Genomic DNA, 72089 nt, shown 5'->3' on the forward strand with positions numbered 1-72089 from the left:
AAGCCTAAGACACCCGACAACGAGTCTGGGCAGCCGACTTCCGGGAATGACCACATCCGCAACAACCGCTCCACCTGGCCCAGACCCGGCAAGCGGGAACATCTAGCCACCGCATCCCACGCGTGTCGTACTAGTTCTGCATGTGCAGGCTTTTTACAACACGCGACAGGGATGCGGGAGTGCCAGTGGAGTGACAAGACGCAGGGGGCTGAGTCACCCCCAATATTCACCGCATGGTGTACATCTGTAAGGGTGCGTGTCACACCCAGCCCAGTAACACACTTCAGCGACAGTGACAAGACAGGCGTTCGTTCCCGGAGACTAGAAGACGACGACACGTTGTCGAGCATTTATTGCAACTACGTACCTCACCGTATCTAATGTGGTAAACCCCCCCCCCCCCCCCCCCTACAAAAGGAGGGCCTGGACTATGGTGGTGATTTTTCAACCTCATCTGCATTTACCTCAGAGAAGGTTTGGACACTTGGTAGATTACAAGTAGAAGCAAGACACACAACACCTCCCCATTCCAGGGAAGGAATTGTAGTTCACTATCCACCATATCAACAAACATAAGGCATGCGTAGGATATTATACAACCATGCGGCTTGAACTTGGGTAGATCGTAGTGCGTTTTTACTCTTTCCCCTCTAATACTAATACAGTCTGGCATGTATTCCACACACGCACGACAACACCTTCCATCTTAAATTACTTGTTTTGGATTTATCTGGATGTAGATGTATATAACATTAAACCATATCTAGATACATCCATATTTGTAAGATAAATAATTCGGGTTGGAGGTAACACTACGTCAACTCATGGCCTGGCTGTATCTTGAATTATCCCGTAAACAATGGCTACTGTGGCAAGCAAATGTTTCTTTAAGAGCAAGATGGCTTAACTTAGTCCTGATCCGTAAACAACACCCGATCGAGTAATTAATTGTTTTCATCTATGTGGGATTTTTTTATTTACAATCCTTTTATGCGGGATTAAGCCTCGCCAGAATGGGAAACCAACTGAACTCAAAAGAAAAAGAAAAAGGAATGGGAGACAAACTGCACGCCATATCGCACCATTCGGCCGCGTGGATCGACTTGTGTTGGGTGCACCTAGTCAATGAAAGAAATAGATGGGACAAAACTCGCACCATGTCGCTCGCGCCTCGTTGTCTCCGGCGGCTTCCTGTGATCCTGTCTGCGTCACTCGCAAGATTCCAACGAACAGATTAGATATCTAGGCATAGTAGTATAGATGGAGAAAAAAAAGTCTAAACAGATGTCATCGGCCCGCCGGCCGGTGGAGAAGATATCAACAGTTTGATGGTGTATCTTCCTTTTATTATCTTCTAATTCTAATAATCTGGTGATATTATTTTTCAAACCAACGCAACAAACCAATCAGGGCGTATATATAGGGAAGGGTCCAACTCCATCTCCGTCTCCATCTCCATCCCTGGGTTGGGTTGGGTGCACACTTCTCTCCCACCCCCACCAGGCCACCACCATCTCTCCCTCCCCTGTTTCTCGCCTTATCTCCATTGCCGCCTGCCGCGCGCTTCAGCTAGCCCAGCCGAGGAACGAGGAGGAGCGGGTTGCTGTCATGGCGGCGTCGGCGGCGGCGGTGATGGAGGAGCTGCGGGGTAGCTTCAGAGAGGGGCGGACGCGGCCGGCCGAGTGGCGGACGGCGCAGCTCAGGGCGCTCGTCAGGATGATCGAGGAGAAGGAGGACGACATCAGCAACGCGCTCCACGCCGACCTCGCCAAGCCGCGCATGGAGGCCTACCTCCACGAGGTATGTCGCAGCTCCATCTCCATGCCGAATCTCCAAGTTGACTCCAGCAGGATAGGAAGATTCTTGGGTTGGTAAGAACTGGAACGGAATTCCAGCTCTGCCTGCATGATTCTCTCTTCCCCCCCGTGCCCGTGCGTGATTGCGTCCGGTTTATCAATCCATGGAAGTAGATTTTATTTATCATCGGAGCTTGCCGGCGCTGGATCAGTAAAGTTATTCTTACGCCGCAATACAATTGGTCCCGTGAAGTTCGTCTGGACTTTCCCGTATCCGATTTTGAATGAAGCAGTGAAGTTCTTCCCATTAATTGTTCGTCTTGCACAGATACTCCTCACAACTCACAAGATTCGTTTTGTCTTTGGACCATCTTTCCTGCTCCTCGGCCGAATTAGTTCAATCAGGCTACTCCGTTAATCGAAACCTTGGCGGGGTTGTTGGCCAGCGGTGGCTTTGGGAAAGTTAGGCGTGTTAGTCCCTTTCCTCGCAACTCCCGGAAAGGGTTGCGTGCCAAAATAAATAATTAAATGATTACTCCTCCATTGCCGGCGGCGTCCCTTCCAAGAAAACCCTCGCTTTGTTTGCTCCCGTGTCAGACAAAGTCTGCGTCCTCAATCAAATATCCCGCCTGCGTAAACATTTTTTGTGTTTCCCCAAATTTTCAATTTGGGGAGCAGATGCAACTTGCATCAGTTTCTACTACGTGCTCTCTTCTTGCAAAGACTTCCGTTGAAATATCATATTCGTCTGAGGCAGGGGTTCCTAAGCTGGCCAGTCACAGTCTGCAGTTACTCAAGCATTGCCTTTACTATCAAGCTAGGACTAGGAAATGCCATACTGGTCAAATTTGGTGATTGCAATCTGTAAAACAACAGATGTAAATGAACAGAGAAGCATGATTGCTTCACAACACGTTTTTGCCGGCCTAGTAAATGACGATGACCACATGTTGTTGACATCTGTCTGTTCATGACTCAGATATCGCTGGCGAAAGGGGCCTGTATGTTTGCCTTGAAGGGGCTCAAGAATTGGATGAAGCCCGACAAGGTAGGGAAATCCATTCTCCACACGTTACTGATTACATTCGTTTGTAAACAAAATCCATTGTTTTTTGCTGATATGGGGTGTGTGAACTTTACTACTATATATACATATATATATATATATATATATATATATATATATATATATATATATATATTCCAGGTACCTTCTGCCATAACTACATTCCCATCCACTGCTCAAATCGTGCCGGAGCCCCTGGGTGTCGTTCTCGTCATATCAGCCTGGAACTATCCTTTCTGTAAGTCAATGGCATTGAAGAGGGATTTTAATCCATGCAATTCGTGTGGGAGAGGCTACGAGGATACACTATTTAACCATTGATTAATCTGTTGCCTGATGGCGCTGGAGGTTTATGGCATGAGTTTGATATGCTCCCGTGTCCCGCGCTCAAGGATTGGCTACATGCCAATCTGTTTCGTAGTTGGTACCTTTCCTTTTCGTCAAACAGACATCGATTTCTGCAGTTATGCTCTAACGCAATCTTATGTCACAAGTCCGGATTTTTTTCAACACATGCGCATTACGACAGGCAGGTTTCGACAGTCTTAATTATGGTGCCATTACATTTTTGGTGACCAAAAAAATATTTTTAGTTATTATTTTACCATCTAAACACTTGATATCTTGGGACTGATGCTTTCGACCAGTTGAATTTGGTCAGAAATTGTAAATTAGTTTCCCCCTTCTGTATTGAGTGTTTTTTGCCTGTTAGATTCCTGGATGACCGTTCGATATTAAGATGACTAATAATCTCACCTTCGTTATAGTGCTATCCATCGAGCCCGTCATTGGAGCAATTGCTGCTGGGAATGCTGTTGTGCTGAAGCCATCAGAAATTGCGCCAGCAACATCGTCATTGTTCGCGAAGCTGCTACCAGAGTACGTTGATAGCTCGTGTATAAAAGTTGTGGAGGGAGGTGTCACTGAAACAGGTGCACTCTTAGAACAAAAATGGGATAAGATCTTCTACACAGGTTAAGTTCTTACCTGTCAAATAGTTTCTGCTTCTTCAATTAATGCTGCTGTGTTTCTAACAGTGCACTCGTTCATTTGAACTGCAGGAAATGGTAATGTAGCCCGCGTAGTGTTGGCAGCAGCTGCGAAGCATCTAACCCCTGTTGCTCTGGAGCTCGGTGGAAAATGCCCTGTTATTGTTGACTCTAACGTCGATTTGCATGTAAGCGATATCTAAAAATATTGTCAACTCTTACAACAAAAAGTAGTCTTTTGGTTTTCTTAACAGAGATTTTCCTTCAAGGTTGCTGCTAAGAGGATTGCTGTTGGTAAATGGGGCTGTAACAATGGCCAGGCATGCATTGCTCCCGATTACATCATAACGACAAAAGCGTTCGTTACAGAGCTGGTATCTACACTACTATTATAACTACCAGCCAAATAATTGCTTGTGCCAACTGAAGTTCTATATATAGCTTATATCTATGAAATAAACTTTGTACAGGTTGACTCTTTGAAAAGAGTCTTGGAAAGGTTCTACGGGGAGGATCCGTTGCAATCGGCGGACCTGTCTCGTATTGTGAATATTAGCCATTTCGGACGATTAACGAAGTTGATAGACGACAAAGAAGTTGCCACCAAGATTCAGCTCGGTGGCCAGACAGATCAGGAGCAACTGTGAGAACTTGACAATTTATAGCGTGAACTTTCAGTCACAAACTCACAGTTGGGTTCTGGAAGGTGTTTAATTGAGTGCTAACTTTTGTTTCTTATGTCGCAGAAAAATAGCTCCTACGGTGTTGGTAGATGTTCCTCTTGATACAGCACTTATGACAGGGGAAATATTTGGCCCATTGCTTCCAATTATAACGGTTAGTACTCCTCTGCCTTGATTTGAGACAATAAGTAGTGTTCCTAGAGTGCACTGAAGTCTGCTTGACAATATTCAGAATTAAACCCAACTCTGTTTGGATTCTTTGAACTATGGTTGTCAGGTCGACAAGATTGAAGAAAGCATCGCACACATCAACGCTGGGGCGAAGCCACTCGCAGCCTACCTCTTCACCAAGGACAAGAAACTGCAACAAGATTTCGTCTCAAACGTCTCGGCAGGAGGCATGCTCGTCAACGACGTCGCCTTACACGTAACTGCTCATGAACTCTGTTAATCAATCTTCTGAACCAATAGCATGCTTCCTCCTGAACACATAACATTTTGCAGCTGACGAACCCACATTTGCCGTTCGGTGGCGTGGGCGACAGCGGCATGGGGTCGTACCACGGCAAGTTCAGCTTCGACTGCTTCACCCACAGAAAGGCGGTGCTGATCCGCGGGTTCGGTGGCGAGGCGAATGCAAGGTACCCGCCCTACACAGCAGAGAAGCAGAGGATCTTGAGGGGCCTCATCAAGGGCAGCTTCTTTGCGCTGATCCTTGCGCTTCTGGGGTTCCCGAGGGAGAAGCGTTAGCTGAGTTGAGCTCCCTCCCTTCTCCAGTACAGCATAGCAGGATTGTTCATGTTCATGAGGGCGATGTGGTGCACTTCTGCACTGTGAAGCGCCAGTGCGCGAGTGTGTTCAACAGGTGTAAAATATGGGACTATCATCGGATTTCTGGATGTAATTTAATTTTACATAAATAAACCTGGTTTGCTAGTTACTCTAGCGTGAAGGATGAAGAGGATTATGCCCTGCTTGCAAGAATTGTCCGTAATGATTCATCATTTCATTGCATTGTGAGACTTTCTGCATTTGTTAGTTAAGGGAGTTTAGAACAAGCTTGACAGCCCGAAGGACCGGTTGCACAAAAACCTACTCCCCGGCATAATACTACACAAATGAGTTACTCCCGTCAAACCCCAAATGAGTTACTCCACAGGGCTAAGCCGCCCAACAACACGAGCTGTTCGTCTCTAACTTAGAGACCATAGAGTCGACATGCGGGTGTTGAGCATGCTTGAAGTGGACACGCCAGAGATCGGCATCATCCCGGCAGCACTTGAGGGTGGTCACAAGCGACTGAGCATTGTTTCGGAACACGACCTCGTTCCTTCTCTTCCATAGACGCCAACAGCAAAGCATCACGAAGGCGGACGGCGAGGCCGCCCCAACTGCAGGAGAGGCGTCGAACTGGTTGAGGGAGGCCACTGAGGCGCCGGCCGTTGTCAGCCCCAGACGTGTCCAGAAGCACACCGCGAACGGACATCCGAAGATGAGGTGATCGGCAGTTTCCAGAGCTGCAGGGCAGCAGGGGCACCCAGCTTCCGCCGCGGTGAGAATGGTCTTCCGCAGGCGTCCCGCGTGTGCACCCGCGCCATGGTGAGCAGCCAACAGAAGAAGATCCTCGCATTGTGTTCATTCCAAATCTCTCAAGCAACAAGCATGTTGAGCGAAGCCATAGCCTTTTGGCAAGCGAGGCCATCATGCACAATGCCATACCATCAAGATTTGACGCCCAGGAAGCCATGCCAAACGTCCTTGTAGCTGCATGCTCCCCCACCTTAATGGAGAATCTGAACTTGAAGAGGAGGTGTGGTGCCGACTCCAATACTTGGTTACGAAGTGGGCAGTTGCCGCAATTTGGCCAACCCCGCCTCGTGAGACGATCGGCCATCCGCGACTATTCTGCACGACTAGCCAAGCAAAAAACTTACACGCGGCGCCCAATTCTTCCAGATTGTGTGATGCGGAGCATCCCTCGCTCATCCTCATGGATGCATCTACATCTCCTTCAACACCACGTGGACCCATGACTTGAGCCCGCTCTAAGGCTATCGAAGATAAGGTGAACTCGCTCCTCTCCGAAATCCCTCTTCCTACTCACGAGACATGGCTACTACCTCAGACGGAAACTCTGTGTGTGATCAGGTACAACGCTGAAGAAGAAGCGACAGGCGTCAACTTTCTGCTCAGCCCGGAACCTACCCGGAACCTGGCCCGGAACTTCCGGCCTGCCCGGAGCTTCCAGCCTCCTTCGACATCGACCACCCCGGGCATGCCAACTTTTTGCTTAGCCCGGAACCTGCCCGGAACCTGGCTCGGAACTTCCGGCCCCCGGAACCTCCGGCCTTGCCCGGAACTTCCGGCCCCCGGAAGCCAGCCCTGCTTCACCCGTGCCAACTTTCGGCTTAGACCGGACCCTGCCCGGAACCTCCGGCGCCTGGAACTTCCGGCCTGGCCCGGAACTTCTGGCCCTGCCTGCGCGCAGCCACTTGGGCCGAGGCCCGTGTACCCTTCCGCCCCGTAGACTATATATACTCCCTCATCCCGTATGTTTTAGGGTTAGCATTGGATAGCTCATATTTGTGTGAGAGCCTTGCTCATCCACTTGGATACTTCTCCTCGGAGTTTAGGACCTCTTCGGAGAAGATCCCCCAAGCGGATTCAAGACCCCTTTCTAGGGAAGACCATCAAGACCTCTGTACGGAGAAGAACGGTGCCTTTGTATCCTTGCCTTTGTTGATTGTGGATCATGTGTATCTCTTTGTGTTCGGTGATCTAGCACTTGTGTGATTGATTCTATGTCGGTTTCGTGATTCTCTCTCGTTCTCCCCGTGTTTTCCCCTTTGTGCTTCCGTGTGTTCTTCGTGAATCTCCGTAGGATCCTCTCCAAACGTGAAAGATCGTCCAACTAGGGTTTTGCCCTACATCATATGGTATCAGAGCCACGTTGATCACGTTTTTGGAGCCCCTACCCCTCTTTTTCTAGCTTGATTTTGTTGTTTTCGTCCTAAATCCGAAAATCCCCACCAAAAATAGCCCCAATTTTTTTTGTGATTTGTTGGTGAGTTGAGATTTTGTTGGATTTGATCCATGGATTTGCTTTGTTTCGAGTGGATCTAGCTTCCCTGCCCTTCCTCCCTTCTAATTTCTTCTTTTCCCCCCTCGGATTTGGGGGTTTTCCCAAGTTTTTCCGCCCAAATCCGCGATCTCGAAGTCTCTGCTTTTGGCAGATTCCCGAACCCCGAACTTCCGGCCTTGCCCGGAACTTCCGGCCCCCGGACCTTCCGATCATCCCCGGAACTTCCGGACTCCGGAACTTCCGTCTTGCCCGGAACTTCCGGCCTAGACAGAACGGTTGCACTTCTTCGACACTTTCGCTACTTCGAAAACTTCGATCACGGTGCAGCGGCATCTTCGCCAACGTACTGAAGACCGTGCACTGCGTCCCCATCTACTTCCGCATCCGTTTCAACCTTCAACCGAAGCAAGGATGGTAACATCGACGACATCTTTGTCATACCTTGCAATTGCATTGATAATCCACATTGCCTCATTTTGCGTAGCTTACCTATCGAGACTAGCCATTGAGTATTGCAGGCAACGTGACTTGTGCACATTAGGGATCATACTCCATAAGAATACATACCATACCATAGTGGTGCATATCTTGGGATCCACTTGTGTGTCACAAAGTTGTCATAGCATACACAATTGCTATCTTGGTTCGTAAAGTTTTGCATAAGAAAAGAGCTCAAAGAGTGAAAGAGCCACCCAAGCTTTTAAGCAAAGAGGAAAGATAAGCAAAGAGCTTATGAACAAGAACCATAGCATCATACTGCATTAAGATTGTCATATTGGATCATCTTGGATCATTGCACCGAAATACCATACATATAGCATACTTGGGATAGAGATAGTTGCATTTTTGCCTAGTAGGTTGTGCACAAGTTTGCGTATCCGCCTATTGTGCAATCGTGCTAGCGTCTCTCTAATATTGTGCAACAAGAGCATTTTCGTGGTTTCCACATTTTGGCTCACTTTTGGATTGCACAATCCCACTTATCTATTTGCGTGTATGTTTCTGTGTACCCATACTTGCTTGGTCTACTTGTTGCATTTGCAAATTTATGAACCTTTTCCAACATTATTGAAGCTCACTTACTATTGCATCAAATTTTGTGCCACCATCCTAACCAAGCTCCACCAAAAGCTTTTTACGTGTGTAGGTGTGCGAACCGACAAGAATTGGTACCAAAAGTGCTATTTCATTGTCCGCATTGGAGTGAACTTGATTCATTTTCAACTTCGGTCAAGGTACATTTGGTACACGTTCTTTTCCTTCGACCACTCACATTTTATTTGCAATGATGGATAGGCCAAGTTCTTCTACAAATCCACCTCTCATCGAGAACGGCGACGACATGTCATCATTCATCACAAAGAGCCACCTTTTTGGTGCTCAAAGGGCGTTACACCAAGAGCAACAAGCTATGAGCGACCGCATCGACAACCTCGCCACCGACTTGCGACTCTCCGAGCAACGTGCAAGAGACTACTTCGACAACAAGTTCGACTCCCACAAGCAAGAGAATGATGCAAGAATGGACGAGATCCGCGCCTTGATGAGGAACCGGCATCATTTCACTTCTTCACCCTCAAGACGGAGCCGCTCGAGTCGACACTCCGACGACACCTTCTCCGGCTCAAGTACACCGTCATCGACCATTCTTCGATGAGCCGCGCGTCAAGACCGACATGCATCTCGGAACCCGCTACATGACAAGCATTCCCAAGAGCAAGTTGATGAGCAAGTTCCTCGTCCTCAATCAAACCAAGTCGCTTTTGCTCAAGCTCAAGAACGGCAATGACTACGACGCCAAGAAGAAGAACGAGCACGCCTACACCAAGAGGAACAAGACGCCGAGGCTCAACGTCTTCAACAACAACAACGAGAAGCGCAAGCTCTTGAGGCGCAACGTGCCCTTCAAGAATCAAGTCGAGCCATCGCCAACCGCAATCGCGAACGGCGCAATCTAGAGGAAGCTCTTCGAGAAGAAATCCAAGAGAGGAACTATCAACCGAATGTGTAATGTCAAGCTCCACAAGCTCCTCCACAAGCTCGTCAAGATCCACCTCAACCTGAAGTTCAACAAGAGCAAGTTGATCATGGTCTTCATCCACGACAAGAGCAACATGAGGATGACTATCCTCCACGTCAAGGGCGTCATCATCACCATCGCCAACAACACAATGAAGAGCAACGCTACGGAAAACTCAAATTCACAATGCCCAAGTTCAACGGAAGCAATGATCCCGAAGAATACCTCTCATGGGCATTGAAGGTCGACAAAATTTTCCGCTTGCACAACTATGAGGAAGAGAAGAAGATCGCTATGGCATCACTTGAGTTCCAAGACTATGTGCTCATATGGTGGGAACAAGTCCTTGAGCGCCGTGAAGCAAGAGATGAACCACCTATCACCACTTGGGCTCAAATGAAGGAAGTCATGCGAGCACGTTTTATGCCAACCTACTACAACCGCGATCTCTTCAAGAAGCTACAACTCCTCAAGCAAGGAAAAAAGAGTGTTGAAGAATACTACAAGGAAATGGAGATTGCCATGATTCGAGCCAATGTCATGGAAGATGATGAGCAAACAATAGCACGTTTCTTGAATGGTCTCAATCATCCCATCAAGAAGATTGCCGACTTCCAACCCTACTCCAACTTCATTGAGCTCGTGCATCAAGCTACAAAAGCGGAATGTCAAGTGCAAGATGACTTCAAGTACGCCAAGTACTCATCCAGGACATACGGTTTCTCCAACATCCAAGCTTCAACAACTCCTCCAACATCTACGTCAACCAAACCTTCTCCAAGCAATGACGACAAGTCAAGTTACAAGAAAACTTCGTCAAGTTCAAGTCATCTTCCTCCTAATACAAGCAACTTCAAGCCGCGTGCTTCATCTTCTACTCCAACCGATGAGACCGTCAAGACAAGCTCCTTCAAGTGTTTCACTTGCGGCGGCCGAGGCCACAAGTCCTATCAATGCATGAACAAGCGCACCATGATCCTCAACGAAGATGGCACATATGACTCCATGAGTGAAGAGGAGATGGAAGCCCTTGAGCAAGTGGCCATGCACCGGCGCGTGAACGAGGATGAAGATGATCAAGTCTTTTGTGATGAGGATTCGAGCCCCGCTCTCGTTGTCTCCAAGGTCTTGACTCTTCAACATCAACAAGAAGAAGACCAACGATGCCACATCTTCCACACAAAGGCCGGCATCAATGGAAGGTCCGTCAAGGTCATCATCGATGGAGGTAGTTGCCACAACTTGGCAAGTGAAGAACTATGCTCCAAGCTTCAATTGGTCAAGAGGAAGCACCCACACCCCTACAAGGTTCAATGGCTGTGACTCCGGCACTATACGAGTTGAGCATACGGTCCAAGTATCCTTCAAAATTGGTGCTTATGAAGACACTTTGGAGTGTGATGTGGTCCCAATGACAGTTTGCCACCTCCTTCTTGGTCGACCATGGCAATTCGACCGTGGGGTCATCCATAATGGGCGCACCAATCACTATAGCTTCAAGATGAAAGGGAAGGAATACATGCTACGACCTATGTCTCCTAATCAAGTGATAGCCGACAAGCAAGCCACCAATCATGGAGGGAAGAGTGAAAAAGTGATCCAACCAAAAGTGAGTGAGAGCCACAAGCCAAACTTGAGCGCCTCTTCACCTAGAGAGAAAAATCTAATCCTATTTGCCACCAAAAGTGAGATGAGAGAAGTGTGTGAGGACCCATCGAGTGTGAGTCACTTTGTCCTTGTGTGCAAGGATGGAGAACCAAAAACTAACACCATTCACGAGCTACCGTTGGTGTTTCAATCTCTTTTGCAGGAATTCCAAGATGTTTTCCCCGATGAGCTGCCTCCGGGTCTACCTCCTCTTCGAGGAATTGAGCATCGAATCGACCTCATCCCCGGAGCGCCACTTCCAAACAAGGCTCCATACCGTGTCAATCCCGAAGAAACCAAGGAGATTCAACGGCAAGTACAACAACTAATCGACAACGGTCATGTACGTGAAAGCTTAAGCCCTTGTGCCGTTCCCGTTATACTTGTGCCTAAGCCCGATGGAAGTTTTCGATTATGTTCCGATTGTAGACCCATAAATGCTATTACCATTCGCTATAGGCATCCCATTCCTCGCTTAGATGGTATGCTTGATGAACTTAGTGGAGCCAACTTTTTCTCAAAAATTGATCTTAAAAGTGGCTATTATCAAATCCGCATCCAAGAAGGTGATGAATGGAAAACTGCTTTCAAAACCAAAATTTGGCTTGTATGAGTGGTTAGTGATGCCTATGGGTTTGTCGGAAGCACCCGGAACTTTCGTGCGTCATATGCATCATGTGCTTAGACCTTATATTGGAATCTTAGTTGTGGTTTACTTTGATGATATTCTTGTGTTTAGCAAAACCATGAAAGAGCACATTAATCATGTAAAATCTGTTTTGCAAACTCTTCGCAAGGAAAGCCTTTATGAGAACTTGGAAAAATGCACTTTTGGCGTTGACAAAGTGGTTTTCTTGGGTTTCGTTGTCTCTTCCAAGGGTTTCCATGTTGATGTAACTAAAATTGAAGCAATTAAAACTTGGCCCCAACCCACCAATTTGCAACAAGTGCGGAGTTTTCTTGGTTTTGCAGGATTTTATCGCCGCTTTGTGAAAAACTTTAGCACAATTGCCGCTCCTTTACATGCTTTGAGTAAGAAGAATACTCCTTTTGTTTGGGGATCTTTGCAATCCAACGCTTTTGATGAGCTCAAGTCTTTGCTTACTCATGCACCGATTCTTGCTTTACCCAACTTTCGAAAAACTTTTGAGGTTCATTGTGATGCAAGTGGTACCGGAATTGGCGGAGTTTTGATGCAAGAAAAACAAGACATAGCTTATTTTAGTGAAAAACTCTCCGGTGCTCAACTTAACTATCCCATCTATGACAAAGAATTATATGCTTTAGTGTGTGTCCTACATGTTTGGGAACATTATCTTAGACCTCATGAGTTTGTCATCCATACCGATCATGAAACACTTAAGTACTTAAAAGGTCAAACTAAGTTGAACAAGCGTCATGCCAAATGGAGTGAATTTATTGAATATTTCCCATATGTGATCAAGTACATTAAGGGTAAGGAGAATGTAGTTGCCGATGCACTTTCACGCATATGTACGCTTGTCACTAAACTTGAGTTGAATGTTATTGGCTTTGAGCACATAAAAGACTTGTATGCTAATGATCCATCTTTTGCACCTCATTATGCTAAATGTTTGACGCATACATCTTGGGAACAATATTACATCAAGGATGGTTATCTTATGAGAGCTAACAAACTATGCATTCCCGAGTCTTCTCTTCGTTTACTCCTTTTGCAAGAGGCTCATGGAGGTGGACTCATGGGACACTTTGGACGCGACAAGACTTTCGCCACGCTCTCCAAGAACTACTTTTAGCCCAAGATGTTCCGCGACGTCTCACGCTTCACCACCCGATGCTCTACATGTCGCAAAGCTAAGTATAAAGCTCAATCTCATGGTCTTTACATGCCTCTTCCTATTCCTTATCAACCATGGGAAGACATTAGTATGGATTTTGTACTTGGTTTGCCTAGGACTCAAAATGGAAGGGATTCCGTGTTTGTCGTTGTGGACAGATTTTCTAAAATGACACATTTCATTCCTTGCAACAAGATAGACGATGCTTCACATATTGCCAATCTATTTTGTAGGGAAATCCTGCGACTTCATGGAGTGCCAAAGACAATTGTCTCGGACCGCGACGTCAAGTTCTTGAGTTACTTTTGGAAGACCCTATGCGCCAAGCTCGGCATCAAGCTATTGTTCTCTTCGGCATACCATCCTCAAACCGATGGCCAAACGGAGGTGACAAACCGTACACTCTCCACTCTACTTCGCGTGTTGATCAAGAGGAACATCAAGGAGTGGGAAGAGTGCCTACCCATCGCCGAGTACGCCTACAACCGTGCAAGACATTCGACGACCGGCAAGTCCCCCTTCGAGGTCGTCTACGGCTTCAACCCATTGTCCCCATTGGACATTCTACCTCTTCCTCTACAAGAGAAAACCAACCTCGATGCAAGTGCCCGTGCAAGCTACATCAAGAAGATGCATGAAGATACAAGGCACACCATCAAGTGACAAACACAACGACTAGCGACCAAGCTCAACGTCAACAAGCAACCCATGGTCTTCAACATTGGTGATCTAGTGTGGATACACCTTCGCAAGGACCGCTTCCCCATCGAACGCAAGTCCAAGCTTCTCCCTCGAGCCGACGGACCTTTCAAGGTGCTAGCATGCTACAACGACAACGCCTACAAGATTGACCTACCTCGAGACAAGTATAATGTGAGCGACATCTTCAACGTCAAGGACCTCGCACCTTACCATGGAGATGAAGTTTTTGATCCGAGGTCGGATCTCTCCCAAAGGGGAGGAGATGATGCAGAGCATCCCTCCCTCATCCCCATGGACGCATCTACGTCTCCTTCAACACCACGTGGACCCATGACTCGAGCCCGCTCTAAGGCTATCGAAGATAAGGTGAACTCGCTCCTCTCCGAAATCCCTCTTCCTACTCACGAGACATGGCTACTACCTCAGACGGAAACTCTGTGTGTGATCAGGTACAACGCTGAAGAAGAAGCGATAGGCGTCAACTTTCTGCTCAGCCCGGAACCTGCCCGGAACCTGGCCCAGAACTTCCGGCCCCCAGAACTTCTGGCCTGCCCGGAGCTTCCGGCCTCCTTCGACATCGACCACCCCGGGCATGCCAACCTTCTGCTTAGCCCGGAACCTGGCCCGGAACTTCCGGCCCCCGGAACCTCCGGCCTTGCCCGGAACTTCCGGCCCCCGGAAGCCAGCCCTGCTTCACCCGTGCCAACTTTCGGCTTAGACCGGACCCTGCCCGGAACCTCCGGCGCCCGAAACTTCCGGCCTGGCCCGGAACTTTCGGCCTGGCCCGGAACTTCTGGCCCTGCCTGTGCGCAGCCACTTGGGCCGAGGCCCGTGTACCCTTCCGCCCCGTAGACTATATATACTCCGTCATCCCGTACGTTTTAGGGTTAGCATTGGATAGCTCATATTTGTGTGAGAGCCTTGCTCATCCACTTGGATACTTCTCCTCGGAGTTCAGGACCTCTTCGGAGAAGATCCCCCAAGCGGATTGAAGACCCCTTTCTAGGGAAGACCATCAAGACCTCTATACGGAGAAGAACGGTGCCTTTGTATCCTTGCCTTTGTTGATTGTGGATCATGTGTATCTCTTTGTGTTCGGTGATCTAGCACTCGTGTGATTGATTCTATGTCGGTTTCATGATTCTCTCTCGTTCTCCCTGTGTTTTCCCCTTTGTGCTTCCGTGTGTTCTTCGTGAATCTCCGTAGGATCCTCTCCAAATGTGAAAGATCGTCCAACTAGGGTTTTGCCCTACATCATTGTGGTTTTGAAGCTCCTTGTCGTGGCACCAATGAGGTGCCACCTATGCCAAGGCCATGGAATAGGGACCCAAGGCGGTTAACTTTCAAGTAATGGTGTCAGCTGTCGTGAAGATGGGACAGAAGTGTCCAAAGCAAAGTAAATTACTGGATGTGCAACACTGTGGGTCCATTTGACAAACTGATTTGGTCCACCCAGGCTCATCATTTGTTGCTTTTGGATATGTCAATAATAAGAGATACAATGTGCTTTGGCCTTAGTCCCTCCAGCCAAGCCAATTCTGAGAAGCTCGCCTTGTTTCCATCTCCAACGGCGAGCTTAGTAAGCCCATGAAACACGTCCATGTCCTGTCCGTCGCATGGGTTCCGGTGCCAACCCACATTTTTGCCGGCGCTTCCTTAAAGCCACGACCATCCCAGGTGGAGCGGCGAGCAACTTGTCAAGGTGCAAGATCTCAAGGTCTCCAAAGTCGACGGGGCGGCACACCGCCATCCAAATAACTTTGCACTTGGCACCAGAGACCTGGTTGGAGCCGACCCAAAAGAATGCCCTACAGATCTTGTTAATGGCTTGTAACATCCCCACCGTTATGCCGAGCAATGTGGTGTGGTAGATTGTGATGGCGATGATGGCCAACTTGACCTAGGCAGTATGGCCCGCCGTTGTGTAGTGTTCTCCTTATGGGGGTGGGGCAACTTGCCAGCGAATTGGTCCTTGAGATGCTAGAATTGGATCCGCATTAGGCGCTTGACCAATAGGGGTAGCCCGTGGCGCATTGGAAAGGTCAATCTCACAACCAGGAGGGTTTGCATGATATCCTCAACATCCAAGCCACCGCAAAGAAGGTTTTTTGAAAGTTCGTAACAAGCCCGATGACCTCCCCAAAGCTCTGGAGAATGTTGGAGACTGTCTGAATGTCTTCTTTGGTAGGCACAACAAAAATGGCAGGGTCATCCGGTTGGAGCGAAGTCAAAAATTGCCCACCCTCCCTCCCAAGTCATGGAGGAGTCCCTGCTCGGTGGCTAGCTGAAGCACTCGTTGGAGGTCGTCAATGGCGACGACGAAGAGCAATTGGAGAGAGGTTCTCCTTGCCGGAGGCCGCGGTTGTGCCTTCCTCAGGGACGCCATTGAGAAGGACATAATATGTTTAGGCAAGAGAAGGGCGGAATCCAGTCATGGTACCTCAGGGGGAACCCACATGTCTAAAGAAGGTCGAATATGTAGTTTCAATGCACGAAGTAGAACACCTTGTTGATGTCAAGATTTAGGAGAAGAGGCGGTTTCTTTTGCCTATGGAGCTGAAGTTGTCTGGGATGCTCCGACATTTGAGGAAGGCACTTTGCGCATTGGAGACCAAGTCATTCATGTGTGGAGCAAGCCTTTGCCCTCCTTTGGTAGGAGGACAATGTTCACCGAATCAAACCATTGAAAGTGAGTTGTTTGCGTATTATATAAGTGGTTGATGATCCTCATAGCATCCTCCTTGATACTATCCCAATAACTCTGGAAGAACTCCATGGTGAACCCATCCGGGACTGGCACCTTATGAGAGAGGAGGTTGTTGATGGCGGTCTTGACCTCTTCTTCCGAGAAAGGGTCATCGAGACCGCGTAGGTTTTCCGGGGGAGGTTCAAAGCTTTCCAGTTTAAGTACAAATGTGAGGTGACCCATCCACCATGTGGCACAATATATGGATGAAAATTTTGGTGCCTCCCATTGACGCTAAGATGGAAGAATCCCATGTCTGCATTCCCCATAGTGCAAATTATCGATGTAGGCACATTATTTCTTTCTAGCCCTCTCGAGCACCGCAAGGGCGATGAAGTGTTGCTTAAACCTTGTCCTAATATCTCTCTCGGCCAACAATACTAGTTGTTTCTCCATAGCAATATCAAATCGAAGGATGACCTCAAGGTCCATGTGTAGCTAGACCTTGTGGTTGGAGAAGATATACTCGCCCCACAGCTTATGGCGCCAGACCATGCACTACAATTTGTGGAACATACGCTGGCAAGACTCGGTGTGGACAGATGGCTCATTCCACGTGTTTTGCACAAACCTCAGAGAACCACAGGATGTGTAGCCAGAAGCTCTTAAATCTGAAGGATCGAGGTCTCTTCGGACACAGTTGCTAGCAAGAAGTAAGGGCAGTGGTCCAAGAGGGATGAAGAGAGTGCGTGCATGATGTGATCACCAAATATTCAGCCGAGGTCTCCCGATTGTAGCCAATTTCTTCTCCTTTTCTCTTACCATGGACACCAATGTCTTCTTATCAGTCTCCAAATGTAGCTTTGGACATTGATCTCCGTCGCTAACTGAACAACACGTTTGCACGCTAAGATATCCACCACCTCCGATTCGAAAGCATCAACAGAGCTATGTTATAAGCTTATCACTCTACTCTGGTAAATAATCTTTAGGGCACATATGACTCCATGAGTGAAGAGGAGATGGAAGCCCTTGAGAAAGTGGCCATGCACCGGCGCGTGAACGAGGATGAAGATGATCAAGTCTTTTGTGATGAGGATTCGAGCCCCGCTCTCGTTGTCTCCAAGGTCTTGACTCTTCAACATCAACAAGAAGAAGACCAACGATGCCACATCTTCCACACAAAGGCCGGCATCAATGGAAGGTCCGTCAAGGTCATCATCGATGGAGGTAGTTGCCACAACTTGGCAAGTGAAGAACTATGCTCCAAGCTTCAATTGGTCAAGAGGAAGCACCCACACCCCTACAAGGTTCAATGGCTAAGTGACTCCGACACTATACGAGTTGAGCATACGGTCCAAGTATCCTTCAAAATTGGTGCTTATGAAGACACTTTGGAGTGTGATGTGGTCCCAATGACAGTTTGCCACCTCCTTCTTGGTCGACCATGGCAATTCGACCGTGGGGTCATCCATAATGGGCGCACCAATCACTATAGCTTCAAGATGAAAGGGAAGGAATACATGCTACGACCTATGTATCCTAATCAAGTGATAGCCGACAAGCAAGCCACCAATCATGGAGGGAAGAGTGAAAAAGTGATCCAACCAAAAGTGAGTGAGAGCCACAAGCCAAACTTGAGTGCCTCTTCACCTAGAGAGAAAAATCTAATCCTATTTGCCACCAAAAGTGAGATGAGAGAAGTGTGTGAGGACCCATCGAGTGTGAGTCACTTTGTCCTTGTGTGCAAGGATGGAGAACCAAAAACTAACACCATTCACGAGCTACCGTTGGTGTTTCAATCTCTTTTGCAGGAATTCCAAGATGTTTTCCCCGATGAGCTGCCTCTGGGTCTACCTCCTCTTCGAGGAATTGAGCATCGAATCAACCTCATCCCCGGAGCGCCACTTCCAAACAAGGCTCCATACCGTGTCAATCCCGAAGAAACCAAGGAGATTCAACGGCAAGTACAACAACTAATCGACAACGGTCATGTACGTGAAAGCTTAAGCCCTTGTGCCGTTCCCGTTATACTTGTGCCTAAGCCCGATGGAAGTTTCCGATTATGTTCCGATTGTAGACCCATAAATGCTATTACCGTTCTCTATAGGCATCCCATTCCTCGCTTAGATGGTATGCTTGATGAACTTAGTGGAGCCAACTTTTTCTCAAAAATTGATCTTAAAAGTGGCTATTATCAAATCCGCATCCAAGAAGGTGATGAATGGAAAACTGCTTTCAAAACCAAATTTTGGCTTGTATGAGTGGTTAGTGATGCCTATGGGTTTGTCGGAAGCACCCGGAACTTTCGTGCGTCTTATGCATCATGTGCTTAGACCTTATATTGGAATCTTAGTTGTGGTTTACTTTGATGATATTCTTGTGTTTAGCAAAACCATGAAAGAGCACATTAATCATGTAAAATCTGTTTTGCAAACTCTTCGCAAGGAAAGCCTTTATGCGAACTTGGAAAAATGCACTTTTGGCGTTGACAAAGTGGTTTTCTTGGGTTTCGTTGTCTCTTCCAAGGGTGTCCATGTTGATGAAACTAAAATTGAAGCAATTAAAACTTGGCCCCAACCCACCAATTTGCAACAAGTGAGGAGTTTTCTTGGTCTTGCAGGATTTTATCGCCGCTTTGTGAAAATTTTTAGCACAATTGCCGCTCCTTTACATGCTTTGAGTAAGAAGAATACTCCTTTTGTTTGGGGATCTTTGCAATCCAACGCTTTTGATGAGCTCAAGTCTTTGCTTACTCATGCACCGATTCTTGCTTTACCCAACTTTGGAAAAACTTTTGAGGTTCATTGTGATGCAAGTGGTACCGGAATTGGCGGAGTTTTGATGCAAGAAAAACGAGCCATAGCTTATTTTAGTGAAAAACTCTCCGGTGCTCAACTTAACTATCCCATCTATGACAAAGAATTATATGCTTTAGTGCGTGTCCTACATGTTTGGGAACATTATCTTAGACCTCATGAGTTTGTCATCCATACCGATCATGAAACACTTAAGTACTTAAAAGGTCAAACTAAGTTGAACAAGCGTCATGCCAAATGGAGTGAATTTATTGAATCTTTCCCATATGTGATCAAGTACATTAAGGGTAAGGAAAATGTAGTTGCCGATGCACTTTCACGCATATGTACGCTTGTCACTAAACTTGAGTTGAATGTTATTGGCTTTGAGCACATAAAAGACTTGTATGCTAATGATCCATCTTTTGCACCTCATTATGCTAAATGTTTGACGCATACATCTTGGGAACAATATTACATCAAGGATGGTTATCTTATGAGAGCTAACAAACTATGCATTCCCGAGTCTTCTCTTCGTTTACTCCTTTTGCAAGAGGCTCATGGAGGTGGACTCATGGGACACTTTGGACGCGACAAGACTTTCGCCACGCTCTCCAAGAACTACTTTTAGCCCAAGATGTTCCGCGACGTCTCACGCTTCACCACCCGATGCTCTACATGTCGCAAAGCTAAGTATAAAGCTCAATCTCATGGTCTTTACATGCCTCTTCCTATTCCTTATCAACCATGGGAAGACATTAGTATGGATTTTGTACTTGGTTTGCCTAGGACTCAAAATGGAAGGGATTCCGTGTTTGTCGTTGTGGACAGATTTTCTAAAATGACACATTTCATTCCTTGCAACAAGATAGACGATGCTTCACATATTGCCAATCTATTTTGTAGGGAAATCCTGCGACTTCATGGAGTGCCAAAGACAATTGTCTCGGACCGCGACGTCAAGTTCTTGAGTTACTTTTGGAAGACCCTATGCGCCAAGCTCGGCATCAAGCTATTGTTCTCTTCGGCATACCATCCTCAAACCGATGGCCAAACAGAGGTGACGAACCGTACACTCTCCACTCTACTTCGCGTGTTGATCAAGAGGAACATCAAGGAGTGGGAAGAGTGCCTACCCATCGCCGAGTACGCCTACAACCGTGCAAGACATTCGACGACCGGCAAGTCCCCCTTCGAGGTCGTCTACGGCTTCAACCCATTGTCCCCATTGGACATTCTACCTCTTCCTCTACAAGAGCAAACCAACCTCGATGCAAGTGCCCGTGCAAGCTACATCAAGAAGATGCATGAAGATACAAGGCACACCATCAAGTGACAAACACAACGACTAGCGACCAAGCTCAACATCAACAAGCAACCCATGGTCTTCAACATTGGTGATCTAGTGTGGCTACACCTTCGCAAGGACTGCTTCCCCATCGAACGCAAGTCCAAGCTTCTCCCTCGAGCCGACGGACCTTTCAAGGTGCTAGCATGCTACAACGACAACACCTACAAGATTGACCTACCTCGAGACAAGTACAATGTGAGCGACATCTTCAACGTCAAGGACCTCGCACCTTACCATGGAGATGAAGTTTTTGATCCGAGGTCGGATCTCTCCCAAAGGGGAGGCGATGATGCAGAGCATCCCTCCCTCATCCCCATGGACGCATCTACATCTCCTTCAACACCACGTGGACCCATGACTCGAGCCCGCTCTAAGGCTATCGAAGATAAGGTGAACTCGCTCCTCTCCGAAATCCCTCTTCCTACTCACGAGACATGGCTACTACCTCAGACGGAAACTCTGTGTGTGATCAGGTACAACGCTGAAGAAGAAGCGACAGGCATCAACTTTCTGCTCAGCCTGGAACCTGCCCGGAACCTGGCCCGGAACTTTCGGCCCCCGGAACTTCCGGCCTGCCCGGAGCTTCCGGCCTCCTTCGACATCGACCACCCCGGGCATGCCAACTTTCTGCTTAGCCCGGAACCTGCCCGGAACCTGGCCCGGAACTTCCGGCCCCCGGAACCTCCGGCCTTGCCCGGAACTTCCGGCCCCCGGAAGCCAGCCCTGCTTCACCCGTGCCAACTTTCAGCTTAGACCGGACCCTGCCCGGAACCTCCGGCGCCCGGAACTTCCGGCCTGGCCCGGAACTTTCGTCCTGGCCCGGAACTTCCGGCCCTGCCTGTGCGCAGCCACTTGGGCCGAGGCCCGTGTACCCTTCCGCCCCGTAGACTATATATACTCCCTCATCCCGTACGTTTTAGGGTTAGCATTGGATAGCTCATATTTGTGTGAGAGCCTTGCTCATCCACTTGGATACTTCTCCTCGGAGTTCAGGACCTCTTCGGAGAAGATCCCCCAAGCGGATTCAAGACCCCTTTCTAGGGAAGACCATCAAGACCTCCGTACGGAGAAGAACGGTGCCTTTGTATCTTGCCTTTGTTGATTGTGGATCATGTGTATCTCTTTGTGTTCGGTGATCTAGCACTCGTGTGATTGATTCTATGTCGGTTTCGTGATTCTCTCTCGTTCTCCCCGTGTTTTCCCCTTTGTGCTTCCGTGTGTTCTTCGTGAATCTCCGTAGGATCCTCTCCAAATGTGAAAGATCGTCCAACTAGGGTTTTTCCCTACATCATTGTGGTTTTGAAGCTCCTTGTCGTGGCACCAATGAGGTGCCACCTATGCCAAGGCCATGGAATAGTGACCCAAGGCGGTTAACTTTCAAGTAATGGTGTCAGCTGTCATGAAGATGGGACAGAAGTGTCCAAAGCAAAGTAAATTACTGGATGTGCAACACTGTGGGTCCATTTGACAAACTGATTTGGTCCACCCAGGCTCATCATTTGTTGCTTTTGGATATGTCAATAATAAGAGATACAATGTGCTTTGGCCTTAGTCCCTCCAGCCAAGCCAATTCTGAGAAGCTCGCCTTGTTTCCATCTCCAACGGCGAGCTTAGTAAGCCCATGAAACACGTCCATGTCCTCTCCGTCGCATGGGTTTCGGTGCCAACCCACATTTTTGCCGGCGCTTCCTTAAAGCCACGACCATCCCAGGTGGAGCGGCGAGCAACTTGTCAAGGTGCAAGATCCCATGGTCTCCAAAGTCGACGGGGCGGCACACCGCCATCCAAATAACTTTGCACTTGGCACCAGAGACCTTGTTGGAGCCGGCCCAAAAGAATGCCCTACAGATCTTGTTAATGGCTTGTAACATCCCCACCGTTATGCCGAGCAATGTGGTGTGGTAGATTGTGATGGCGATGAGGGCCAACTTGACCTAGGCAGTATGGCCCACCGTTGTGTAGTGTTCTCCTTACGGGGGTGGGGCAACTTGCCAGTGAATTGGTCCTTCAGATGCTAGAATTGGATCCGCATTAGGCGCTTGACCAATAGGGGTAGCCCGTGGCGCATTGGAAAGGTCAATCTCACAACCAGGAGGGTCTGCATGATATCCTCAACATCCAAGCCACCGCAAAGAAGGTTTTTTGAAAGTTCGTAACAAGCCCGATGACCTCCCCAAAGCTCTGGAGAATGTTGGAGACTGTCTGAATGTCTTCTTTGGTAGGCACAACAAAAATGGCAGGGTCATCCGGTTGGAGCGAAGTCAAAAATTGCCCACCCTCCCTCCCAAGTCATGGAGGAGTCCCTGCTCGGTGGCTAGCTGAAGCACTCGTTGGAGGTCGTCAATGGCGACGACGAAGAGCAATTGGAGAGAGGTTCTCCTTGCCGGAGGCCGCGGTTGTGCCTTCCTCAGGGACGCCATTGAGAAGGACATAATATGTTTAGGCAAGAGAAGGGCGGAATCCAGTCATGGTACCTCAGGGGGAACCCACATGTCTAAAGAAGGTCGAATATGTAGTTTCAATGCACGAAGTAGAACACCTTGTTGATGTCAAGATTTAGGAGAAGAGGCGGTTTCTTTTGCCTATGGAGCTGAAGTTGTCTGGGATGCTCCGACATTTGAGGAAGGCACTTTGCGCATTGGAGACCAAGTCATTCATGTGTGGAGCAAGCCTTTGCCCTCCTTTGGTAGGAGGACAATGTTCACCGAATCAAACCATTGAAAGTGAGTTGTTTGCGTATTATATAAGTGGTTGATGATCCTCATAGCATCCTCCTTGATACTATCCCAATAACTCTGGAAGAACTCCATGGTGAACCCATCCGGGACTGGCACCTTATGAGAGAGGAGGTTGTTGATGGCGGTCTTGACCTCTTCTTCCGAGAAAGGGTCATCGAGACCGCGTAGGTTTTCCGGGGGAGGTTCAAAGCTTTCCAGTTTAAGTACAAATGTGAGGTGACCCATCCACCATGTGGCACAATATATGGATGAAAATTTTGGTGCCTCCCATTGACGCTAAGATGGAAGAATCCCATGTCTGCATTCCCCATAGTGCAAATTATCGATGTAGGCACATTATTTCTTTCTAGCCCTCTCGAGCACCGCAAGGGCGATGAAGTGTTGCTTAAACCTTGTCCTAATATCTCTCTCGGCCAACAATACTAGTTGTTTCTCCATAGCAATATCAAATCGAAGGATGACCTCAAGGTCCATGTGTAGCTAGACCTTGTGGTTGGAGAAGATATACTCGCCCCACAGCTTATGGCGCCAGACCGTGCACTACAATTTGTGGAACATACGCTGGCAAGACTCGGTGTGGACAGATGGCTCGTTCCACGTGTTTTGCACAAACCTCAGAGAACCACAGGATGTGTAGCCAGAAGCTCTTAAATCTGAAGGATCGAGGTCTCTTCGGACACAGTTGCTAGCAAGAAGTAAGGGCAGTGGTCCAAGAGGGATGAAGAGAGTGCGTGCATGATGTGATCACCAAATATTCAGCCAAGGTCTCCCGATTGTAGCCAATTTCTTCTCCTTTTCTCTTAGCATGGACACCAATGTCTTCTTATCAGTCTCCAAATGTAGCTTTGGACGTTGATCTCCGTCGCTAATTGAACAACACGTTTGCACGCTAAGATATCCACCACCTCCGATTCGAAAGCATCAACAGAGCTATGTTATAAGCTTATCACTCTACTCTGGTAAATAATCTTTAGGGTACATGAGTGACAGAGTATACCTTTAGGGTACATAAGTGATTATTTATCGTTAAGTCAATGCATTCTTCATTACAGCTCCCTAGTCCAAGCTTATCACTCTACTCTGGTAACTAATCAAAGAAAATGAACCTAAGCTAGGTTATTGATGGCATGCTCGGCTTGGTACCTCTATATGTTATTTTTTATAAACATAGATAAATTGAATTAGACAAAGAAAGTAAATTTGTCTTATTTGCCTTTCTAAAAAAACAGTTTTAGTTCCCTACTTGAGCTCCTTCACGTTCTTCTTCTGGTTTCGATGCAGCAAATTAAACGGACTAATCTCCTAAATATACTGGAAAATCTCTGCAAACAACATGCACCCACAAATCATCACCACATACATAGGAGGAAGAAAATCCATGCCAAATGTACAGCCGCAACCAGAGAAGAGAGTAGTACAAGTTCAAAAGTGCTACCATGCCCAATGAAAATCATATGTGAGAACAAGCTATTACAATATAATTGCAACTTTTCAGCTATTTCCTGTAGCAAAGAACACAAGCTATGGTGTTAACTTTCATCCAAGAGGTGAACATTATTGATTTCTGCAAATGCAAATAAAATATGCACATCAGAATTCTGAAGGTGAAAGCAATTTTTGAACAAATAATGTTGTTATGCAGATCTATCTACTAAGTGGGTGTGAAAAAAGAAACAATTCCTTATTCAACACTATCTTAAATTTCGTTTCCTTATTTGACACTGAATTTTATTTTCTTCCCTATCTAACAACGAGTCTAAATTTTATGCCTTTTATGGCACTTTCGTCCATTTTGAAACTAAATGACACCTGAAAAGACCCTTTTGCCCCTCATGTGGTATGTGTGGAGAGCAGTCGCACACACACGCAACATCAATGTGAGGGCAGTAGCACACACAGCAGCACATAAACACGCAGCGAGACACAGCAGCACATAAACATGCAGCAACGCGCGCGCACACACACAGCAGCACCCACGCATGCAACACACTCACAGGCAGCAGCAGCACACACACGTAGCACACACACGCAGTAGCAGCAGCAACAGCACACACGCAGCAGCACATACCTAGCAGCAGCACACAGCAGCGGACGCACACAACACACGGGCATGCAAACAATTTTCTTTTTTTAAACGAGGCCAAAGCTTTGCCCATTTTATTAGTTAAGAAGAAGGTTGCCTAGTTAATGACGGAAAACCAGGCGTCCTTCACTCCATCCACAACAGCCATGGAGCTCTGCACCCGCCGGACGGACAAGAGAAACCAGATCCGGCCGAGTCCGACCAAATCCAACCATCCCCACCCGCCTCCTCCTCACAACCACCGCCACATCCCTACCTGATGTCCAGATCGAATAAACGAAGGAACATCCAAATCGAGCGTAATGGACGGGAGGTCGTGGTGGTGCGTAACTTGCATATGGCCAAATAGTGTACCTGACTGGCTGACTCTCATAACAAGGACCAATAACTCGAGAACAGGATCGAAGGATCGATGGCTGAGGAACACCCAATACGTGGTTTTATTTTTGGTAGATTTTTTTGGCGAACGATCTATACATAGTAGGGTGAAAAAGTCGCTGGAAATCAAGGTAGGGCGCTCCGCCTGTGACATCACACACACGCGCGCACACAAACATACCACATGAGAGCAAAAGGGTCTTTTCAGGTGTCATTTGGGCTTGAAACGGACAAAAGTGTTATAAAAGACATAAAATTTAGACTCATTATTAGATAGGGAAGAAATTATTTGTCGATGTCAAATAGGGCATAAAATTTAGACACGGTGTTAAATAAAGAATCCTCTCGTGAAAAAAGGGTAGCTAAGGGCATCTTCAACGCAAGACGGGTGCTAAGGAAAATAAAAACAAATCGTAAAAGTAAAAAAATAATCAAAACGCCTGTTTGTTTTAATGATGGACGCTAGATTATTGGCGCTAATAAAATAAGCCCGTGCAGTAGCGTTTTATCCAACAAAGCAAAACAAGCAAGCGCCCGACTCTATATTTTGCGTCAATGCTACACCTGACGCCAGGATTCACCAGGAATTAACAGCCTAACCGCCAATCGACCGGATATCTATCCTGGCCGCCCTAATGAATAACCGTGTCGTGAGGCCGCGTAATGTCCAGTTAAAACAAATGGCTAAAGAATCAAGAATACCACATTAAGATTGATTAATTTGTCTTTTTTCCTTGTATCATTTTGGCGAAGTATTTCCCTCTGGCCAACATCTAGTAGTGGTACTTGACTTCGAATAACTGACCAAATACAATCAGATATATGCAGTCTGGATGAACACCAAATCTGTTTGACTAATCATTTCACATATAAGAAGATAAAATTAATCCAAACCTAGTGCTTAATGTAGATCAATCGTAGAACATCAATGGCACCAGCGAGCTACACATCGGTGCGGTGATGTCGACCAATAAGCAAAATGACTGTCAACTCTAGCTAGGATAATTTTTTTTGATGTGATCTGCTTCAGGGTATTATAACAAAAGAATTACATTTATATAAATATAAGTTAGTACTAACATTGTTTACATTTGCAACTAAGACATCTCTAGCATAAGACATAGAGGTAGGAAATGTATAACCGTGCTGCATAAAAAGCAAAACCCATAGCGCCATATGAATAGTATAGTAGGATCCCAAGCTTGTAACTGTACAATTACGAAACTATTTCATGCAAGCAATTGATAACCCTCACATGAAGTTATCACAATAAAAACGAGTTTCAGAACTTCACACCATGGCCATAGTTAGCACCTATAGTTCTTGCAGAACTACACAGTACAGCTGGTTGTCTAGATTTCAGAAGTGAACATTCAATAAGTGAGTAAGATTTATAAACTCCTTTTGTCAAATGAATTGCAGAAAACGGCAGACTACAGTGCTCTACAACATAAACCAGCTTCACGACACAAACTATACAATCCTCGGATTCGTACCAGTCGTTACGAAACCCTCGCTTAATGGCCAAATCAACTCACCTGTGTGTTTGAATAATTTGGATTAAAAGAAAATATTCACTAAATACCCCTGATCCCAACTCTTTGAACAATCTAAAAGGTCCTAGAATTAACAGGCTTCAATTGACTGGTTATGGTTAACGAATTCCCCCTAAGATCTGAAGCGTAGCATCACCAGGTAAATAGATTGAGATGGCAAACTCAGACGGGGACAGATCCGAGACATGGGCAGCAGCGGCAGCAGCAGCGTACCTGTTGTGCATGAGGATGGATCACCAGGGCTCTCAGGCTCTGAAACATGGCTATTCAGAAATTTCTCATCCACGACATGGACACGTCCACATGGCACCTGTTTGACTCCGTTCATGCCTGATGGGCGAGCACATGCACCACGGGCACCACCGACAGAAAAGCAAAGACATCGATTACCATGCTAGTGTCATGGGTCATCTGGAATGAGCGCAACGCAAGAGTGTTCAGGCAAAAGAGCGCACCTTCGTAAATCTTGCTCAGCATCATTGAAGACGAGGCAAACCTTTGGATCAAGCTGGGGCAAAGAAACTAGGGTCTTTTTTATTGCGAGAATAATTGTCATGCCGTAACTTGGATGTGTGTTGTAACAAACTCTCTTTCCTCCTTATTTAATATACGAGGTAAATCTTTTGCCTCCGTTTCAAAAAGAAATCCTTATCGACGAAGGAGAGTATGACAACGTAGTACTTGGGGCTGACGGAGGACAAGACGATGGCAGAATATCGGTCGGGGTGTGGATGCCCGTGTGTTCCATGATGGGGGAATTGTCTGGTGCCACCGGCATGCGCTGAGATTTCCGTGCATCGAAACCAGCCCACAAAGGTCGGATCTCTGTTGGGTCACGGCGAGCGCCTTAGCCGCCCTGGAGAGCGCATCGACATTATAGAACTGCAGGAAAAGTGGTGTACAACAGGATACATAAGAGTGCTGACCTTGCCATCGATGAAACGGGAGATTGGATAATTTACCACACTTTACTTCGTGATTAGATGATTTGCCCTGCTTTATTTAGGATTAGATGATTTGCCCCGTTTTTCTTCTATCTTTTGATCATTTGCCTTAATCTGTATTCTAATGAGTTCTTAATTATTTTAATTCAGAAAATCAACATGGAATGACATTTGTGCCCCTATAGCAGTTTTGCAATTTCTATGTATAATCTACCTGGTTCGACCCTGTCTCTTCGTACTGAACCTGCAGCTCGTCCTACTCCCTAGGAACACCAAGCAGCGCTGTAGCTCAGCGGCCCAGTGGCTACTGCTGCTGCTCGCAGGCCCAGCAGTTCCCGCAGCTGCCCGACGGCTCGACGGTCCGGTAGCTTCCTGCTCTCTACCCCAGTGAATCCCGCTGCTGCTCGGCCGTCCGGCGGCTCCAGTTGTTGCTCGAAGGCCGGCTGCCCCGTGCCTCCCTCTACACCCGGGCGACTTATGCTCCTGCTTGGTGGACGGTGGCTCCCTCTGCTGCTCGGTGGCACGGCGGCCACCCGGCGACCAGGTGCCCTGTATTTTCTTTCCCCTCTCGATCCCCTTGCTCCTCTCGATTCCTCCGCACGGCAGCATGCAGCTTACAACAGAGGAGAGATTTACTAATAACCACTAACAGGAGCTTTAGAGCAACTCCAAGGGGCGATCCATTTGATCCGCCCACGTTCATTTGGGTCGCCGACCCAAACCCAAATCATGTCCGCGCTGCGTTCACGCCGACACATTTTCGGTCCAAATTTGCGCCTAAAATGCGTTGGCGCGGAAGCGGATGCGCCGCGCGTCTCCTCGCCGTCCGCCGCGTCCCCATCTGGCGGCCACCCAACCGCCACCGGTCGTTTTATTTATGACGACCACCGATAGCGGGCCCACGCATTAGCTAGTGCGCGCGTCTTTTTTTAACCACGTGTGCGGCGGGGTCGGCCTCATCCGCTTCTCCCGTCCACATCTGCTCCCCCTCCCACCACTCCCTTTGCTTCCTCGCCGGCGACCGCAAACCCTAGCGCGCCTATGGGCCTCTTCGGCAGCAGCAAGGGCAAGGGCAAGGGCACCCCCGGCGCCTCGTCGTCCCGTGCTCCCCCTCCCCCTCCACCGCCGGCGCGTTTTCGCCCTGAACGCCGGTGCCTGCACATCCCGGTGCACCAAGCGCGGTGGCACTGGGAGTACAGGGAGTACAGGCATTTGGATCCAAACCGGATCCCGGTGCCGGCGGTTCCGCGGACCCAGCGGGCCCACGACGACGAGGTGCGCCAGCGCCGCGCGCTGCTCACGCGGAGCAACATCGGCTGCCCGAGTACGCCGCCGACTCTCCCAACTGGGAGGCTTGGTTCGCCCTCGAACACGAGGAGCAACGACGCTCGAGTGTCGCCGCCGTCCCGCCGCCGTTCCCACCGCTGCCCCCGGAGGTAGAGCCGGAGGACATGGAGGCGGAGGCGGAGTACCAAGACGCCTTCGAGGAGGCCCTGCAGCACGCGCTGGAGGCTAGCCGCATCGACGAGGACGCGCACTGGGATGGGCTAGAGCAAGCCCTTGCCCTGTCGGCGGCGGGGGACTCCGTCCACTCCCCGCTCTTCGTGCCGCCACCTCCATCATCGCCGCCCGTCCAGCCGAAGCCGGAGCCGGAGCCGGAGCCGTCGGGTAAGCGCTCCCCGTCTCCACCCACTTGGGCGGAGGAGGCCTACTCGTGGACGGGCCAGTACCGCGAGTGGGTCAGCGCGCCTCCCGTCCACTTCGCCGCCACGCCGGAGGAGGAGGCGGCCCACCTCGAGTGATGGAAGGAGCACTAGATCCACCAGGAGCAGATGCGCTACGACGCCATGCTTCAACACGACGCGGAGGAGCTCCGGCTCGAGGAGGAGGAGGAGGAGGAGGAGCGCGCGCGGCTTGCCGCAATGCCGCCGCCCCAGCAGACGCCGGAGGAGGCTGTCCTGACAGCGTACCAGGCGGCGTTCGGGTGGGCTGGCCCTACTCCGGTCTTCATCGACCTCACTGACGACGGCGTCGAGGGCAAGGGCAAGGGCAAGGCCGACGACGTCTAGGGCAGCGTGCGGGGCGGCAGCAGGCGGGCGCAGACTTTTTTTAATGTTTTATTTAATGTTTATTAGATTTAGGTGGACTTTGGCCGGCGTTTGACCGACCACTTTATGTTTAATTATGTTTATTTCGTGCAATTTGTTTTTTTCCATGCTGGCACATTTGGGTCGGCCTCCCCGTTGAGCGGTCAAGCTGACCCATTTTAAAATGCGAATGCGCACGTCCGCCTGGCCGACCCAAACGGATAAAAAGCGGACAAAACGCGCGTTCCTTTTGTCGCCCCGTTGGAGTTACTCTTAATCTCAATTTATCTCATGGTCCAGCAATCTAATTCTTTTTTTGTTCAGTGTGTTGGTCAATCACAGGATGAGACATTCACGTTTTGTGGAGAACAGAAACTTGTCAAAGAGATCCAGGACAACAAATTAGTCTCACCCCTGAAGCGGCAGCCGTTGCAGGCTCATTGTCTTTGCCACCCTCGTCACCGTGGAACATCACGGCTCCTGTGAAGTTGCCGGAGTCGCCTCACCTTGCCCCGCTGGATGAACACAGCCGTCGTATGCCGGGTCCAACACGGCCTATGTCACCTTGACCACGCTGACTTCGCACCACCACCACCATGGCAGAACACAGGCCTCGACGAGGTGCTCCAAGGGCGCTGTCCTGGACGCCAGTGAGACCGCGGTAGACCACATGCCTCGACGAGGTACACCAAGGTTCTATTCGGAAGCAACTGGGCTGATGCGGTCATGTAATGTTGGCGCAGCAGACTGCGCTGCTACCAGCGCAACCACCCGGAGGAGCAGCGTTCCGTCCTAGGATCTGCCACACGACCGCGGGCACGTGCCTAGCTTGGCAAGGCAACCAGCACCATGAAATTTAAGCCGTGAGCCTCTCCCGCCGCCGCCAAAGTCGAGGTTGAAGCCTGCCCTCGACGACTTGCCCTCACCGCATGCTACACGGCCACTCCGCCTTGCCACCTCCTCGCCACCATAGCTGCCATCCTCGGCCATCGACGGGAATCCAACAGTCTGCTCCGTTGCGAGGGAGATAGAGATGGAGCATCATGGCTAGAGGGCTTTAGAAAAGTTGGGATTGCTACATCCGAAAACAAATCGTAATTGTTGAGCGAGATGGGATACGACGGGATCTCTGCCGATGCGAGAGAGATTGACATGGGCATCCTAGCTAGAGTTTCAGAAAAAAGGAAACGTGAAGGGGTGGGCTTTAGGAAAGTTGGGATCGCTACATAAGGAAAGTTGGGATCGCAAATTTTGAGCCGGATGGGATACGACGGAATTAGCGGCGGAAAATATCGGGGAGGGTGTGGAGGCTTCGTTAGATGGAGCGAGCGAACGAAACAATGTACGGACTCCTTCATTAGGAGTAGAGATCATGTATATAAATATATTCCTTGATTAAAAGATATGCAAGGATATCTTATGCACATTGGATTCTAATGTTTATATCAAACAGTAAATTTGTGTGTTTCTTAAAAGAAGATATGTAATGATTATTTTAGCCCCATATATCTATTTCATTATTGGAAGATATTACATATTAAATAGGCAAATATTATATAATTATTATCTTCCTAACAAAGCAGGTACGCATATCCGCCTTGTGTTTAAGTTCCCTCTACGCACAACATTTTCTTATTTCTACTTGTTATTTTAGTGGTATACTCTATCTCAAACATGGTGGTACTTCTTTGTCCGAAAATGGCGCATCTTGTGTCCTTTTTTCCACTAATGTTTGTTGTTTTTGTGCATCATGTCTCCACAACACCAAGCTATGATGAATATCCTAGGAAGGTACTACAACACAGAGGAATTTTATCCTTGAACAGTAGCTCCCAACTGTTAGATGCTGAAATGATGTCAATCCGGCCAAGACCGAGACAAGTTGTGCATGTAAGCTTCTATTTCTCTTACTTATTTTTTTGTACAAATTTTCTTCATGGGTATGCAGATTTACATAACGCATGTCATACCAAGAAGATTATATGTACTATAGATGCATCCTACAGTGACTCATATCGGTCTTTTTGCACCAAACGTGTATCGAGCATTTACTTGCGGCATATGTATGGCCCCTATTTCTGGTCAAATCTGTACAATTTCTTTAAAGTTAATATCATATTATGTTGCTTTAGTTTAAGCCCTTTTGGGGGTTTTTGGATTTTTCATAGAACTTTGCTTCGGTACACACCCCTACAAAAGTTTACGGATTTCGATGCAGATTAAAGGTGAAGATTAGAAGGTATCACTTCAACAAAAAAGAGGATAATATAGTCTTTTTATCCAAATCAATCTATTCAATATGTTTAATCTGCAAGGTACTATGGTGATAGCCTTTTTAAATAACTTAAGATTCGTGCAAACTTTTAAGGGGGTGTACTGAAGCAAAACTCCTTTTCATATCGTAAAATAAAGTTGTACATAATAGTTTTTTGGTCAATTCAATTTTGTTGTGATATAGTTTTGGATACATGGATTCGAAATTTCTTACAACTTTATATTCCTATTCATAAAGGTTGGGCCTACAAAATACTACCTCCATCGGGAATTACTTGTCGCGGAAATGGATAGATCTAAAACTAAAATATGTCTAGATACATCTATTTCTTCGATGAGAAATTCCGGATGGAGGAGGAGTACAAGTTAAATTTATCAATATATGTGCATGCACCCAGTTTAAACTAATTTAAAAGTGATTATATGCAGCTTGCAGCATATGAATCGTACCAAGCCGCTGGAAACCAATATACTGGTGCTATGGCCACTTTTGATGTCTATGGTTTTCCAAACTTGGTTAAGGGTGAATCAAGTTCAGCCCAAATCTGGGTAATAAATAAAGGAAATGGTGAAAGCGACAACGTCAACAAAATTATGTCTGGATGGGAGGTTCGGAATAATATATATTATCACAACTTTAACATATGCAATCACTATTAGCAGCAAGAAATTAACTAATTTCCGTAACAGGTCAATCCAGACATCTATGGTGATAGCAAAACACATTTTTTCGTATTTTGGACGGTACTGCACTAAATCTGCTCCATGTCTACTTAAATGTGTGTGTTTAATATGTGTATAATGTTGTAAATTTACTGGTAGGCTGATGGGGAGGATGAGACCGGATGCTATAACTTGAATTGTCTAGGCTTTGTGCCTGTAAATGGGGCTCCTATTACGCCCGGAGATAGCCTAGAGCTACCACATGGGCAAACAAGAATCTCACTCAAGATATATAAGGTATGATTCAGACAACCCACTGTTCAAATAAAATGTACTCATGTTGTAGAAAGGCTTTGCTCCTGGTAGCATTTTCTACCTATGTAGCACTAGTGCTGATAGAAAAATGCTTCTACTTCAAACTTGAGCTGCCAAAAAAAAATCGCCTTCTTTTTCTAAGAGGAATATATTTGGCTTCTTTTGAGGGATTTCTTTGGCTTCTAATTCACGGAATGTGTGTGCTATTGTTCATTTGTTTGGGCCATTGCGACTAGTAAAGTTAGTGCAATGAATTTAGATAAATATTTAGTATATTTTTGAAGGTCATTATTTACTTAATTTTTTTCTACACACGTTTTAGACTGTCCTTTCTTGGTAATTTCAAATGAATGCCTCATTTGGCTAACTCAATAAAAATATTGTATGGCACCTCTAAACCAAGAGGATAGGTTATAGAAATTTTTGACATCCCTCCCTCCTATGGCAGACACATTCCATGAGTAATATTTCTCTTCTTAATAAAAATTGGTCATGGCCAACATGATACGTAAAGACTATGGTCCAAGATTTTTCTTTTAAATGGCTGCTAGCTAAACAAAATATAAAGATAGAATATGTTTTGGACATAAACTGAACATGTTGGATAAAACATGGGAGTTCCTTTCGTTAGAGCTTGCGTGATGAATTAGAAAGCTAAGATTTGACAAATTAAATCATATGGATTATTTTTTATTGTAATGTTTTAAACTTGGTATTGAACTTTAACATATTTTGCTCTTTGTAATACAACTGTTCTCCTCTACATTTGTGTTGCAGAGTAGAGATGATGGAGATTGGTGGTTGTACTACGGAAATGATAACATTGGTCTTACTAGGGTTGGATATTGGCCAAAGGATCTTTTTACCACCCTGTCAGGCCATGCCACACTTATAGCATGGGGTGGAATGACCACGTCTTATGAAGGACGTTCTAGTCCTCCGATGGGCAATGGGAAATGGGCTGGAAGAGAATCGGCAACAGTTCGAAATGTTCAGTATGTTGATACAAGTGGTGGAGGTTATGATCCCCCTACATGGCCTGCTGGTCTCCATATTGTTGAAACACACAGAAACTGCTATCGTGCTACCACTTTTGGCGATGGCATGTTCCACTATGGGGGCCCGGGTGGTTGTGTTCGTTAACTCGTTAATTAGCACATGTTTTAGTGTTCTTGAAAGAACTGATGAGGTGAATTATATGTTCAATATAACTTGTTTAATGTACTTCCGATCAGTTTGATCCTTCTGAGAATTAGTTTTCCTAGGTGGCAGAGGATTCAATCACTATGTCAGTTAACATTGGATAGATACTAATCTCTGCACACTATATAGATAGATTCATCCATAAGGTACAGGTTCATAACTGGTCACGGCTCACCTTTTGAATGATTGGATTTTAACCCAAAAGAAGGTTAACTTTTCATAGATTTTAGAGAAGCAAACGAGTTCAACATGGGTTACAATTTAACTCCTTGCAAAAAAGGGTTACGGTTTAACTCAATGACCTCGTAAAGCTTCCCCTCGAAAAACAAAAGGACCCCGTAAAGCTTAACTCAAGTCCATGAATGCACTAGCACTGCATAAGGGTACAGAAAGATGTCACGATACAAAACCTTAGTAATTTTTCAACTATTGTACACGGATTTCATAGAGCCACTAAACTTCTCCAGGTTGTGAAGATCTTTTTTGTAGAGTCCATACATTTTATTGCGAGGGTCTGACAATAAAATACTCATGTTGCCGGAAAATATGTGTGGTCCATATTTTTTATTGACACTCTGCACAAAATTACAGTATTTGAATACTCTCTCACTCTCTCTCAACTTCTAACCTACCGACAATTCAAAAAAATCTAACCTGCGGAGCATTATTTTTTTTGATAAACAGCATATTTATTATCTTAAAATGTAGTATCAAGCGAATACACATCACGATGAGCAACATCCGGCCACTACATAATTAGGATGCACACAGTCAAACACCAAAAGTCTGATAAAAAAATAAAAAAAGACTCCCTCCGTCCGGAAATACTTATCATCATAATGGATAAACGGGGATGTATCTAGACTTATTTTAGTTCTAGATACATCTCTTTTTATCCATTTTGATGACAAGTATTTTCAGACGGAGGGAGTACAACATATCGGTAACAATAGAGACCTGTAAGACCGACACCATGCCTATGTCGAAGGAGGTGGTGGACCGATCCGGAGATTATGATGCGATCAATGTTGGGAAAAAACCTCTCTGGCCACATGCTCCAACCGCATACACATTGCCTTGAACAACGGTTGGTATTCCGCTCGTTATAGCGCAGTCCATATACGAATCGAGTGCGTACAATGAAAAATAACCTGCAAATGATAAGTATTTTTTCATTAAAGAGCAAATCATTTCTACTAGCTTAACCAAAGCGACTATAGTAAGGCATACACCCCATCCTTATTAGCGTTTTAAACCTACTTGAGATATCGTCCAACCAATGATAAAAAAGATTGGCAACACTCGTGGGCGGGTACAGATTTGATGCTATTTGGATGACTGCCCACGTAGAACCTGCAAGGTTGCATTGGAAAAAGAGGTGTTTGATTGTCTCGTCATGAGTACAAAAACTACATTTCTTGCTTCCTAACCAGTTGTGATGTGTGAGGTTGTCTTTGCTTAGCACAACTTCCCTTCGAAGATACCACATGATATTTTCATCTTTTTTTGTAGAATCTTTGACTTCCAAATTTCCTCCTAATTATTCACCGGGACATTTGAATACGTAAGTGCACGGTATAGAATCATCCAAGAATGACCCAGATGTAGCGAGGTTCCAGTGAAACACCTCCCGACCTTGAGTCAGGTAAATCGAATCCAATCAGGATAAAAAACATTGCCATGACATAAGTCGGAGGCCAATCAAATCCTTCCTGAATGGAATATTTGGCAGGGATGAACTGAGCACCCGCAGAATAGTATTATTCTTATCGCGAATAATGACGTACAAGTCTGGATATTGTTCTCGATGATTACCATTGCCTAGCCAGAAGTTCTTCCAAAAACGAATCTCCGACCTGTCCTTTATCGTGAAGGACCCAAAGTGAAAAGATGCTTTTTTCTGCCACCATTAGGCCAGCCCAAAAGTGCAAATTGCTAGGTTTCCAACATGATTGAGACACAACTTTTTGGCCTAGATACTTATTACGCAACATAGATTGTTAAACACCATCCTCAGTAAGAAGTTTAAACAACCATTTATAAACCACACACCATTAGGCCAGCCTATATTTCTTATTTTCGTCGTTTCCTTGCCAAAAGAATCTGGACCTAAAACAATCCAGTCTTTGCAGGAGCATAGAGACCATAGGAGCACAGAGACCATATTTGTGAGGAGAGAGAGAGTTGATGAAGACTAGTTATCCTCCAACCAAGAGTAACTAGCCTTTCCAACTGCTCAACCATTTCTCTAAGCGTTCTTCTACATGTTTCCATTCCACATTTGTGAGACCCTACAATGAGTCACTAATCTCAAATATTTAATTAGGAATTGACCATGGACACACCCTGCCGGTGTCAAAACCCGCAGACCTCGGGGTAAGGGGTCCCGAGTTGTGGATCTAGGATAGATGGGGAACAAGGGACAACGAACACAATATTTACCCAGGTTCGGGCCCTCTCGAAGAAGTAATACCCTACGTCCTTCTTGATTGTACTGGATGTATAATATGGTTTACAGAGTTGATCTACCTCGAGATATGTATGAGCTAAACCCTCAGGCGATGAGGTGATGAATGTAGCTCTAGCCCTAAGAATAAAAACCTTCGGTTTATATAGTCACATGTAGGGTTAGGGTTACCGAAGATAGATTACAATAAAGGTTTAAAGAGATCCTACGCCTTCTTGACTTGGAGGGCACACCACGGCTTCATAGATCTCCTGTCACTATACGGCTCCACCAGTCCGACCCATGTATAATGGGTCGTCACCCCGAGGACCCCTTAGTCCATGACTCCCTCAGTAGCCCCCGAACTTGCCTCCAACGCCAAGACTTGTATCCGACATCCACTCATCCGACCAGTATTCGGCTTGCGAGGCAAGTTCTTCAGTATGTTTTACCCATGTTCGGAACCAAGAGATGTCCGGGATCTATAATGGTAGTTTTACTCAACACCGAAGAGTCGCTTCCGGCCATAATGCCGAGCAGTTACTATTTTTCGAACCGCGTCTCGAGGCCGACGCCACGTTTGGCACGTGCCCTCGAGGTGGATATTGTGTCCCGCTTTTCGGGGGATATGGTTAATGATTTTGATTCCCCTCCCCGCACAAACCGTCATGGGCATATTGGGAAGTGGAGAAGCCAACGTCGTGGAAAAAGGAATCCTAGGCCCGTCAATAGTCTATAAAGGGAGGGCTGCTACAGTATGCATCCCACACCCTCTTCCACCTTCCGCTCACGCAGACCTTCAGAGCTCCAGCGCCCTTTTTCTCTGCTTCCACAACGAATCCCTCTTTGTCTCCTTCGACCATGGCTGGATCTGGAGCCAATGGGAAGTGGGAGGCCTCCAGCGTCACCAAGGGGGACATCTTGAAGCTGAAGGAGGCCGGCTATTTGTCGGCCAACATCGCTCATCGGGCCCCCGAAGAGGGCCAGATCATCCCCACGTCCGAGCCGGGTGAAAGGGTCGTGTTCCTCCCCATTTCCTTAGGGGGCTCGGATTTCCTCTGCACCCCTTCGTAAGGGGGTTGATGTTTTTTATGGGCTATATTTTCACGATCTAGCCCCCAATTCCCTCCTCCACATCTCAACCTTCATTGTCTTCTATGAAGCACTCCTTCGAGTTCAGCCACACTTCAGTTTATGGCTGAAGGTGTTCAACGTCAAGCCCAAGGTGGTTGGCGGTGAGCATGCGGACTGTGGATTGGCCATGATTAGTAAACTAACACGGGTCCAGTGGTTGGACGTCCACTTTGTTGACACCGTCCGGATGTGGCAAAAGGAGTGGTTTTATATCACCGAGACATGGGAGGCCGCCTGGGGAGCGACCCTGCATTCAAGTCTAGACACCCTACTAGATTGGCCTCATGGACCACCAAGAGCCCGGACTGGGGGTGTGTCACTCAAACGAAGGAGCTGCAGAAGCACGTCGACAACATAATAGAGATCGGCGCGAAGCTGGTTGACGTGGTCTAGATCATGCTCCACCGCCAGTTCCTCCTTTGCCAGGAGAGAGCCAAGCCTATGTGGGAGCATGAGCCTGAGGATCTGGCCACCGTGCGACACCTCTACGGCACGACTCCTGACAAAATATAGGGCCAACTATTCCAGCCCCAGAAGGAGTGGTCGGTCGAGGGGAAGGACATCGGCCTCGGCGCCACGAACCCCCCAAAGGAGGTGAGCGACACTCTTCGGCGAGGAGTGTCCGTATATTTATACTGTGTTTGATTCGGCCTGACCTTGTTATGCGGATTTTGCAAGGCTGGCTTGCCAAGGCCAAAAAGATCAGCGGCCCGGTTGAGCCCCGATCAGAGCAACTCGAATGACTACTGGTCATAGTGCCTTATAAGGCGCTCGTCAAGAAGGGCAAGAAAAAAGAAGTATTGAAGGCCAGGGAGGGCCTCCGCCGTAGGGTTCGTCCGAGAAACCAGTCCGGAGACGTTGCGGCCTCATCCGTATAGGATGGGGACGAGGATGAGGACGAGGAGGAGAGCGCCTCCTCGCGCTCCAAAAAGAGGATGGTGTTCGAGGATGCTGTGAAGGTCCAACCTTCTCCGGCCCCAAAGAAACGATGCCGGCCTAAGCTAGTCTTGTCCGATAGCTCAAACTCCGACAAGGAGTCTGAGGCGTCTGAGGAGATCCCACAGAAGGGACCTAGAGTCAAGCCCCTAGCCAGCAGGTAAGGCGTTGGTATTTTTATTATCCTGTTTCCAGTAGTTTGTTTTTGTTGAAGGCTAACCCTTCTAAATTGCAGCCCCCACATGAGCGCCCCACCGAGCAAACTTCGGAGGGGACGTCTCCACCGCTGAACTAGCAGACAGTGGGTCTATGGCGTACTCCGCGCCTCCCTTGGTCCCCGAAGAGGTTAAGAAGGTGCGGTCCCGAAGGACTCCTCCTCCTCCGAACATAGAGGGAGAGGCCAATGCCGTAATGGCCGAGGTTAACACCTCGGTCACCGAAGACCAGGGGGAGCGTCCCTCCTGGATGACGCGGGAAAGGAGTCCGGACCATCCGGACCCCACCCGTCGACCGCTCCCGAGCCCCCAAGGCCTTCGACAACCTAGGCTCCTCCTTGCGGGGAAGGGGCTAGGGAGCCAACGTCAGCATCGAACACCTCTACACGAGCGACGGCTGGCTGGCCAGACATGCTGGAGGAGTTGGTGGACAACTCTGCCATCATTGACAGGCACCACACTCTTATGAGTGCGGTTATGCATGGTGTTCGGTCCATCCAATCCGGACTGAATGATGATGTCCAAGGCCTTCTAACAGGCTTTGAGGTAAGTCAAGTAATGCTATTTCCTCATAATGCGGTTGTAGTTGTTAGCTTGGGTAGGCTGTATACATAGCAGCCCCCGAGACTCTGCAAGGACTTCGAAGAAAACTGCAGAGGATCAAATTCAGTAGGCTGATTAATGATGTCAACATTTCTTTTGCTGACGTAGGCATCTTCCGTGGCCGCAGCTGCTAATGTTGCAGCGTTAGAGGAGATGGATCGGAAGCTCAAGCTTTCTGATGAAGAGATTGACCTTGTCAACAAACAGCTTGATGAGGCACACGGTAAACTCTATGCTAATCCTTTATCTTGATGATCCTCCAGCTACTGCCGCCAAGATCGAGTGCTTGAGGGAGGCCCTGAAGAAAGCTGAGGCCGAGGTAAACTCTATGCTAATCCTTTGGCTGCGAAGAAGACGACCACTGAGAAGGCGGTGGCCGAGCTTGAGAAGGCCAAGCTTGTTGTTGAGAAGCATGAGGCTCGAGTGACTAAAGTCCAAGTGGAGCTCCAAGATGCCGCCGAGAAGCTGGAGGCCCTTGAGAAGGGGCAGGAGGAGCAATCCTCCTGGCTAGGAAAGGTAGAGAAGGAGCTCCAGGAGGTGAGGACTGACTTGTGAGGTATCCGGGAGGAGCTCCACCAAGCCGCACAAATTGCAAATGGTAAGAAATACTTACTGTAGAGTGTGTTCGAAGGCAATAGGTTCGCCCTGCTGACGCGGGTCTAAAGCTCCGCGGGCATCTTCGCCGAACTTCTGAAGAATGTGGCGGCCACAGCGAGGCACTATGCCACCCTCGAGGAGGACTCCACGCAGCGGCTCTTCTGGTCATAGTTTTCGGATTCCGAGTGTCCTCCCCTCCTCAGTGATAAAATGAAGCAGCTGATGGAGATGCATCGGATGTCTGAAGGACCTCTGTGTCAGTCTGTGGCCTACTGAGCCCCTTCCAAACACCTACTTCGGCCTTGTGCAGAAGCTTTGGGAGGCGCTGCTCTGGATTAACACCGTAAAGCGGTCAGCATGCCTTAAGGGGGCAAGGCTTGCATTCACGAAGACCATGGTGCATTGGCCGAGGATTAATCCGATGGACATGGCCACTGGTCCTCTGCCCAAGGGAAAGGATCATCGTCGCCCTGAACAGTACTTTGCACAGGTGATGAATGGCGCGTGGGCGATAAAGGGCCAATGTTCGAAAGATGTACTATTTGAGTGATTGTGTTAAGTTTGTACCAAGTGGACCCTGTGCTTTGTAATGCATATGCCTGACTTGTTTTATATTGTCATGATTTAATTTTGACTCATGTGAGGCCGTTTGTTTATTCTGAAAGCTATCAGTCGTCGGCTTCAGCCTCCAAGTGAATATCATGAGGGGTGTTTTGTCTCTGCACTATTACTCTTAGCCAACATCTTGTTACCCACAGGCGGTAGTGTGGGAGTGGGACTAGGCAATCAAACTATTCAGTTTTATTGCTTTCACTTAGCCATAGGAGCTTGACGGTGGGGACTATGGACTAGCCCCCGGTGTGTTGTGATGTACTTGGGGATCAAAACCTGTCCTTTCTGATCACATGGTTTGTGTTAAGATGAACCGTTCGCGTGACATGGCGAAATCGCCAACGATTTTTAGAGTCAAACCTCGTCATCGGATCGCGGACCAGTTCGCGCTTGCTATGACGGTCAGTTTTTGCCTTTTTCCTCCTAAGGTACTTGGCCGAGCAAACTAGAAGTACAATCGCAGGGGTTCTCCCTTTGCCCTCTTAGCCGAACATGCAGAACATAAGAGGCAAGCACAGGAGCCGGGCAACCCAACTATTGACCCAAGACATACTTCGGAACAGATGCATATAGTGCAATATCCGAGACGCCGAACGCCTAGCGAAAAGCGGTGCCGGACTTGAAGATATTGAGCTGATATATAAATCAAACTCATGACTAGTTAATATATTTTCATGTCGGGCTGTGCGAAGAGTGAGTGGAAAATTAGAAAGGGGATAAAAAAATCACAAAATGCGGATATCCGGAAACCATAAAGGGCGCTTTTATTATTTCTTGTAACATTAAGTCGTCTAACCGTACGATTCGAACTGCCAAGGCATTATAAAAAACTATAAGAGATTTACAGAATAAAGGTTTACGCAGGGCCTTGATGCGTGAGTTGAAGCCTTCACTTTGCCCTGCTACACGCCTGCAGCTTTGCTTATGGGAGGTGGGGGTTGGGACCTTTGATGTGACCTTGAGGGGTGAGGATCCTACCGATGGAGCTTTATGCTTGGGGGTTTCTGGATTTGGCCCTCGGGTCGTTCGAGGATGTCAGGACCCCGATTCTATGCCACACCGATCTAGCATGTAACACATCATATCACTTTGCGGCCTCACGCACGGTATTCCCACGGGTGTCGCCTTACCATGCCGGGGACCGTTTGTGCCTTTTGGCACACGTATATGATGGTGTCGCTAGCATCCATATGACAAAGAACCCAGGCTGACATGGCTAGTCGTGAACCCAAAGTGGCACTAACTTACAGGGACAAGCATACATGACCCAGCAACGAACGTGTCGGTCATCAGCGAGTGAATCCGGGCTATAGCAGCTGGGCTAGCAGGACTCCAGATAATTTGGGCTGTAGCAGGCTAACAGGACTCCGGTAGACACCGCGTGACATTTCCCCGAAGGGACAGACACAGGAACGAAGAAGGACACATGCCGGCCAGCCTAAGTGTTCCGGAGCAGTAGCAAGCTACTAGGGCTCAGTGGAAGCACTAGGAGACATTTCCCGGTAAGAGAGGCTACTAAGGATAAACAACTAGATAGTCAGATCCCACACATAGCAATACACATTACACATACGCATAACATGCAAGTATGTGCTGTACAACATGGCATCACAACATAACTCAACACCTCATATAGATAAAGGCTCAAAATAACTATCATAGCATTTATTACAAACATGGGTCACATGACCCAACATTCAGAGCAAACAAGCAACAAGCGAAAGCATTACATGTCTGAGTACAGACATCTACAAATGAAAAAGGCTGAAGATCTTGACTTCTACATCAGCTGATCAAGATCGTAGCCGAGGTACAAGCTACTTGTCGAAGTCCACAGAAACTAGTAAGACTGAAGTCTCCGCTGCAAAAACATAAATAAAGCAACATGAGTACAAAGGTACTCAGCAAGACTTACATCAGATCCTATCATACATGCATATGTATCAAGAAGGTAATGTGGGGTTTAGTTGCAGCAAGCCAGCTTTGACTCAGTGGCTATCATGTTCTACGACTACGAGAAACTTCTTGAGGTGAGACAACACACACGAGTCCACTAATCACCACACAATACACCACTATGGATTCATCCCCGTCTCCCTACCAGAAGGTCATCCATAGCACTCACACTTGTCTTGAGCATTTCAGAGTATCCACTTCAAGTTGTCTATGTACCACGTAAGCATCCAAGAAGTCCATATCCGCGGACCCGACTATTCGAATAGATCATGTTAACCCTGCAGAGGTGTACTTCTTTACACACGCTCTCGCCACTTACCGCCATGTACACATCATGTATCTCGGCAACCTTCAAGCGGAAGCCTAGGGAGGGTATCAACCACGACCTGACTAACCACACAAGACTCTAGTCCAGGTTTATCGCTTATTCGGGTTCCATCCGCAAGGAGATCCGACCAAGGTGTCACTCAGGGCCCCAAACGATGTGAGCAAGGTTCCCAAGCACACCATTCGGGTGCCACTTGGTACACCGTGCCACCTGTGCCTAGTCTGTCCCAAGCCCACCCTGCTGGGTGCCACTTGGTAGAAAAATAGCACTACCTACAAACACCAGAAACTAGCTGCGACTTCCGGACAGAGATCAAGTTGGTTAATAGGTGGAGAGGGCTTGGAGCGCCCGGAGCCCAATGTGTGGTAGTAACTAGTCATTGGACGACATACATAGAACTCAGTGCTTAAGGACGGTTCCAGTGAGACAACCCACCATGTACTCCTACATGGCCTCTCACCGCTACCTTTATCAAATCGTGTTCACACACTTCACTCTCAGCATCAGAACATAGCACTGTACTCCAATTCATTCCCAATGAATCAGACCTGACACACTCTAAGAAATAGCAAGCATGGCATAGTAGGAACACAACAATGGCTTCAAACAACTCCTACACATGCTAGTGGGTTTCAACTATTTACTGTGGCAATGACAGGTCATGCATAGGAATGGGTTCAACTACCGCAACACAAAGTAGCAATTGAATCGTTGTTGTCCTAATGCAACAACTGAGAGCAGGAGCGAGAGAGTAGGATTGTATCGGAATGAACAAGGGGGTTTGCTTGCCTGGTAGATCAACAGGGTGGCACTGCTCCTCGGACAGGTACTCTCGAGCACTCTCTAGAGCAGGACCTATCGAGAATGAACGATGTCGGCAATCAATACACAAGCATATTCAACAATATGATGCATGAACATGGCATGTAGATGTGATGCTGTTTGAGCTAATGCAACTAGCATTCTGTTTGAATGAAGTCCATTTGAACCAAGGGTTCAAATGCAAGTCCAAACTTAACATTCAAAATGCCATTCATATGTTTTCACCTATACAATAGGTGTAGGTTGGTTTGTCATGTATGAAACTAGTACAGATGGATAGATTGGATTTTTTTGATAATTTTTCATATATAAATTATTTCAATCTGAGCTACGGTTAAATTTCTATGATTTTTTGAAGTTTATAGCATTTTCCGGAATTTCCTGATTTAAATTAAATCCAGAAAATAAATAACTGCATCATGCTTGCGTCAGCAAGTCAACAACACTGACTGGGGTCAAACCTAACGTGTGGGGTCTACACGTCAGTGACACAGTGTTAAACAGGGGGGTTTTCTAATCTAATTAAAAGATTAGGGCGCAGGGGCCCACTGTCAGTGTCAGGGTTATCTTAAATGGTGATTAGTGCTAAGCTAATCACCTGGCCAACGGGGCCCACCTATCAGGCCGGCGAGGTCGTCGCCGGCGACGACAGAACACGGTGGAGTCCGCGTTGGGGGCCACGGGGGCGGTGTCTGAGAGCACCGGGGCGTAGCCCGGGCTCATCCGCATCCAGGGGAGCAGACGGGAGGCTGCGGGGGCGAATGAGCTCGCCGGAGCGGAGCTCACGGCAGCGGCCGGAGCTCGGCTCGAGCGGCTTCGGGCAACAGAGCACGGGGAGGCAGGAGAGGAGCGGGAACAGACGTGGGGCTCACAGCGGACCGGATGAGCAGCTTGGCAGCCTCGGGGACGCGCTGACGGCGGCGAGCAGCGAAGGAGATCCACGGAGGCCGGAGGTGAAGAAGGCAACGGTGATGACTTCACGGGGCGTCCGATGATGCGTGGCTTGGCGGAGAGGACGAGGGAGACGTGGCGGAGCTCGAGGACGGCTCAGATGCTCTCGAGGGGCGTGGTGGCTACGGCTACGGCGAATGGCGGCGACGGTGGCGCTCGGACGGGTCGGGAGAGAAAGAACCAGGGGAGGAGGGAGAGCGAGAGAGAGTGAGAGAGGTGCATGGCGTCACGTGGCATCATCCGGGCATTCGAGGCGACGAGAGGGAGAAGCAGGAGCTGGCGGGAGACATTGCCGCTGGCGAGCGCACGCGCGACACGCACAGTGCCAGTAGGCACGAGGAAGAAGACATAGGAGGAGGCGTGCTGGGTTGCTACTGGGTTGCACAGTGCTGGGCCAGCACAGGAGCTGGGCCGCAGGTAAGCACAGGTAGGTTTTTTCCATTTCTGTTTCTTTTCTATTTTTCTGACATTTGTTTGGTTTAATAAAAAATACTAAACCATTTTATTTTCTTATGCCAAATTTTGTAGGGGCTAGTGGTATTATTCCAAAGCTCCTCAACAACTGGCATAATTTTTGGACAATATTATATATATAACAATATATATCAAAAGTAAATAATTACTGCATTAATTCCAAATGCCCAAAATAAATACTTATGAGCTCCTGAAAATATTGGTTTATCTCTGTTCAATATTTTCAGAGAGCAACATGAACATTTTCTTGGACCTTTTTGGAGCAATTTTTATCTGGGTCATTTCCAGAAATGATTATGAGGGTTTCATAATCCCCATTTCAAATTTAAATGGAATTTAAACATGAAGCCCACATGACTAGCTAGTCTAGGTCATACCAGAACTAGGGGTGTGACAACTCGCCCCCACTTGAAAGAATCTCGTCCCGAGATTCAGGGGTCGACGGAAAGAAAGTGGGGTACTCCATTCAAAGACGATCTTCTTGCTCCCAGGTAGCTTCTCTCTCGGAATGATGAGACCACTGAACCTTGAGAAACTTGATGTTCTGACGTCGGGTGACACGCTTTGCTTGATCAAGAATGCGAACAGGGTACTCTCGATATGTGAGGTTATCTTGGAGATCAAGCGTTTCGTGGTCCACTCTGCGGATGGGATCCGAGAAGCAACGCCTGAGTTGAGAGACGTGGAAGACATCATGAACTCGAGAAAGATGTGGGGGTAGTTCCAACTGGTAGGCAATGTCTCCTCGTTTAGCAAGAATGCGAAAAGGACCAATGTAACGAGGAGCCAACTTGCCCTTGATATCGAAACGATGGGTACCCTTCAAAGGAGTAACCCGAAGGTAAGTTTTGTTGCCAACTTCATAAGTCATATCCTTATGATGACGATCATACTCGCTCTTTTGACGAGACTGGGCTGTTTTCAAATTTTCACGAATGATGCAAACTTGCTCTTCGGCCTCCTGGATCATGTCCGTCCCAAAGAATGTCTTTCACCGGTTTCTGACCAGTTCAACGGTGTTCGAAATCTTCGTCCATAGAGAATCTCAAAAGGATCTTTCTTGAGACTGGATTGATCTATTGTTATAAGCAAACTCGGTAAAAGGAAGACATTTCTCCCAATCCATACCGAATGAGATAACGCAAGCTCTAAGCATGTCTTCGAGAATTTGGTTGACCCTTTCCACCCGACCACTCGACTGAGGGTGGAAAGCGGTACTGAAGGAAAGACGGGTTCCCATGCCAGTTTGGAAACTCTCCCAGAAATGAGAAGTGAAAAGACTGCCACAGTCTGAATTGATCTCTAGTGGAACACCATGAAGTGACACTATTAGAGAAATATATAAGTCCATGAGCTGACTAGCAGTGATACTCTCTCGAACAGGTAGGAAGTGAGCCACTTTGGAAAGACAATCAACGACTACGAAGATAGCGTTATTCCCTTTCTTGGTCCTGGGAAAGCCGGTGATGAAGTCCATACCAACTTTATCCCATTTCCATTCAGGAATAGCTAAAGGCTGAAGGGTGCCAACAGGTCTCTGATGCTCTGCCTTAATGTGACTACAAATGTCACAGTTAGCAATAGACTGAGCAATTTCTCTCTTCATCCTAGTCCACCAGAACCTCTGGCTTAGGTCCTGATACATCTTAGTACTACCGGGATGAATTGTGAGAGGAGATTCATGCGCCTCCTTAAGAATCAATTGTCGTAGATGTTGATTCTTGGGAACCACCAAGCGATTTTCAAAGAAAACAACACCGTGAACATCCATAGAGAAACATCCACCAACTCCCTTCTTAATGTTTCTCTTGATCCGGGAAATTCCCGTGTCCTTCTTTTGAGCAGCGAAAATCCGATCCTGAAGGTCAGGTTTAGCCACCAAGGTAGAAAGGAATCCGTGAGGAGACGACCACTGAGAAGGCGGTGGCCGAGCTTGAGAAGGCCAAGCTTGTTGTTGAGCAGCATGAGGCTCGAGTGACTAAAGTCCAAGTGGAGCTCCAAGATGCCGCCGAGAAGCTGGAGGCCCTTGAGAAGGGGCAGGAGGAGCAATCCTCGTGGCTAGGAAAGGTAGAGAAGGAGCTCCAGGAGGTGAGGACTGACTTGTGAGGTATCCGGGAGGAGCTCCACCAAGCCGCACAAATTGCAAATGGTAAGAAATACTTACTGTAGAGTGTGTTCGAAGGCAATAGGTTCGCCCTGCTGACGCGGGTCTAAAGCTCCGCGGGCATCTTCGCCGAACTTCTGAAGAATGTGGCAGCCACAGCGAGGCACTATGCCACCCTCGAGGAGGACTCCACGCAGCGGCTCTTCTGGTCATAGTTTTCGGATTCCGAGTGTCCTCCCCTCCTCAGTGATAAAATGAAGCAGCTGATGGAGATGCATCGGATGTCTGAAGGACCTCTGTGTTAGTCTGTGGCCTACTGAGCCCCTTCCAAACACCTACTTCGGCCTTGTGCAGAAGCTTTGGGAGGCGCTGCTCTGGATTAACACCGTAAAGCGGTCAGCATGCCTTAAGGGGGCAAGGCTTGCATTCACGAAGACCATGGTGCATTGGCCGAGGATTAATCCGATGGACATGGCCACTGGTCCTCTGCCCAAGGGAAAGGATCATCGTCGCCCTGAACAGTACTTTGCACAGGTGATGAATGGCGCGTGGGCGATAAAGGGCCAATGTTCGAAAGATGTACTATTTGAGTGATTGTGTTAAGTTTGTACCAAGTGGACCCTGTGCTTTGTAATGCATATGCCTGACTTGTTTTATATTGTCATGATTTAATTTTGACTCATGTGAGGCCGTTTGTTTATTCTGAAAGCTATCAGTCGTCGGCTTCAGCCTCCAAGTGAATATCATGAGGGGTGTTTTGTCTCTGCACTATTACTCTTAGCCAACATCTTGTTACCCGCAGGCGGTAGTGTGGGAGTGGGACTAGGCAATCAAACTATTCGGTTTTATTGCTTTCACTTAGCCATAGGAGCTTGACGGTGGGGACTATGGACTAGCCCCCGGTGTGTTGTGATGTACTTGGGGATCAAAACCTGTCCTTTCTGATCACATGGTTTGTGTTAAGATGAACCGTTCGCGTGACATGGCGAAATCGCCAACGATTTTTAGAGTCAAACCTCGTCATCGGATCGCGGACCAGTTCGCGCTTGCTATGACGGTCAATTTTTGCCTTTTTCCTCCTAAGGTACTTGGCCGAGCAAACTAGAAGTACAATCGCAGGGTTTCTCCCTTTGCCCTCTTAGCCGAACATGCAGAACATAAGAGGCAAGCACAGGAGCCAGGCAACCCAACTATTGACCCAAGACATACTTCGGAACAGATGCATATAGTGCAATATCCGAGACGCCGAACACCTAGCGAAAAGCGGTGCCGGACTTGAAGATATTGAGCTGATATAAAAATCAAACTCATGACTAGTTAATATATTTTCATGTCGGGTTGTGCGAAGAGTGAGTGGAAAATTAGAAAGGGGATAAAAAAATCACAAAATGCGGATATCCGGAAACCATAAAGGGCGCTTTTATTATTTCTTGTAACATTAAGTCGTCTAACTGTACGATTCGAACTGCCAAGGCATTATAAAAAACTATAAGAGATTTACAGAATAAAGGTTTACGCAGGGCCTTGATGCGTGAGTTGAAGCCTTCACTTTGCCCTGCTACACGCCTGTAGCTTTGCTTATGGGAGGTGGGGGTTGGGACCTTTGATGTGACCTTGAGGGGTGAGGATCCTACCGATGGAGCTTTGTGCTTGGGGGTTTCTGGATTTGGCCCTCAGGTCGTCCGAGGATGTCAGGACCCCGATTCTATGCCACACCGATCTAGCATGTAACACATCATATCACTTTGCGGCCTCACGCACGGTATTCCCACGGGTGTCGCCTTACCATGCCCGGGACCGTTTGTGCCTTTTGGCACACGTATATGATGGTGTCGCTAGCATCCATATGACAAAGAACCCAGGCTGACATGGCTAGTCGTGAACCCAAAGTGGCACTAACTTACAGGGACAAGCATACATGACCCAGCAACGAACGTGTCGGTCATCAGCGAGTGAATCCGGGCTATAGCAGCTGGGCTAGCAGGACTCCAGATAATTTGGGCTGTAGCAGGCTAACAGGACTCCGGTAGACACCGCGTGACATTTCCCCGAAGGGACAGACACAGGAACGAAGAAGGACACATGCCGGCCAGCCTAAGTGTTCCGGAGCAGTAGCAAGCTACTAGGGCTCAGTGGAAGCACTAGGAGACATTTCCCGGTAAGAGAGGCTACTAAGGATAAACAACTAGATAGTCAGATCCCACACATAGCAATACACATTACACATACGCATAACATGCAAGTATGTGCTGTACAACATGGCATCACAACATAACTCAACACCTCATATAGATAAAGGCTCAAAAGAACTATCATAGCATTTATTACAAACATGGGTCACATGACCCAACATTCAGAGCAAACAAGCAACAAGCGGAAGCATTACATGTCTGAGTACAGACATCTACAAATGAAAAAGGCTGAAGATCTTGACTTCTACATCAGCTGATCAAGATCGTAGCCGAGGTACAAGCTACTTGTCGAAGTCCACAGAAACTAGTAAGACTGAAGTCTCCGCTGCAAAAACATAAATAAAGCAACATGAGTACAAAGGTACTCAGCAAGACTTACATCAGATCCTATCATACATGCATATGTATCAAGAAGGTAATGTGGGGTTTAGTTGCAGCAAGCCAGCTTTGACTCAGTGGCTATCATGTTCTACGACTACGAGAAACTTCTTGAGGTGAGACAACACACATGAGTCCACTAATCACCACACAATACACCACTATGGATTCATCCCCGTCTCCCTACCAGAAGGCCATCCATAGCACTCACACTTGTCTTGAGCATTTTAGAGTATCCACTTCAAGTTGTCTATGTACCACGTAAGCATCCAAGAAGTCCATATCCGCAGACCCGACTATTCAAATAGATCATGTTAACCCTGCAGAGGTGTACTTCTTCACACACGCTCTCGCCACTTACCGCCATGTACACATCATGTATCTCGGCAACCTTCAAGCGGAAGCCTAGGGAGGGTATCAACCACGACCTGACTAACCACACAAGACTCTAGTCCAGGTTTATCGCTTATTCGGGTTCCATCCGCAAGGAGATCCGACCAAGGTGTCACTCAGGGCCCCAAACGATGTGAGCAAGGTTCCCAAGCACACCATTCGGGTGCCACTTGGTACACCGTGCCACCTGTGCCTAGTCTGTCCCAAGCCCACCCTGCTGGGTGCCACTTGGTAGAAAAATAGCACTACCTACAAACACCAGAAACTAGCTGCGACTTCCGGACAGAGATCAAGTTGGTTAATAGGTTGAGAGGGCTTGGAGCGCCCGGAGCCCAATGTGTGGTAGTAACTAGTCATTGGACGACATACATAGAACTCAGTGCTTAAGGACGGTTCCAGTGAGACAACCCACCATGTACTCCTACATGGCCTCTCACTGCTACCTTTATCAAATCGTGTTCACACACTTCACTCTCAGCATCAGAACATAGCACTGTACTCCAATTCATTCCCAATGAATCAGACCTGACACACCCTAAGCAATAGCAAGCATGGCATGGTAGGAACACAACAATGGCTTCAAACAACTCCTACACATGCTAGTGGGTTTCAACTATTTAGTGTGGCAATGACAGGTCATGCATAGGAATGGGTTCAACTACCGCAACACAAAGTAGCAATTGAATCGTTGTTGTCCTAATACAACAACTGAGAGCAGGAGCGAGAGAGTAGGATTGTATCAGAATGAACAAGGGGGTTTGCTTGCCTGGTAGATCAACAGGGTGGCACTGCTCCTCGGACAGGTACTCTCGAGCACTCTCTAGAGCAGGACCTATCGAGAATGAACGATGTCGGCAATCAATACACAAGCATATTCAACAATATGATGCATGAACATGGCATGTAGATGTGATGCTGTTTGAGCTAATGCAACTAGCATTCTGTTTGAATGAAGTCCATTTGAACCAAGGGTTCAAATGCAAGTCCAAACTTAACATTCAAAATGCCATTCATATGTTTTCACCTATACAACAGGTGTAGGTTGGTTTGTCATGTATGAAACTAGTACAGATGGATAGATTGGATTTTTTTGATAATTTTTCATATATAAATTATTTCAATCTGAGCTACGGTTAAATTTCTATGATTTTTTGAAGTTTATAGCATTTTCCGGAATTTCCTGATTTAAATTAAATCCAGAAAATAAATAACTGCATCATGCTTGCGTCAGCAAGTCAACAACACTGACTGGGGTCAAACCTGACGTGTGGGGTCTACACGTCAGTGACACAGTGTTAAACAGGGGGGTTTTCTAATCTAATTAAAAGATTAGGGCACAGGGGCCCACTGTCGGTGTGAGGGTTATCTTAAATGGTGATTAGTGCTAAGCTAATCACCTGGCCAACGGGGCCCACCTATCAGGCCGGCGAGGTCGTCGCCGGCGACGACATAACACGGTGGAGTCCGCGTTGGGGGCCACGGGGGCGGCGTCTGAGAGCACCGGGGCGTAGCCCGGGCTCATCCACATCCAGGGGAGCAGACGGGAGGCTGCGGGGGCGAATGAGCTCGCCGGAGCGGAGCTCACGGCAGCGGCCGGAGCTCGGCTCGAGCGGCTTCGGGCAACAGAGCACGGGGAGGCAGGAGAGGAGCGGGAACAGACGTGGGGCTCACAGCGGACCGGAAGAGCAGCTTGGCTGCCTCGGGGACGCGCTGACGGCGGCGAGCGGCTAAGGAGATCCACGGAGGCCGGAGGTGAAGAAGGCAATGGTGACGACTTCACGGGGCGTCCGACGATGCGTGGCTTGGCGGACAGGACGAGGGAGACATGGCGGAGCTCGGGGACGGCTCAGATGCTCTCGAGGGGCGTGGTGGCTACGGCTACGGCGAATGGCGGCGACGGTGGCGCTCGGACGGGTCGGGAGAGAAAGAACCAGGGGAGGAGGGAGAGCGAGAGAGAGTGAGAGAGGTGCATGGCGTCACGTGGCATCGTCCGGGCATTCGAGGCGACGAGAGGGAGAAGCAGGAGCTGGCGGGAGACGTTGCCGCTGGCGAGCGCACGCGCGACACGCACAGTGCCAGTAGGCACGAGGAAGAAGACATAGGAGGAGGCGGGCTGGGCTGCTACTGGGTTGCACAGTGCTGGGCCAGCACAGGAGCTGGGCCGCAGGTAAGCACAGGTAGGTTTTTTCCATTTCTGTTTCTTTTCTATTTTTCTGACATTTGTTTGGTTTAATAAAAAATACTAAACCATTTTATTTTCTTATGCCATATTTTGTAGGGGCTAGTGGTATTATTCCAAAGCTCCTCAACAACTGGCATAATTTTTGGACAATATTATATATATAACAATATATATCCAAAGTAAATAATTACTGCATTAATTCCAAATGCCCAAAATAAATACTTATGAGCTCCTGAAAATATTGGTTTGATTTTTATCTCTGTCCAATATTTTCAGAGAGCAACATGAACATTTTCTTGGACCTTTTTGGAGCAATTTTTATCTGGGTCATTTCCAGAAATGATTATGAGGGTTTCATAATCCCCATTTCAAATTTAAATGGAATTTAAACATGAAGCCCACATGACTAGCTAGTCTAGGTCATACCAGAACTAGGGGTGTGACAACTCGCCCCCACTTGAAATAATCTCGTCCCGAGATTCAGGGGTCGACGGAAAGAAAGTGGGGTACTCCATTCAAAGACGATCTTCTTGCTCCCAGGTAGCTTCTCTCTCGGAATGATGAGACCACTGAACCTTGAGAAACTTGATGTTCTGACGTCGGGTGACACGCTTTGCTTGATCAAGAATTCGAACAGGGTACTCTCGATATGTGAGGTTATCTTGGAGATCAAGCGTTTCGTGGTCCACTCTGCGGATGGGATCCGAGAAGCAACGCCTGAGTTGAGAGACGTGGAAGACATCATGAACTCGAGAAAGATGTGGGGGTAGTTCCAACTGGTAGGCAATGTCTCCTCGTTTAGCAAGAATGCGAAAAGGACCAATGTAACGAGGAGCCAACTTGCCCTTGATATCGAAACGATGGGTACCCTTCAAAGGAGTAACCCGAAGGTAAGTTTTGTTGCCAACTTCATAAGTCATATCCTTATGATGACGATCATACTCGCTCTTTTGACGAGACTGGGCTGTTTTCAAATTTTCACGAATGATGCGAACTTGCTCTTCGGCCTCCTGGATCATGTCCGTCCCAAAGAATGTCTTTCACCGGTTTTTGACCAGTTCAACGGTGTTCGAAATCTTCGTCCATAGAGAATCTCAAAAGGAGCTTTCTTGAGACTGGATTGATCTATTGTTATAAGCAAACTCGGTAAAAGGAAGACATTTCTCCCAATCCATACCGAATGAGATAACGCAAGCTCTAAGCATGTCTTCGAGAATTTGGTTGACCCTTTCCACCTGACCACTCGACTGAGGGTGGAAAGCGGTACTGAAGGAAAGACGGGTTCCCATGCCAGTTTGGAAACTCTCCCAGAAATGAGAAGTGAAAAGACTGCCACAGTCTGAATTGATCTCTAGTGGAACACCATGAAGTGATACTATTAGAGAAATATATAAGTCCATGAGCTGACTAGCAGTGATACTCTCTCGAACAGGTAGGAAGTGAGCCACTTTGGAAAGGCAATCAACGACTACGAAGATAGCGTTATTCCCTTTCTTGGTCCTGGGAAAGCCGGTGATGAAGTCCATACCAACTTTATCCCATTTCCATTCAGGAATAGCTAAAGGCTGAAGGGTGCCAACAAGTCTTTGATGCTCTGCCTTAACGTGACGACAAATGTCACAGTTAGCAATAGACTGAGCAATTTCTCTCTTCATCCTAGTCCACCAGAACCTCTGGCTTAGGTCCTGATACATCTTAGTACTACCGGGATGAATTGTGAGAGGAGATTCATGCGCCTCCTTAAGAATCAATTGTCGCAGATGTTGATTCTTGGGAACCACCAAGCGATTTTCAAAGAAAACAACACCATGAACATCCATAGAGAAACATCCACCAACTCCCTTCTTAATGTTTCTCTTGATCCGGGAAATTCCCGTGTCCTTCTTTTGAGCAGCGAAAATCCGATCCTGAAGGTCAGGTTTAGCCACCAAGGTAGAAAGGAATCCATGAGGAGCAATGTGAAGGTTAAGCTTACAGACTTCCTCATGGAGAAGTGGTTGGCCCTGCTGCAACATGAGATTGTTGCAATAGGATTTACGACTTAGCACATCATCCATAACATTGGCTTTGCCTGGAGTGTAAGTAATCCCTAGATCATAATCTGAGATCACCTCCAACCAACGTCTTTGCCTAAGGTTCAAATCTGGTTGCACTACAAAAAAAGACACATCCGTGACATTTTGGGCCGAACAATTTTTTTTCCTGTCATACATATGACACTTCTATGACGATAATTGTGACAAAACCCGGTATCATCATAGATGTGGTGGGCTCCTACTTCTATGACAAAAAATCATGACAAAAAATGGGTTTTTCGTCCTGGGCGGGCCGGAGATGCAGCTGCATGGCATTCTTTGGGCTGTCCATGACGGAAAAAACCGTTATAGAAGCGAGGGCGAGGAAAATTTCAGGGAGTTCCCGGTTACGGTGGGTGGTCGAGGGCCGAGTGATGCGCGTTTCTCTCGTACACATACGCACGTGTGTGCGAGGCGTTGGCTCTAACTGAACCCGAGCAAGGCGTTGGGCTCTAACTGAACCCGAGCGATTGCACTGCAGGCTACGCGTTACTGAACCCGAGCGATCGATTCCTTCGCTACTGCTGCTAAGTGAAACCGATTGATGCTGCCTCTCTGGATGAACAGTGAGAGTTGCGGGGGGGGGGGGGGGGTTGGATGAACAGTGAGCAGTGGGAGTGGATGAACCGGACCCGTGGCGTTGCCTCTGGATGAACAGGATCCCGATCGATCGAGCCGGTTGGGGCTAGATGAACAAGACCCCGTGGAGGGCTGGATGAACAGGACGACCCCGTGGAGGGCTGGATGAACAGTAGACAGTAGAGGGGTGGATGAACAGTAGCCCGTGGAGGGGTGGTTGAACAGGAGCCCGTGGAGAGGGTGGTTGAACAGTAGCCGGTGGAGTAGCGCGCGGTGGAGGCTGGATGAACAGGAGCCCATGGATGAATAGTCGCAGGTGGAGGCTGGAGGAGGTCGACGGTGGATGAATAGTAGCCCGTGGAGGCTGGAGGAAGTCAATGGTGGAGATGAACAGTATCCTGTGGAGTCCGTTTTGCGGTACGCCACACCCCTCCCGATGAACAGGACCCCGTTTCGTTTGTAGCGCTCCAACACAAGTCCGTTTCGTCCGTTTTGCGGTACGCCACACCCCTCCCGATCAACATGACCCCCGTTTCGACCGTAGGAGGTCCTTTCCTCCATTTTGCGGTACGCCACACCCCTCCCGATGAACAGGATCCCGTTTCGAACGTGGCCGGTCGAACACAAGGCTGTTTCCTCCGTTCTGCGGTACGCCAGGCCTCGTTTCCATCGCCTGTTCCGTTTAAGCCCTCCCGATGAACACGACCATGCATTCCGTTCCGACCCAGCCGGTTGGCTCCCCATGAACACGACGACGATGTTGTTTCTCCGTTCTGACCCAGCCAATGTACATGAGCCCTGGCTGTACGTATATATGCGCTAGTAGGCGTTCGAGACCCCGCCCGTATGTACACTTACGTGGCCGTATTTTCTTTCTTGCACCCTGGCCGCTGTATGTATGTGTACATGCTAGTATGCTACGTGCGCGCCTCTACTACGACACGTGTGCGCCTCTACTACGACACGTGCGCGCCTCTACATCCACCAGTATGTACGTACACGTTCGCGACCAGAATGACAATGCTACGTACGCTTCGACCAGGTGGGTCCCAACTGTCAGGCAATTCCTTGCGTGCGAAGATGTAGCTGGTGGATCCCAGCAGTCAGGGGGGCGAATCATTTTTTTGCCCGGACGCACTTCCTTGCGTGCGAAGGTGTAGCTGGTGGGTCCCAGCAGTCAGCTGGCGAATCATTTTTTTTGCCCGGACGCACTTCCTTGTGTGCGAAGGTGTAGCTGGTAGGTCCTAGCAGTCAGGGGGGAAACGATTTTTTTCGCGAAATGCGGTGGCCCGTCCGGTGGGTCCTCACTGTCAGGTGGAGGAATAATTATTTTGCGTGTAATAAGGAGGAACTTCCTTGCGGCCGCTGTGGACCCAGCTGTCAGCCTCTCCACGTACAGTACTCTTCTGATGGAAGTCGGTCGTTGACCACATTGACCACGCCGCGCCGAGAGCACCAGGCAGTGGACGACGACGAGGCCTAGGAAGGGGACGACGCGGAGCCGGGGAAGACGCGGCAGTGGATGCCCACGCGGAGAGGAGTACGACTTACGAGGGTTTACTGGTTCATCTGCCTTCGCCGGAGAATAACAGCAGGTGTGGGTCAATAGAGGGATGGCTAGGCCAGCGATGGGAGTACGGTGGGGCGGTGAGGCCTGCGCGGCAGCACAGCCGGCCGCGGGGAGGAGGGAGCAGGCAGTCCCGCCGCCGCTTGTTTGAGCGGCTGGAGCATGAAGAGCAAAGATTGAAGAAGCACGATAGCCGTTGGATGGACATCCAATAGTCACTGCTCTCGTGTGTTGACTAAGTTGACAGGGCATTGCGTGTGCGCCAACCTTTTTTTATGAAAGCATACGCGTCAACCTGTAGTAGGCGCACAAGTCAGCCTCAAATCTGTGGAAAACAGCAGACAACCCATCTGCCATTATTTCTAATAATGTACAACCCATTTGCTAATTCTTAAGAATTTTTTTGGAGCCCATCTTCTTTTTGTTAGCATTACACCCCATATTGTGGCCACGGTTAAAAAGTATACGAAATTTTGCATATTTCGGTGCGGTCAACTGTTTTTAATCCAGAAATATCGATTCACATTCAAACTATTTTGAAAAATAATTTATATAAATATAAAATCCAAATAATTGTCCACGCATAAAAATCAATGGAATTTAAAATCTTGTAATGAAAAAAATTGAAACTAATTCCCGGTTTGATGTGTTTTAAAAATGTACAGCCCATTTCTGGGCAAACCGAATGAAACTCTCCTCGTCTTGAAAGATTTGCAGCCCAGCAGGGCCGATAAAGCAAGTAGGCCTTGTTTGGGTATTTCTTTAAAAAAATAGAACTGGGCTAGCCATTTTCAGCAAGAAAAAAACACAACTGGGCTCATGATGTGGTAAACATAAATAAAACCCTGGCTAGACGGGCCACGGCCCCCGCACAGCCCCGTTGTTACCCTGATCCGTCGCTAAAACTAGTATAAATAACAACTGCTTGTTCCTCAAAAAAAAACTGCGCGACCTGCTGGGTCCCTGGTGTCAGCCGCTCGTAGTGTAATTCTCTCGTTTATTGACTACGTTGACAATGGCGTGAGCCCCAGATGTCCAACCATTAGGAGGAACCATATTTTTGGGCTTGTAATATAGAGGCACTTGCTTGCGTACTGCCATGACGCTGGTGGGTCCCTACTGTCATCCTCTCCACGTACAGTCATCTCCTTGTTCCTCTCGGTTGTTGATGATGTTGACAACGCAAGAGGGCGGCACACCGCGCACGGCGAGCGAACCAAGGCCGCAAGGCGGAGGACGACGGCGAGGCCTCGGATGGAACGAACAGGAGCCGTGGAAGATGCTCCGGTCCAGTCGCAGGCGGAGGGGAGTACGAGGGTTGACTGGTTCGGGTGCGGGTGCGTGTTGGGGCTGACATCGCTGGAGAATAACAGGACGTGTGGGGGAATAGAGGGAGGGACTGGCCAACGTTGGAGGGTACGTACGGTAGGGCGGCGGAGGCGCAGCCAGCCATGGGATGCGGGAGCAGGCGGAGCCGACGGGGTGGTTCGGTTTGGGCGGCTGGAGGAAGAAGACAAGAGATAGAAGATACACGACAGATGTTGGATGTCAATCCAATGGCTGGTAGGCAGAATCGTTTGTTGACTGGCTAGGCTATTTCCTCGCGGGTCCCAAATGTCAGAATCCAAATCTATCACGGTCATGCAGCCTTTCCTATGAAAATTTATAGCCTATTTGATGTGCTAGTTCGAAATAAGTTTGTGGGTGCTGGTGGGGGCTAATCACTTGGCTTCTGTAATGCACAGTGAGCTCAAGCAGCCGGCGAGAGTGATGTTATGTCCCTTGGTTGGGATTTGTTACAATATTCCACTCTAAATTAAACGAATGGCAAGCCATGCCTTGTTTCAAAGAAAATATGACAGTCACAGCCGAGTTGAAAAGGGCAGGAACATCTAACTCCAGCTTACAAACTGTACAAAAGCACGAGGGTTAATTGTTCATCAGGTTTACAAAAAAACCCAGGTTGAAAAGGGCAACAACATCTAACTCCAGCACTGTTTTCGGCAGTCACAGTCAAATGGATCGGTCAGGTCCATAGAATGAACATCCTGGGTCGTAAAATTTACTGGATTATGACCACAATATGTTGTAAATAGAAGCCCGACACGTTCAGATGCTCTTTTGCCCACCTGAAACTCCTTTTTTTGCTCTTCGACATACCCATCCGTCAAAACCATGCTGCTGATAAACTTAAGCCTGATGGACAATAGTAACCTCGCATTCAGCAGGAAGAATGTGACAAATCTAGTGTTTGCACGGTTGGCTACATATCGTTCTAGCGTTATTGTCTTCAATCGAATCTCATGAGAAGTGAGAAAATCCCGATGCTTACGAATCCACCGATTGGTTATAACTTTCTTACCCCGTCCTGTTGCCTAAATAGACATGAAGATTGAAAACAGTTAAGGTCTAAAAAAGAGTGTCGAAAGAGCAACAGCTGAACGGTTAATTCTAGTACACTATATGCGGGCTTCCAATGTGCGTGTGAAATTATCACCTTTATATACAACTTCTCCAGACATGGAAAGCATTGCAGCAAGCCAATAATCTTGTTCAGATCAAAACTAATCATTTGGATATATAAGATCTTGACAGAATCCAGCACCATTGATAGGCCATCCATGGAGAAACTCTTCATTGAGCATAGAACATAATATTAGTACAAAATGTGTACTCCAAGATGATATATAACTTATGGGCAGAAATTTAAAATGCAGCTTATGGTTACAAGTGTAGATGATAATATAAAGTACCTGAAGAACTGTGGAGCCAAACACCATATTGAAATGAGCACAGAGATCATGTATTACACCCAAGGTCTCCAGTTTAGGCGCAGAGAGGACGGTTATTTGCAACGGTGAATAACTAGAATCAAGGATCAACCTTTGAAGTGAAGGGGCATCTTGGATGATGAGCTGCCTTCCGTCAAAAGAAATTCCAATTCTTACAAGGTTAGGCGACTTTATTTGGAGACAACCGATTCTAACTGTGAAAACAAGCACCAAGCACTCCAGGGCAGGGCAACTGGAGTGGATGATGCTGTGCAATGAGGCCTCCGATATACGAACCCGCACAAGTGAAAGTTTCTTGAGAAATGGGAGTCGAAGGTTTAGTACCAGATTGTCTGGTAGGTAGCACAGCGCAAAGGTGGCGGTGTGGAGAGAGGAGGAAAACCGCGAGATGGACATCGGTGCTGAGGGCACAAGTTCATGGCGTTCGGTATGTGGTATGTGATTTCCAGGGGAATAGTAGAACTCAAGCAGCTGTAGTTCTGTGAATTCAGGGGATTTCAGCCAGGCGTCCACCGTGCAGGGCATGGTATGCTTGCTCAGGTAGCATGACGGGATGCAGAGGCTTTGAACGGAGCCCTGGTGGGAGGAGATGATGGCTCTGGGGATTTCAAAATCATTGAAGAGAGATAGCTGACGACAGTCGAGATTAAGGGGCACGGCGCGCCATAGAGGGCGCCACCGAATTGAGAGGACTTGGGTGCGGCAGCAATCCTTGGTGGGGAGAAGCGAGATGATCTCCCCAAGGACGGCGTCCGGGAGATCGCTGATGCGGTCCACCCGAGATTCTACGGGTTCCTGGGATCCGGTGGGGGCGGGGTCGCCGCTTCTCCCCGCGCTGCCGGGTGCGGGATCTACAACAGGCGTCGCCGCTGGCGGGAGCCTCATCTTCTTGGCGCTGGGGTCAGCCGACTCCATTTTCCTCGAGGGCGTCGCGTCGCGCTCACGGATTTGAGCAGAGTAACGAATGACGAGCCTAGTTGTAGTGCGAGTGAAGAAGAAGGGGAGCTGAGGTTTTTTCTGTAGTAGTGAGGAAGAAGGGGAGCTGGGGTTTTCTGTAGGAGTGAGGTGAGGAATTTGGGGGTACGAGTGGAGCGAGCTGACGTGAGGTGGGTGGGAGCGAGGAGGAAGAAGAGCACCCAGGTTTTTTGGGGGCGGTGTGCTGGGTGTGGGTAGCGCCTCTCATTCAGTAAATATAGGGCTTTTGAATTGATTTTACTATTTACTAGTGTGGATGGGCTGTTTTGTCTTGGGCCCAGAGAAACAATTACTACTAGTACGGTGGAGACACTCTACAGCTACCCAGAAAAACAATTACTACTAGTACAGTGGAGACACTCTACCGCTTCTGGCTCCTCCTAGGTCATTGAAACGTCTCCCTCTACTGAATGCCGTTATACTTTTGTTCACCGACATGCGGGCCATGCAGCGCGCGGGCCCAAATGCCATCCACCAAATTAGAAGGCAGTATGCAGGCGGAGAGTCACCCCGGTCGTAGCGCGGCAGTAACGAGCCATCGTATCACAACCCCCCCCCCACCCCCCACCTCCGCAGTCTAAGTTTGACGGACGAAGCAGCCATCATTTCACTCTTCGCTGAATCCCCTTCTCCCTCACCGTCTTCAAGAAAGGCAACACTCGCATCTGCCACTGTTCTTCTCTCCCAACGAAGGGAAGGTAAGCGGATCCGTGATGTTGGTATATTTTCGTTCAGAGAAAAAAAAGAACTTTTGCAAAGCAGTAACCGATCCTCACTCTCTTTTTTGTTTCATTGTCATTGCGATTGTGTTTTCCTTTCAGTGGTCTCCTAGTATTCGTCAGTTTCATGATGGACCAAGGAGAACCAGGCAAAGATCTGCCGATATTGGAGCAGACGCGGGAGGCTGATCCCCACGAGACAGAGAGCTCCAAGAAGATGGAGGCAGCCACCGAGCCGACCCCAGATACGCTCACGGCCACTACTGAGATGGTCAACGCCCCGTTTGAGGTTACAGCCCCCGTGGCACTGCAGGAGCAGTTTTCCCCCTTCGAGGATGTGTCCCCCCCCCCCGCTGAGCTGCCCAAGGTGATTTTCTTCTTTGCCGATCTCGATTGTGGTTTTTCATCTAAGTATGTGGTGATTAATAATGCAAAATTTTATTAGCTTCGATGCCATGCTATACATAGTGGTTTAAATAACTTGTGTTTCTTATACTGAAAAGTAATTCAGAATTTGTTTCTGTTTCAATTAGAACCCTGATGCAGACAAGGATTGTGTGGTTGTACATGTCACTCGCTATGAGGCGGATGACCTGAATATACGCACTGGGAAAACAGAGTTCTTAGGCTGTTGGATCCTGGAAGCCATTTGCGGTTATACCAATGAAGAGTTGTATTCCAGCCTCACTGTTGTCAGGCGTGTTGTCCAGGGTGTACTGAAGCACAAGAAGTTCAAAGCTACTCCTTCGTTTGTGAGGCATACTGTTCTTGTCAAGCTTACGCAGGAAGATGACGTGGCATGCCTCCACAAACAAGTTTATCAGTGGCAAGGCCACAAGGTTGTCTTCATGAAGGTTCACAGGATTGAGCTGCTGCGGGACGTCCTCGATGATGTTCATGGCAAGGTCCGTCTTGTGTCCAGCCCAAATTAGATCGAGGCATGAAATAGTTGCCCCAGCTAGTGTTTAATAGTAGTTTGGATTGTGTCTAATTATCCGAACCTTGCCTGTTATCGACCCCTCTGGGGCTAGTACTCTGTTTGAATCCGTCTATGGGAACTGCTGCTACTTTTGTGTGCCCGTGAATCATGTGAGAACCATCGTAATTGTTGCCGAAACAGATGCGTCCTCACTAGTTTTTTCATGAATATGGCATGGTAAGACATAAGTTGTCACGGTTTATCATACGAGCAGTGTGTGTTTTGATGAAATAGAGCACTCGTTCGAGAACTGTGCGCCGACGTATACATAAGTACTTGTAAACACTGTTGGTGCTACCCCACTTGTAAGCAGTTGTGCAAAACACGGCACATTGGCTCAGCTCGCTTCAACACTAGGCTATCGACCAGCTAACAATCAACAATCTGCTGTCTGACATATAAGCAACTATGTATCTTGTTACAGTGGTTCATGCAGTTAATTGAGGCCACAATGTAATAAATTCCAAACGTTCACACGCTAGTCCAGCGCTCATGTGGAACACTCACATTAAACTCGTCTTCATAAAAAACTTGAAAAGCATAAGTTAAGCAATTTTATACATCTCAATGATTCATAGAACATAACAAACATATACTAGTTCACAGCAAAAGACAAAGTTGTGAGAAGGTTTACAAATCAGGAAAAAACAAGCAAGGCTTCTCTGAGCAAAGGGCCTCCCGGCAGGCTTAAATTTCCTGGAGTTCACTCTGGTTTTTTCTTGTTGCCACCATCCAGGGTTAGGTTCTCTCATTCCAGAATAACCAATTATAATTGTGGTCTCAGCTGGAATGCTGAACTGAACCATGCAGTGTACTGACCAGTTGAAATGCTTGTGCATTCCACTAAATTTAAGCACCGTTATTTGCAGAAATAAGCAGACCACAATGCCACTTGTCCGCGCACCTGTCCAAAAAACCGTCGTGCAGCCATGCCAGCTAGTCCTCGGTCCATGGAAGAACTGGCAGAAAGTGCATTCCGAACTAGGATGCAGTTGTTTTTGCTCGTCCCTGCACTACAATCAGGAAGTAAAACGTACGAATCAGCTTATTTTAGATTGCGTTGGTCATTCTACCTTAGTTACTACAAATGTAGGAATACCTTGAAGACTGGAGGTTAGACGACGGCAACGAGGGATAGCCATCTCATTTTGCACAGTTGTACTAAAATTGAGGTGTGTGCTTTTGATTGCGCGGATAGAAATGATATAGAGACAGACATCCCGAAACGATATGGAGACAGACATCCCTGTTTGCGCAAATACAAAATACGGTTATTTAAACAGTGACAAATATTTGCAGTGGCATATGATTAACAACAACATCTATTATGTTATAATTAGCACTAGATTGACAGTATGAAGAGTCCTTAAGTAAGTAGCATCACATCACATCAACAATGCCACTAGATTAACATGCAGAACAATAGCATTAGTATTACTGTCATGAGAGTAGCACATGGTCAGTAAATGTGCAATCAAATTTGTGCAGTTCCACTGGGATGAAGCAATGTTAGCGGTGTGAGAGTTGAGTGTAACTGCAAAAACACAATTCATGGGAAACAAAGCAAGACGAAAGCACTTCATAAAATGGTGGTGGCATTGCTTCAATTTATCGACGGCACTAGACCATTACTTATAGTGACATTAGGTGGCATTGCTTAATGCTTCATGTGATTTTACATTAACGGTAGCGATATGGGCGTAGGGACAGCAGGGGCATAAAGTGGAGGCAGATGTGGCTGCCGAGAGCGGCAAACACTCAGGCAGCATGTCTGCATTTGTCCCATTTTTTATCTCCTTGGCGACATTTTCCTATGTGAGCACAATAAATCTAGACTTGCTCATTCTCATTTGTGTTGTCCCCCAACACCCGTCACTTTCTTTCCTTTTTCAACCAAGAGATAGGTCCACTTCCCCCCACCTGTCGCCATCCACCATGCTTTCTTCGTCTTTTCAACCAAGAGACCGGTTGGGTAGCCAGTATCTACTACTTTCCCCCGTTTCCTCTTAGAACCAAGTCCTAGATTCATGCTACAGCTTTCCCACTTTCTTCCCTGTTTGAACCAACTCTTAGAGTCGACTGTATGAACTAGCTTTACCTCTAATAATAGTAAAAGTCTAGGTGGCTTTGGAACAGCGGACGGAAGTATAAAAAGATCCACATGAAGGGATCTGGGGCAGTAGAGCAAGGCATGTTTCGAAGGAATATATACCTGAGGGTCGTCGGCATGTGGCAAAGATGGCGTCGGGAGGCTGCATCTTGGCCACAATACCGCAGGGAGGAAGAAGGGGTCGAAGGCACTCCCGAGCCGGCGCTCTCTCGGAGAGAACGACACGGCCGCCGATCGGGACGCGCGGGCAGCCGTTGGTCTCCTTCCTCGCCGCCGACGACAGCGTGAACGATGCACCTACACCCCTGCCCCGGTCGAGGTTGTCCGGCCGGATTTGTGACCAGCCGTGAGCTGCGAGAGAGTGTGGCCACCTATGTCTTGCTTAGATGTGGAGAGCATGAGAGAGTGGACGAGAGGAACCCTAGTAAAGCAAGTGCTAAGGCTCCTGCTTATATAGATAGTGGAGTGATTTTGTTGTACCAGTTTCAAAAATGCGCTCCTCATGTACAAGTGAGTGGGTGTGATAGAACTAGTGCGTGCATGCACCGCTTCTCTTTGTGAGAGTACAATATTCTATACCCAAAGAACATTCGCCGCAAGAGTAATAGTATAAGTGTGTGACGTGTGAGCTAAACTAAAATGTGCGCGACGTCTACTGTTTTTTAGAAGTTCTGAGGGTAGGGTGTGAAGAGCACATATGTGCGTGACGTCTACGTGCAGATAGACGGTGGGTGCGACGTGCGAGTCTGCGAGAGGACTCGGGAGAGTCGTGACTCGTGAGGGTGCGTGTGCGTGAGAGGGAGGGGGGCACGTATCAATGCAATGCATGTGTCCGTAAATCATTATCCGACAAACATTCTCCACAAGCCTTTTCCTGACGAACGCCGTAAGAACCATTAGATCGGCATCCGACAATGTCAGTTTTGCCATGTCATTTAACACAACATACACTCCTACACACAAATCTTCCACGTGAGTGTTAGCAACTGTCGTATGCTCCCTCCTTTCCGAAATGCAGTGCATATAGCTTTATTGAAAATTCGAACCTCGCAAACTTTTTCTGAGTTTTCGTGTACCAAATTGCACATGTAGAATACCCTGTATATATCATTTCATTCATCTTCGAGAGGTAACTATAAAGATGGGGGAGGAGTCTACAAAATAAGACCATTGTATCACTCGCATCAATTTCAACCATCCTTTGGTGTCAGGAATATCATAGGAACTCTATATGATATGATTTTTATAGGATTTTTTCCTTCAGAGCCAATTGGTTCATAGGAATAGATTCATATACTCCACATTTCAAAGGAAATAAACATGATATCATTTCTATAGCTTTAGAGCCACTTGGTTCAAATGAATGGATTCCTATACTCCCTTAATTTCAAAGGAAAATAAACATTAGCGTATATTCAATAGAAAAGTTACTATGATCTGAACCAAATTACATATCTTTTCTAATCCCTCCTCATAGGAATTGAGATACATGTCATCTTTAGATTCAATAGAAAAGTTCCTATGATGTGAACCAAATGACATCTCTTTTCCAATCCCTACTCATAGAAATTGAGATGCTCCATGTCATCTCTTTCCCTACAACTTCCATGTATACATCTTCTATTCCTAAATAGATAGTACAACCCACTAGTAGCTTTTTTCCAAAACATGCAACTATGGCACAAGAACTATATAGTGTGCCAATAACTTTGAAAGATGGTCGCTGGATGAAGCTAATCCGACAGTGCAGAGATGGCGAATCCGAGCACTACTGGCCATTGGATATCATGAACATTCCACCAGATCTTCCACATGTACAATTTAGAAGACTCCATGGTTGAACTTAAGCATAATGCACAAACCTCAAAACACAATCACTTCAACTTTGTTCTAGAATCTTCTGTATCATAATTTTTTTTCTAAATGAATTGCCATATTTTTTTACTTTATGCTTTACAATGCACAACCCCACGAATCTTAACATTTTTATAAAACTAATTGATTTTGAATGAGATGAACTATAAGAACTAAACGAACATCTACATCATGCATATATGACTCAAAGCTTTACATGCTATAGTGTGTATTTATTCATAATTTGGTTTCAAAATCTCATGCGTTCAATGCATCATTGCCTTTTGGTCGAACCTACGTCCACAATTTTTTGTACGTACTATATCTCCAATGATCCCCGAACCCAAAATGATGCCTCGTTCCCATAAAACCAAGCGGCCCACACATTCGCCGACTCGAACCCGTTTACTACGACGTGGCCCCGCATGTTGTAGTACTCCTACAAACTCTACCGCCGCACTCATCATCGGTTTTCTTCAAGGGGACGAGGGAGAAGCCGATTTGTAGTGGAGGCGCTTTCAAAAAAAAGGATATGTAGCGGAGACCCCTACCCTACCCTAGGGTGCCCTAGGTAGCTGCCGCACGCATCATTGTTTTCTCTTTTCTTTATGCTCTTGCGCCGAGTGAAATGATGGTTTCTTCGTCCGTCCAACTTAATGCGGGAAAGGTGGGGCTTTGTGATTTGACCCCTCGTCGCTCATTTTCTACTACTGCGGCGCTACGACCTGGGTGCCTCCAGTTCCAACCGCTGCTCTAATCTATAATTTGGTGTATCGCACGTGGAACAAGACAGTGGATGAGCCACATGTCGGCCAAAGAGGTCCTGTTAAGTGTGTCGCCATTTCGTGTGTGGACTGACCCTGCTTGAGTTGCTACACCAACACGACAGGAGCACCCTACCACTTGGTTTTGATCCTTGGTGAATCCCGACTATATTGATCTAAAAAGATACGTGCTGAACTACCCTCTCTGTCTCTGTTTTTTATTTTTAGGCGTCTCGGTTTATAGGGCGTGCACGTAGTTCTAGGTCATCCCTTTGACTAACTAAATATGAGTTGCTATGTCACAAAAAGTACTACTATATCATTGGATTCTTAAGCGGGTGTAGTTGTATTTAAAAGTCGAGGGCAGGGCTTTTCCTGCGCGGTAGGCAGGGCAGTTCCGCCTAGTCGGTTCGACAGAGACGCGAGAAGACGAGGGAGTAGGCTGCTGCAAACGTAGGGCTGTGTGATTTGACAGCGAGTTACTGCTGGATAGGTGGGGCCCCGTGATTTGACTTGCCATTATCATTTTAACTGCGGCGCTACGATCGGCGTGAGTCTCCTGATTCCTGACCACCTCCATACAGGTGGCTCTCCCAATGCTCCACCATGTAGTAGAGGCTGGCTCTTGCATGAGAGCCCACTTCTCCACTTTTTCCTTGCCTCTCTTTCCTCCACATATGCAAAAATGCCATGTAAATAAAGCACACTATTGTACATACTTTGACTTGCTCCTACACGTGCTAAGCTTGCCACATAGGCATAAAGTCTGATGTGGCAAGTTAATCAAGAAGAGAGAGACTAGTTTGGTGACCCAAGAAAGAAACGGTGCTAAGCGCGTGCACCTAGGTGAAAAGACAATTTTGAGTCCATAGCTAATTAAATGAAGCAAAGTTAGCAACACCATTTCATTGGAAGAGGTCACTCCTTGGGCAAATGCAATAAATACTAGTACTCCCTGTGTCCTAGTGTCAAAAACGTTCTTATATTATGGGACGGAGGGAGTACGAAGAAAGAGATAGAGATGAGTAAAAAAATACACTTATAGCCAACCTTATAGCTAACCTTGTTGTAGTATGAGTGACCAAGTGATGACTATGTATGACATGCCAACATCAGATAGCCTAACGCATCGTGTTAAATCTCCAAGGGCGCGACCGCGCGAGCGACGCGACGGTCGTGGTAGGCACGACCATGATACGGGCTGCTGGCAGCCCTTGGATCTGAGATCAAACAGTCGCATGCTAAGTTGCTGAAAAATTGCAGAATAACCCTCCAGGATAGGATATTCACCAATAGGTCTAGAATCACGCTATGCAACCATTCGATCTCAGATCCAAGGGCTCTTGGAAGCCCGTATCATGGGAGAATGGAAAGCCACTACCCTGCCGTTTGCACGCTGGCAGTTCGCTCCTACTCGTCCCCGCACGTCCTTCAATACTATGATGGTTCGCTCCTAGTCGTCCCGTCCATTCACATTATGATAGTTCCACTAATCCTAACCCTCCTCCCAAATCCATGGCGTCCCAAATCTCCACGATCGGCAGTGAGTACAAGGTTAGAACCATCATCGGCGATGAGTTCGACGTCATCTACACCCGTTCTTCCGCGACGGTGAAAGGATGCCTTTCTCGCTTCAGACGCATGTTCGAAGACTCAGATGATGAGCGGGTCACTGGGCTAGATGTTGAGTACACCACAGTTCTGGGACGAGAGAAGGATCTAAACGACAAAGGGAGGAAGAAGCCTGGCGTGATCCAGGTTTGCGTGCATGAGTTATGCTTGGTTTACCACATATGCCATGCCGACGTTGAATGCCTGGATTTTAAGAACTTCCTCAAGAGCAACCTAGTAAAATTCGTTACTGTAGACTTTGGTAACGACAAAGAAGTCCTGCGTAGGTAGGCCTCGTTGTAGGCAACCCCTTCGACCTCCAGAAGAATCAGCTGCTGCCCTCCGGTGGCCAGCCTTCAATGCTAAACCTGGCAGGAGCCATGGTTCATCCTTCGTACGGTAAACTGGAGAAACCTCATTACACGTTTCATCGTCATGCATGGCAGCGGAATGTACTAGATATAGACCACATCCACTACGCTGCAATGGATGGCTACCTTTGTTTCAATATCTACAAGGGTTGGATGAAGAGCAAGAGCCAAGTGTGCGGTTCAAGCAAAGAAGTATCGGCCAAGAGGAAGAGGGACAAGGACGAAGTCGAGGACGTGCACGAGGACTCCTCCGAGTGAGTAAGGTGTCAGTATCGTTGCTCATGGTGGTTCTAATGCAGTGTCTATCGGATTAGTTGCATAGTTTAATTTCAGGTGTGCTTAGTTGAATTTGAGGGGTGTATTGTGTTGAGCCCCAACAGAACTATGTTATGTTTCTTCTCGTTACTTCAACTCCTCAGTATGATATATACTACTAGTATTTCTTTAATAGAATTTAGCACCCCAATTAAGCATGTACTAGCTTTTTTAATAGTACTATATTCATAATTTGGCGACGAGCGCTCTCTATATGTACCACCTTTTTTTAATTTCAATTTTTGCTCCATGGCGCAATCCATCATAGTACTACTGTACAAAAGTATACATTTTTAAAAGGCCGGAGTATTGTTCATCACATATATAGCCAGTTAAATTCTCAACCTAGAACGACGTGCATGCCATGTAGTAAACCGATATGAAGGAAGTATAGTAAAAATGAGGTGATTTTACCGAGCGATCGGCGGGGGAGCATGGCCTGTCATGCGGTCCCACGTGTCATGGTGTACCAAGGCGATGCGCGTGTCCCTCTTGAGGCAGAAGCAATACTACGTGGTTTGAGATGATGGCGAACCGAAGTGTGAAATAATGGTTGCTTCGTCCGTCTGGGAAGGTGCGGCATTGTGATTTGACGTCTCATTGCTCATTACTACTACTGGGCCGGTACTAGTGGGGTGCCCCCCCTGCTGTTCTGCACTGTTATTTGGTGCTTGACACGTCGACCCGGTTGCTATATGTCCCACATGTCAGCGACAGGAAGTATAGAATTCATGAAAGGGAGCGTCGACGGAGGAGTATACTACAGAATTCCTGAAAGGGAGCGACTTAGTTTTGGAAAAATCTGTTTTTACGGAGTACGTACCCACTAGGGTTTATAGGGCTCATCTAAGAAACATTCATTTTTCCGTTTGATAAGTTTCAATTCTACTATACTAGTAGTAGTACCATTACATGTTGGATTTCGAGGTGCGTTAGATCACCCGACGTAAGCAGTGTCAAGAGGAAACTAACCAATGCATGTACAAGTTCATGGAAATTTAGTGGGGGTAGTAGTAAAATTTTCTCCTCATGCTGCGAGCCACCGTGCGCGTGGGCGAGGGAGCGGGCGTAAGGCGTACAGTAGTAGGAGTACTACTACTACTCGTAAGCAAGCTTCACCTCATCCTGCGAGCCATCGCACGCGTGGGCCGGGGAGACGGCGTACTAAGCAAGCTTCTCCTCGTTCTGCGAGTTGATAGGAGACATCAAAATTACTCCAGTGTATAGAGCCTTGCCTCTAAGGTAGGCCCCACATGGTTTGCCTCTTTTTTAACATAACACATCAAGTCGCAATTTGTTTGTTCACCTGTGGTAGACGATCCTCCCTCCACCAAGTGGACAACCAGTACATGTGCCAAATTACCACGTGGGCTGCCTTTTTCATACAGAAATGAGATCCACTGTGTACCCGCACGGGTGTGGTTGGGAAAGAGATGGGAGTACATGCACCGTGTGTGCACCTCTTCTCTTCGTGCATGTCCCCCACCTATGTAGTGTGTGTGTGAGAGAGATACAAACCTAGACATAATGCGCCGTCCACCCCCATGCCTCCGCCCAGTCCGACCACCAGTCACCACCACGCCCCACTCCTCCTCACCTTATCTCTCATCTTTCTCCCTCCATTTTTATATACAAGGGGCCACTATCAAAATTACTCCCTCCATTCGGAATTACTTGTCACAAAAATGGATGTATCTACAACTAAAATACATCTAGATACATTCATTTCTTCAACAAGTAATTCCGAACGGAGGGAGTACAATTTCCAGATATACAAGGCCACTAACACTAATCGATGCAATATTAATGGTGTTTGCCTCGTGGTACTAGCAAAGGAGTACATTAATTATCCCTTGCATGCATGCGGGAGTTTGTAAAAAAATGCATCTTGATGTTTCGTGCAATGCACGGGCATCTTGCTAGTCCATGAAAACAACACATGGCAAAATTCCACGGCGAACGAGGGATTTGAATCTGTTGGGAGGGGCTGTTTGGATCTTGCCCGGGGTATCCAAAATATTGGCGACCCTTTTGTCCACCAGTGCCTTTGCCACCGATGAACGAGGAATGGCTCGGGTGCTCATGCTGTCATGCATCCTCCAGCGCGCACATTGGAGACGAGCTCGCACGAGCTGCGTTTTTCATGAAGGCGTTTGAATGCGGCACAGAGGCGT

General features: G+C 47.5%; 1 protein-coding gene across 1 annotated transcript; it reads left to right on the top strand.

The window, feature by feature from the left end:
- Positions 1–1441: 1441 nt before the first annotated feature.
- On the top strand, positions 1442–5474 carry LOC123091307 (aldehyde dehydrogenase family 3 member H1). Its single transcript, XM_044512783.1, has 10 exons — positions 1442–1800; positions 2776–2844; positions 3004–3100; positions 3630–3836; positions 3924–4039; positions 4121–4225; positions 4322–4494; positions 4598–4688; positions 4812–4961; positions 5039–5474. Exons 1-10 carry the CDS (start codon positions 1609–1611, stop codon positions 5282–5284), a joined length of 1446 nt encoding a protein of 481 aa, XP_044368718.1. The 5' UTR covers positions 1442–1608; the 3' UTR covers positions 5285–5474.
- Positions 5475–72089: the final 66615 nt, after the last annotated feature.

Source organism: Triticum aestivum, chromosome 4B, assembly GCF_018294505.1.
Source record: "Triticum aestivum cultivar Chinese Spring chromosome 4B, IWGSC CS RefSeq v2.1, whole genome shotgun sequence".
In the NCBI taxonomy this organism is placed as follows: domain Eukaryota; kingdom Viridiplantae; phylum Streptophyta; class Magnoliopsida; order Poales; family Poaceae; genus Triticum; species Triticum aestivum.

Excerpts from the sequence above, each read along its gene's own strand:
- LOC123091307 (XM_044512783.1), top strand. The coding sequence starts at position 1,609 with ATGGCGGCGTCGGCGGCGGCGGTGATGGAGGAGCTGCGGGGTAGCTTC. Across the intron at positions 3,101-3,629 it reads AGCCTGGAACTATCCTTTCT|TGCTATCCATCGAGCCCGTC; the intron begins GTAAGTCAATGG and ends CCTTCGTTATAG. Across the intron at positions 4,040-4,120 it reads ACTCTAACGTCGATTTGCAT|GTTGCTGCTAAGAGGATTGC; the intron begins GTAAGCGATATC and ends TTTTCCTTCAAG.